We start from the raw sequence: 67250 nt of genomic DNA on the forward strand, positions 1-67250 counted from the left end.
AACGTAATTTGCATTGTTTTGTTTGGGTCAAATATCTATTTCAATTGTTCTTCTTGTTCGTTTGGTAGCAAAATTTTATTGATAACCGTTTGAAAGAATATGCCTAAAGTTTGTTTCGTGTTATATGTGAATTAATACATTTCTAACGAATATAAGACAGATGTTAAGATTTGCTTACGCTTTTGATCGGGTAACTTATATTTTACTGAACGTTGAAAAGGAATTATAGGATTTCATTCCGGCTGCCTTATAGCATACTGCAGAAAACGTCCAATACCGTTTGTTGTAGTATGGCAAGTCTGCTCCTCTTCCACGTAACGCAGATTACCAATAGTATTCTCAAATTGCAAACCACCGGCTAATGGGTACGATCACTTCCCAACAAATACAACAATAATACTTTCATTATTGGATAACATGCAAGAGATTGGCAGTTTAGTGAACGTCTCTTAATATTGTTAAAAAGCCTTGGTTTTAAGTTGCCTATGTTCAGAGGATATACTGGAACTTATGATGCAGTTTAGTTCTATATTGTGTGTTCATTGACAAAACGTTTCTACTCTTAATATTTGAATAACTATTTACGATGCATTCAATGTACTAATTATGGTAATAATTATGGAACTATGTTCAACGTGAGTTATGACGTCATATGGTACACATGAAGCGTTTGATGATATACCGGATGTGACTTTTGTTTGCAACAACAGGACTCCAAACTCACTAAGGTATTTTTATTTGATTCTCAAGATGCCAAAACATAATTCAATGTAATGTATCGTCCAAGATTATTTTGAACTAAATTAAATGTTAAATACTCTCACATTACACATGCAAGATCACCGAATTAATCCAAATCAATTAATTTAATGAAAACACATTTTCCTATTGTTGTTTAGTTGGTTTATAAAATACATACGCAAACTGCCAAAATCACTCAGAATATAATATCAATGCGGGACAAGGTCGCAAAAACTAAATTTACTACAATCACTGTTTGGAACACTAACTTAAAGGACACAAAATATTTTGCATATGCTCTCATTAACTTCACCTATAGGCTGATCCTGATCCTAAAGTGCCAGAAGATAAATAAAATAGACGAAATACGGTGCATGAATTAACCTGTCATATCCTGAAACTCTTTAATTAGCATATAACCACAACATAACAAAACTTTGCAATGAACTACGCTTAACGAGACTCTTAATAAAATATTCATTATTTCACAATGCCCTGACATGGAAAACCCGTTAAAGCATATACATTAAAGTAAATCTAATTTGCCATAGAAAGTGAGATGAATAATTTACATGATTGACTAAACAGTGTGATGCAATAAGCCTATTCTCGTTTTATGCTGTACCTGTAAATATTCATTATGGAAAATAGTTTATGCAAAATCTTATTTTGTTCTTTACGTTATATTTTTCCAAACAGTGTTTAAAGTAAATCAAGTTCTTGCATTGGTATTGTTTTTTTATGTGATTTTGGCTGAGCACATGTTTGTATTTTGCTTCGAAAGATTTAAGAGGAACTGTGTGAACTGTGAAGGCAATAAGAACAATGCGAATTATAAAGTTATCTTGTTACCAGCGTACATAATCGCCTTTTCTAGAATAGGATAATTTAAGGAAGTCAGTTCACGTATTGATATTGACATGTTAGTGCTCATAACGGTTTGCCTTTGTTCAATTTCTCGCATTATCCGAATGCAGATTGAAACACTTAGCATTGCAGAAGATTAAATCACTCGATAAGCGCGCAAATGGCATATGGCAGATTGAAATTGAAAGTTAAGGACTTGCGATTTCTGCATATGCCGTTTAATTTGTGACTGTATTGAGTGAATAAAAACAATTTATCATTGATGCATACAATACAAAGCTGCAATTTGTGTACACAAACAGTGTGGAATCACTTGTATACGTTTTGGACATTATCAATTCGAAACGGGTTTTGTATTACACCAAATGGGCATTTCCGCTGACTATGACTGTGCTGAAAATAAATGTCTGGCACCCGCAAACACATACGTATCACGCGCAAAAATGTGCCACTGCTTATTTTTGATATTATGTTGTCAAAGAAAACTAAAATTTGAAATTTCAATCACGAGGGTGCAACTGAATTTTTATCTTCCACTCATTCAAATTACAGAATGAGATGAATAATTTTAAACAAGGAAAATATTAAATTGAGATTTAAATACATCAATACGTCAATAAATAACGCACTCGCTTTGTGGTGAAATGTAATTAGATCATAGTTTTGCATATCCTTTTTACTGAATTTAAAGAATTAACGACTGAAAGAACAAAAATACATCATTTGTCATCATCATCAATCCGAAAAATCCAACCCCCAATCACGCTTCAAAAATCTTAACCGACTTCCGGACGTGCCGAATGGTCGGATATTTCAATCCGACTGGTAAACACATATAACCGTCCAAATCACGTTCTGAACACCAGCTTTGAAACCTAAACTCAGCATTTATCTATGCTCATAGAAGGGGGTAAGAGAATGATTTGATGCCTATCGTTACATATATCGACCATGTTGTCCGCTTCCAAAAAATGTCTCCACATCTACTATTATTTAAAAAAAGATGAGAAACACCACCCACATGGAATTATTAGAAGCAGTCATTCATTCCCATTTTTGCTCTGACTCGTACCATTATCGTAGGGACAGCACGGGTTTCATGCAAATCTAATAAATCTTGTTTGACAGACTATATCCCTTTTCCTTAGCATGGCGAAACTTATACTATAATAAGCGTATAGCTTGCATAACCGGTTTTCAACGCAAAGAGGAATGATTATTTTCTTTTTCTTTAAGGCAGTGTCCTTCATATATTATTTTACAAATACTCGTTCATCTGGGCCTGTATTTAATTTTATAACACAGCTTAAAATATTTCGTAGCTTACGTCAGTTTCCTTTAATTTACATTGACATCAAAATTTAAGTGAAGTGGTTTTAGCATTTAAAAAAAGGCAAAACAACTTTTCAAGTTATTAAACCACATGATAAATGAAATACGGAAGTTGAGAAACGACTCAAGGTTGAACACCAATAGTGATTCGAGAGATTGAATGCACGAACGAAATCATGTCAGAAAAGCAGGAGGCTTTCAGCTTATTCTTCAATATGAACAACTTCAGTTATGTGGAAGTTCTGTTAAAAACAGCATGGTTCAACGGACTTATTCATCTTTACTAGAGCGTTACAAAGTTTACCAAACACTTTAGCAGAAGTGTTCTCAAATTAAGAACTACGGTCAAATTTCCACAAAATATATTTTTGAGCCTTTCATTATTGGATTATACGGAGTTTGGAACATTATCAAACATCTTGTTCTGTGTGATCAAAGGCCCTTGAACAAAAATAGAGGGTTTGTTTTGGAAACAATGTCGCATTTTTATGCACAGGGTCTGTACTATTTCTGTAAAAGGTATACGCGAAGGATTATTGTCGACGAACAAGCTACATAAGTTAATCAATTTTACTCAACTGGAGGATTATGTAGATTTACATAAAGGTAACATTTAGAAGGCATATGTAAGTCTGTTCAACTTGTAGTATGATTTTCGTATGGGATACGGGACCATGTTGTAGTGATATTTTGAACCAACTAGACTTCAAAATCACTCAGGATTGTTTCAGATAATCTCATTGTTTTTTATCTATTAAAGTTAAATGTGAGATTGAAGATATAACAAAACTACTCAAAACAATTAGGAAAACATTATTCAGATACAACTGTGATCATATTAACATTTTGCTCTAGTGAGTATTCATTCAATGGTAAAATAAGGTCTATTCACTGTTTTTGAGTTTTGTGTGTATTTTTTGTTATACGCACGACTACAGTGGTAGTGTACAAGTATTACCAATCAGGACTTTACATCTTACTTATCAATATAACCACTGTTAAACCACCAGCATTGTTTTTCTTAACTGTTGTTAAAAACCTTAACCCTAAGGTCACATGCATTGCCAAGACATGTTGCGTGCTGTTCAGGTCAAACGTCGAACATACGTGCAACCAACAGCAAAGCTTGGTCACAAACTATTGCAATATTGATAAAAGCTCAAAATGTGACCGTTTAAGTCTATTGAAACCAAAACTTATGAAAAAAATATCTGCTGAATTCGGATTAGGCTTTAGACAATACATTGTACAGTTTGTCTAAAATTCTCGGCTCTTGCCCTTGCCCACAAAACAGGTGGAGCTAAGCATTAATCTAGGTGAATAAAAGTCTGCTCTGCTACTTGACATGTCCCTAGTTATTCATACAGAGATTGATATTTGATTGACACTCGTGCTTCAACCGTTTTGTTTTCTCTCTGTTCTTCTTTCACTTGTCTTGATAAAATAAGAACATTAATCTTTATCTTTTATGAGTTTGTTGTTTTAATACTAATATACGATTCTCATGAAATAAAAGAAAGAGTATGTAGTCTAGCATTAAATAACGTTACATGTCTGTTTAAATGGAAAGGTTTGCAGACATTTCATAGCATGTTAGACTCCTACAAATAACCAGGAAATAAAACGGTACTTTTCCGTTGTGATAAATGGTGGCTCGAGATAAGATTTCGTACTTATCTTGTCATGTTGGTGTTGTAATAGTTTTGTTTGATATCATAAGTGTTTAAGGTAATTGATTTTATATTTACAGAAAGTTCTTGTTAAATTTTAAATTCTTCTTTTTGGAGGACTTTAAGACGAACAGTCAACGTATATGACCGTTGGTTTTAATAGTATTTAACATACATCTGCTCTTTTCCAATTTTAACGGAAGTCTAGAGGATGCATTAGTCGATATATTATCATCACGGAAATGTTTACTGATCTTACATTAAAAAATGACGGAAAGAAAACGTGGGAGTAAAGATGTATTAATTTGTCTGTTAAATTTTCAATGTTTCCGGCGAATAAATTGATTTTCTCTTTAAGACAGAGGCAAATTGAACATTTGCATTAGAAAAAACTTCATGCTTTGTATACTGTAACAGCTGTACTGGAATTAACAGGCAAAAGCTGACAATGAAAGTATCAATATCCGCTAATTTTATAAAAAAAAATCTGCTTGTTTCTGTCTATGTAGACATGGCAATTTCCCGGAATAATGAAAACATACGTCGATGGCAGAACAGAAGGCTTGTTTTGAGAATTTTGTTATTGAAATAAACCCGCAAGTGTTGCCAATGCTGTGAATATCAATAAAATATGTATGTTGACAAGTGATGCGTTGCATGTATATTAAAGTCTGCCCAGTGATGAGCATGAAAGAAAAAGAAAAAATACAATAAGAATAGTTATTACTTATATGATGAAACAAAGTTGACAGCGAAAGTGTCAAACTCGATATGTTCCCTTTTGCTTAGCATCACATATCTCGCGTGTCTGTCATGTCAAGGTGCTTTGTTGAAGGTCCGAATTGCATGTAATGTCAGCTAATGTTCTCCAAATCGGCTCGTTTAATTCTTAAGAGATTCAGTTATTTCCCTGAATGACAAAATAGACGGTTGGTTTTGGTAGACAGTTGATCGAATAAACTCCAAATATGTTGTCATTGCTTCGGATGTCAATTTAACTCATACATGGTTGTAGACAGATGATATTTTGCATTAAATGGAAGTTTACTAAGTAATGAAATTGGTAGAATGGACTATCCTTGGGTTACTGAACCTCTCGTGCAAAACATTTTAGATTTATTCAGTGCAAAAGAAGTCTACTTTAATGGACATAAAATGTTTGAAATGAAAGCGTCAATCACAATAGGCTCCGTTTTCCCCTAAGCACAAGAGAACATCACAGTTCTTGCGTGTCTGCCATGTCTAGTCACTTGTTTAAGGTCCTTATCTTATGTTATTTACTCTAATGTTCTCCAAATCTGCTTGTTTTGTCTTTGGAGACTCGGTAATTTCCCGGGATATTGAAATATACGCCATTGACAAAAGATACGGCCTGTTGTCAAAAGGTATTCAATAAAACAAAAACAGTTTGTCATAGCCCAAATTAATCAAAACATTTTCATAATTCTTAAAATACACTTATTTTCATTTTAAATGAAAGAGAAAGTAAAAATGATGATGTTTTTTGGAAAACAAACTCAACTGATGTGTATTGCAGATGTTAAGGTTACTGATACAATACCAGAATATATTTTATAAAATACAGGGCGAGACTAAGAATGGTAATGTTATACCAGTCAAGTATACATTTTAATGATAACATAATTCTCTCTTCAGAGCGACGTGCATAGAAGAAAGCGAGCCGTTAAATGAAAATGGACGAGCCAACATAAAGGTAAATATTTACAAATAAAGGCGTAGAAGGAAGTTGTTTAGATGTTAGATTCCCTTCTGCACTTGTGCTACCAATGCAAGTTAGGGTATCCGAACCACAAATATGAGGTCACCAGGTCTCAAAATTAAGCATTATTACCAAACCTTGATGAACTGACAATCTGTATTGTATATTTGATTTGCACAAAAAACGATTCCTCTAAAAAGGTCCACGTTTCACAACATTAAAACAGACACTGTATCCAAGTATTTGCTACAAACCTTGTTCATTGTAAATATATAAAATAAATTGTTACGAAACAGTTTCAAGTGTCAAATCCTGTCAACAAAATTTTATTCAAATGCTGAATAGCAGTGATATTTACATTTCGAATAAGTATTATGTTCCATGTGAAATTGCACAAAAAGAACTCGCTTTCTCTACAAATGTCAATAATTGTTAAGAGAAAAATGACAGTTTTTATTAATTAACTTTGCAAGACTTTTCAATCAGATTTGTGAAATTAAATTGTCTCAACCACGCGAATAGGGAACAATGTACTAAATTGATCCCTGATTAAATCGTTGGTTGTTTGTGGTAATGTTCTTGTAGTATACAAGGCATTATGGGTTTCATTAAAAGCGTACGACCAAGGTGCAAATATTGCCATGGTTTGCCGTCAATGTTCTGTTGCAGCCAGTTATGCATGTCTACAAATTGTACTTATCACATCAGCTTTATTAATAGAAATATGGCTGTTTTACTTCCCAGTTTAGAACGTAAATGTGTTTGCTCGTGAAGTCAAAATTCTAAAATAGCAGCTGATACTTTCACAGGTCCAGAGTGTATAGTATAAGGAATTACACGTAGATCTTAATGTTACGCGCTTGTAAAATACATTATATTTTATTATCTTTGGCTGATACATTTAAAATGGAAGCATGCCAGTAGAATTATGGATTCATTCAACATCCATATGTACTAGATGACATATTAAATTGATTCTAAACACAAGTTCAATAATAACAAACTTCACCAGCATATAACATTGTAAATCAGTCTGCTCCCATACGGTAGGCGATCAAACAAAGTGATTCTAAACTTATGTTTACAAAAGATAAACATTATTAACATTGTTGTTAATTAATCAGGTAAAGCCTATACAATACACAAACAAACTAAACAAAATTTGATTTATCAAAAGAAGTCATTGAACGTGAACGTATTCTCTCGGATGCATAAACATAGTTTTGGAAAACTAGCTCGTCACCTCAGTTTTATAGGATGACATAATTGTCAGAGCTACCGATCGGCTTGGAACAAATGTTAAATTTCTCATTTCATCAGACTAGTGCGCTTAATGCGATCATTTGTTTTCGAGATGTTCTAGGAACAATAAGAAGAATAAGTCAGTTGTTAGAAACAGATTGTGCTGTCAACTGGCAAGAAGAGTAATAATTGTATTAAGATCAATAATGTGGGATACCCTGGCTCTAATATTTGGTCATCGAGCTCCGCTGTGTGCATACATCCTAACCTTGTTGGGAACTGACATAAAATCATTTCTTCAACCTTGGATTTTAGAGTAAATTAGTATGAAAAAATAAAATGTTAAATAAACCAAGTACTCAATAATTAAATGAAAGTATTTATAAAAATTGGGTTTGAAAGTTTACATCGAAGAAAAAATTGAAACAACACACACTCCTGAAATTGTTAATCAAGTATATGATCCTTATAAAGTGAAACAAATCCATGCATGTGCACACACCAAGCAACAGAATACATACAGGGATGTATATGCACTGGTATTCAACTGAAAACCGTTAATAACAGAGCACCTTCTTAAAAAAGCAGGTGTATTATTTACCCAATTCAAAAATCACCTTTTTTTATCTGAAATGGTATGTTCCTTTATTATCAACTGATTTAAAATGTACCTCTGTTTTATTTCAATACGCCAAAAACCTTAATACCACAACAAAAGAGCAACCAAGCAGAACACACCAGGTCATCAGACCATTAACACTTACATGTTTACAATAATAATCAAACTACAAATATACCAAAGTTGAAAAATACATTAAATGTCTTCCGGGCAGTGAAGTTCCTTTTCCGTATTTTTTCTACTTGCGTCATAAGCTTTGTTTTCCAGATATTTCTTTGCGCATTGTTTATTTTAACTGTTATTCGTATCTCCGAGGTATTGTAAGACATGATGTATGTCGGCTCTTTGACACTGGCCAGTTGTAAAACAGGCTTGATTCGAGTGCCTGGTCATAAAAGAAGCTTCCTTTGGAATACATAATTGTTTCTTATTGACTATATTCTGAATTCATCTGAAGATGAAACCGTGTATTTTACGGGACTTTGTATATCGACATTTGTTCGTGGAAGAAAGTGTTAATAGGATATATTCATTGAAGATCAAATTTTCCTATTGGATTGTTGAGCCATCGTAGTGGACAACGCGGATAAAAAACCTTGTGATTTTTACATGATTGGCTTTAAAGAGAACATACTAATTTTACAGAAGGAACATGTGAAACACCAAATACATATTGAACTGACAGTTTCATAAAACTGACTACAATGAACGTTTGAAACTGGTTGAGATTTCTGAAATACAGTTTTCAAATGCATCGATGCTTGTGATTCCATGTGTTCCAAACAGCCATTATTCTGCATAATGGTCATGTGAGCTTTATTTACGGTCACGTCCGCTCCAGGAAAGTCCGTTCTTTCTTCTGTTCCATATTTGGAAGTACTTTAAGGTATGTAAGATCTATTATCACAAACCACTCTGTTTAACAACATTGAACATACCGTTATTTGGCGAGGTTACTATTACTGTGTTGAAAAATGCTGTATAAAATTATATACACGCACTTTAAAGCATTTCAAAAGAAAGAGGTTGGTGTTATTATAAAACCGCATTAATTTGACCATGTGTCTGAGAGTCTTACAGAATCAGGAATTACTGTTAAGATTCATATTGTCCAAATGAGACACATAAAAAACTGCCAACACAGCGGCAGATGCTTTTTGTCGGTAAAGTAGAAAATGAGTGTTCTGACATCCAGTTTTAACATGATGATGCGAATAACGGAGATGCGGAGTATTCTTAATGGGATTCTGATTTGATAAATGTGGAAATTTGTGACTTTTGCGAAATTTCAAAATGACAATATCTCGTTGTTGCAAATCGATGATGTCAAAGTTGTTTAATGTTTTTCAAAATAGATACGACTGACATGATACCATTGTAATTCTAAAATGTCAATTAAAATGATTGAACAAATTGATTTGCGATTTAAACATGAGATTTAAGTACCTTTAAAAGGTACAATGATTTATATTTTGTATTAACTCTTTATTTTAATAAATTGCTTCACATACTTCATAGGAGTTAAAGCGAAAAATATATTGAGATAAGTTGACTTGAATGGAAATGCCACTTTGACGATGACGATGCTAACATTTCTCTACATACGAAAAAAGCACAATCAATTTCGTTTAGTGCAAAATGACTATAGAACCTGTAAAATGATCTTCTTGAAGTTTTTTTTAAAGTATTGTTTAAATATATAGGAGAATTTAATCAGCTCACCAATCTTAATGTGGTTTAAACTGAAAAAATCGGCTGTTTTGGTATTGCACACTTTCAGCCTAAAATTAATGTTCGCTTGAGAATAAAATGCATTTCTTCTACATCTTAATGCTCACGCATGGTTATATTTTACCTTGAATACATCCGTTCACCATACTATCTTTGCTTTATTGCATGCAAATGTCTTCAGCTGCTGACGTGGGAATGTGGACAATTTTTTTTTACCTACGGTTGCGGTTTTGAACGTTATCTCACAATTCCTTTCATAGATGTTGGACCGGTTACTATATATAGCATGTGGACTTTTGAAAAGTCTAAAAATAGTTTTTGGTTTTACTTCCACATCCTGAACAAGCAAAATATACATTGCCATTGTTAACATCATTGGCCTCTCATCATCAAATGTCCTGATGAACATACATCTATTGCATCATGTAAGATTGATGTATTCAACATCTTAAGCTGTTATCTTACTTGCGGAGTTTATTTGTCTACATTCTTTTTTTAAGGTTTGATTTGTTTCATTTTCACTTTTCCGTGTTTTATAATGTTATTCTTCTTTGGTAGCTCAAAGGCATTTACTTGTATTTATATGTTCGTTTCAAGTTCGTATTTTTATTTGTTCCATTTCTTTGCATGTTGGTTTCTACCCACTTTGCACATGATTGCTTTTCCACACCCGTCACAATGGCAACAAAAATGGCGACTACAGCGAGTCGGCACGTATGCTGATCAAACATTTCAAGAACTCGACCTACAATACCATTCCCGGCGCTTCAAGAGGGGAGGTACTTAAGTTATGAGATCTAACAAAAACTAGTGCATGAACTAACACAAGTTGGCAATAATTGCATGTCCTTGATTTTTATTTTCTGTTATGGCCGTTAAAAGCATATATACGATACCTTTCAGAAGGAAGGTTCTCTAACTGTTCATATATTCAGTATATTTCATATTTAAAGAAATACATGCAACGTCCATGTACCAGCATAGCATCATACACCACGGGTACACTCGTCTAAAACAGCAACTCACACCGTAAACACGGTTTATCACACACTATTAAAAGTTGAGTATAACTGTTCAAAGGGTTTTGGATGATACAACATGACCTATTTTTCCATGCAATTTTAAAATTAAAACAGGTTACAACTTATTAACGGTTTAGGGTTAATTGGAACTGTATTGGTTTGATGCTTTGAGTTTGTTGTTTTCGATATTACGTATGTTTGCCTAAACTGCATCGCATCAAGGGTTTTATCTTTTCAAAGTCAAGACAAAACCTAGACATACTGACAGTAGCATGTTTCGCTAACAATAAAATGCACAATACGTGCATAAGCAGTCTTATACTGTATCCGTTGATGTAAGTATGTATATAACATAAATAAGTTCTGCACAATTCCTTGATTGTCAACTATATTTGTCTAGATAGTTGGGTGGCGGTGTGGGTATTGGTAGATCCAGGAATGCGCTTCCCTATAGCGCTTAAAATACTTGATCATAGGTGCTGGACGGAATAGAGTCAAGATGAAATTCAAGGATAAGCAAATTAGTTTGGTGTTAATAGAATAGTACACGTGTACGTACATGTAATACTGTATTTTCTTCTTTGTACATTTTCAATCCAGGATCATTCATTGATCGTGTGCATTATACTGTAGTATATCATCTTTTAACCAACGGTTTCATTATATTTATACCAAACCCAAATATGTTCCAAAGGTATTTGTGCTGGAATGATATTGTTAGCATATAGAATTTCTTTCCGGATTCTGGCATATGTACATAACAATCAACATTCTGAGCCTTTTCCTTTCAGATGCAGGAGTCGCCGTACGCAGACAATCGGTGGGGCTCTGAGGATGATATGCTTGAGTACGAGGACGGGCCTCTTTGCACTTGTGGTCCGTGTAAGAGGCGGCGCGCTCTGACGGGACCCGAGAAGGGCCTCATCGTGCTGGCGCTCGTTGCTTTTGTCGTAATTATTGTGCTCGCTGCGCACATGGGTTGGAAAGATGAGGTCAAAGGTATACAACGATTAAATAAGGACTTCTTATATTTTGAAAGCAAAAGGATCCCTTTCTCGAAAGTTCGAGGGAATGGGCATTTAAAAACATAAATTTATTGCTATGCTTGAATATTGACTTTATTCGTAGTGTTCTTCAAATATTTATACTCACTGATAGACATATTAAAATTGTCTTTCTTTCAAGATATTCAGATATCAGGAACTATTTCCCCCAGTACCGCCTTTATATGAGTCCCCGGGTTGCTTGCTAGCGGCTGACTTTATCATTCCGCTCTGGGCCCGATTGCGGACGCTTTTGAATACTCCAACCAGATAACTTTGTACGACTTAAAAAACACAGTTCTTACAAAAGGGTCTTTTCCAGTACCGCCGAAATGCGAGTCCCCTGGCTGCCTGTCTGCGGCTAGCTCCATCCTGTCTGCCATGGACCCGAGTGCCGACCCCTGCGAGGACTTCCACCAGTACGCATGTGGTGGTTGGCTGCGGGAGACGCCCATACCACCCGGGTACCCCATGTGGGACCGCTTCCAGGAAATAGCGTATAAAAACTGGTTCATGCTCAAAACATTCATCGGTAAGTAACTATTTGTTTAGAGAGATTAGAGAATACAATAATTAAGCTTTAAAGCAACTTTTTACTTTCAACTAAAGAACCATACCATGTTCAAAAAAATGAAGCGATAAATGAATGCATTGAAGGTCCTTGTCATTCCCTTGCTGCACATCATTATGATTAGTTTCATTTTTCCATGGCCCATATGTCACTGACGCATTCATTTTGAGAATCAAGACTCAAACCTATCAATCTTGATTTTCTAGGAAAACATGTCAATTGATGGTGTAAGAGCTGTGCATCTTATATACAACTACTTAATTTTAATATACCAATCACCCTTCGTTAACACGGATGATGTTAATGCATTTTTGTAAGATTTAAAAATCCCATTGCTGAGTCTAAGTCTCAAGCTTAAACAAAAGACGTTTTTAAATATGTATTGGTACCCGTTTATCACTTGCAGAAACACACAAAATGGATGGAGGCGCGCAGAAGAAGGTGCGTGACTTTTACCGAAGTTGCATGGACGAAAGTCAAGTGTCGCGTGCAGAAATGCTCAGCGAATTTCGATCACTGCTCACCAACGTCACTAGTGGCGGCGGGGCAGGGGCGCTCCCCAGAGCAGGCACTACGCATCAGAAATGGGACATGACTGGAACGCTACTGTCCATACATAAACTAAACACCTGGCCGCTATTCCAACTTATGATTGGACCGGATGAAAGAAACCCGAACGTCAATATCATTAAGGTACCTCAAGTCGTAGATCATTATTATATCTGAAAAGGCAATATTCAGACAGCCATTTCAGCATTTAAATCGTCACGGATATATCAATATCAGACACACCCTAGTATACCTCGATCGAATTTGCCTCACATTAATTAAACTGAAATTTAGAGGAATACTATTTCTCATTTCTGCAAAGAAATTCTTTTGAAGTTATCCAACCAATACTTTCAGATCGAGGCTGGTCACTCGCCGTTCCCGTACAATATATTCAAACAGGAGGCCGAGAGGGCGCTCAATGAACGCAGCTCAAACAACACAGACAGGTATCAGCCACCTCGTACAAGTACCACTTAAAAATCAAGTGTATCTGGTGGTCTTATACTGTTGGACCATACCATCCACTTCGGTCTGAATCCAGGTGAAGGATGCGGAGTATTAGTACGACCATAGTGCATATGGTTATCAGAGTGTTACGTTCTTTCCTTAATCTACATATTTATGAGTGTGGTTGATTAACGAAAAGTATGCATAACGTTGGATCTTATTATAATATTTCTTAAGACATGTGTTAAGATTTTCCCTGACAATAAAAGTTCAAAGAAATTTGCAATCGAAGCATTTAAGAGGATGTTTATTTGTCCTACTTGCAACTTTTTACAAATCATTGGGCGTTTCATTGAGAAAACTCAAAAAACCAATTTCTCCACTGATATATTTCAAACAAATTAAGAAGTCACCTGAAATACAATTTTAGATTATGATCGTTTGAGTGGCATTTCAGGATATTCTAGAATATAATTACAATAACAAATGAAGTCTGGTATCTGCTTGTCTTTTAAATGGTTCTTAAAATATGGGCAGTATTTGAATAATTATAGGTCATTTGCGGTTGTTGGTTTAAGTGGTGAATTTGAGTTCGGTTTTGGAAAAGTATGTAGGTCACACTGCGAGGGATCTCTTTACAGTACCAGAGAGGAAAATATCAGTATCAGAGAGGAAAATGTATCGGTCGTTAGAAATATTTCAAAGAATTGTATTATATAAATCGTAAAAAATAATGAAAAAGTCCCACGAACAGCTTTGTTTAAAGAATCATAAACAGATATGTTTAAAACAATGATAATATTATATTATTACGTTAATAAATATCATTACAAGTATTTTAAGTACTTGCGAAACAAACAAATGGAAAAAGAGTATTGTGCTTTAAATCGTTCGACATCGCGTTATTGCCTTTATGTGAGCAGTTCAAAATTAACGGTGTTGAACCTTTTCAGTATCAACGGCACTGACCCCGACGCTACATCACAACCTCAAGTAAATGAAACCCGGATCGAAATGACAGACAACAAGACAGACTCCACAAACACTGAACACAACATCGATGCGACAGAAACTCCTGAACCTACAACAACGAAGAAACCACACATTAAGGATACGCATCCACATCCAACGGAGAATGTAACCGAGGTATCTAAAAAGCATAAATGGGAAGAAAGTTCCTTGTGTGTACTTATCAGTAAACAATGCAAAAAAAACAGTAAAACGATAATGTTTTAGCGAAATATAAACCTGGTTGAACGTAACCAAATTACTTGCGATGAAATGACCCATCAGTTGTAGGAGTCAAAACAATGCTGTTTAAATGGAAACAAAAACAGTTGATCAAGTAGATCGATCCAGCACGTTTTGTTTTAAATCACAAACTAATCAGCTTCACTTATATAGATGAAAAGTAGTCAAAAGTCTGAGATGACATAACGATGCTTTAATTCACTGCCATGTGCTAACAACAGAAAAAATATAACGTGTAACACGGAGTAGGCACTTCCGAATTGGTCTTATTTGCCCTCATTTACGAGTAGAACTGTTTTGCGGTGCAAGCATTTGAACGTAGAACTTTGAATCTTTATTTTAATGTTTCGATCTTTGATCTTTAAAAATGAGTCCAAAAGAATACATGCCATTTCTTTGAACTCGTAAGGGATTAGTGAAGACACCACGTCTCTGAATCTGTAATTAACCCACAACAAAATACGAAAGGTGTTAGAAATACGCTGACATGTGCTTTTATTTCTGCAAACATAAACGAAACGCTCTGAAACCTTTACAAGAAGTATGTGGATAAGAATATAGCGTATTGATGCAACAAAATTAGAAACAAACGCATGTTTTCATTAAGTTGAATGCAGACTCTACGACAACGTTACTCAACCAAGCCCGGTCAACCTTTTCATTTTTTTTCTCGTATTGTCATGTTGTGTTGATTTTATTGCAGCTGGTAAGAGACTACCTACGCGAGACGACAGAATTGCTCCAGGCGCTCTGGGACCAGACCAAGGAACAAGCTGAAAAGGAGGCACAGAATATCCTAGAGCTGGAAAAACAACTCTCGCTGGTATATGGCTTGTCCGCAATTTCTAAACAACAAAAACGCATACACTGAAACGAAATAAACTTAGATATCTTATTTCATTCTTCAAAAGTGCTTAAACGTAATTAAATAGTTAATCGTAATTATAATAAATATTAGTTCCTTTAAAACTCTCAGAACTTTTCAAGCAGTGAATAATACACACATAATACCAACAAAACTAGCGCGTTCTTAGCTTAATCTTTTAATAAAGGACTTCGAGAAATGGGGGCCAGTTCCAATTACTTCCAACACTTGACAATTTATTTATTGAACACCAGATAAAAATAAATAAAATTCAACTGAGTGTTTTATGACGTGAATTTAACATTATTGAAAACTATGATATGTTAGAACGGGTGACATCCAAATTGCTCCAACGAATGCACTTAATTTGAAAGGGGAGTTTACATAAAGTTACACAAGCGGCAATGTGAAGTTTCCTAAGCGAATCATTAACTGAATTCAGAATTGCGAAATTTGAATTGAGTCATTGCAATTCTGCAAAATTTAAATCTCATTCCAATCATTAATTTGTTATCAGAACTTATGATGCGCACCGTCTGCAATTAATCATCAGTGTTCGTTTCGAAGACAAACACATTAAAGATTGTCATTAGCAAACAAATAAAACACTGCTTTCATTTTATCATGAATCATTTCTAGCATTTGTCTGTCCGTTTACTGGTCGTTTTATCGCCTCAATTTCCTCTAACAGGCTCATGATATAGAACTACATATCCACAACCTGACACAGGCATATAACGCCATGGCTGTAAACGATCTGCAATCTAAATGCACTATGGTGAGTACATAATAAATGATCAATTCTGTTTTTATAAATATTTGCTTTGGAATCTAATTTCACTTTATTAAAAGCTTTACAAATTGATGCATACAAATAAATTGCTGAAAACAATTTTCTGCGCGCTGTTATTACTTTGTAAAAGCCTCATAATATGTTGCTGTTTATAAAGCATTGGTTTTTTACGAGGTAATGTTTTAATGACCTCCAATCAATGTTCTTAAAATATTGTTTATGTAGGACCCAACATGTTAAATAAATATAACTTGTTCGTTGTATTAAAAACCAACTGTTGTAAATGTTGCATATAGAAGGAGAAACCTGGTCACCATAGCCATTGGTTAAGTTTAATTATAGGACCATTGTTAGCAATAACAACGTAACGTCGTTTTTTACACTTCCCTATTCTGCACAATGCTAATACCACTCCTCACTCCAATGGATATTACTCCTGCAAACATTTATACTTACTGCCGAAAATGGTACCAAAATAATCATGAATAAATTATCTATCAACTGTAGTACGGGTTTTATCTAATTATGTGAAACAAAATAAAACGAGCAAAAAGTTTCACAAGCATTTTTTGTAATATGTCGTTTTTCTGCCAGTCTTGGGACGTTTTGACTGTCATTTTATACTTTCGATTTCGGATATTTTAAGAATTGTTTTGATTGTCAATGACTTTACAAGGATACATTGACGTCTCCTGCATCGGTGAGTATAACTTTAATGAATTATTATGTAGTTTTTCTGCTTTTATTTTGACAAAAACTGAAACAAGGGATAAAACATGCTGAATTACAGGTCCAAATCGAAAGAGAACAACAATGCATCATCGAATCTGAAAATTCATTCATTTATCTACACAGTGATACTATCCATTTGATTCAGTAATCTGTCGCATTTTTCCGCAAGGGCTATTAATAAACACATCGTTTCTGAGAGTGGCCAAAAACAAGAACAATTTGATGACTCATAAGGCATGCAACCTTAAAAGCCGAGAGTATCCGAATTAACCAGGAAGTGATTTTTGTTTACTTTTTAAATGCCAACCTCTGTAAATAGTAATTTATTTTGAGTAAACATTGAGGTAGGTTTATGCATATCATTGTTTTATTATATTTAGAATGCTATTTATAAGGGGTTGCCAATTCTTTTGCATGAACATTGGTCAAATGTTTTATAATTTGAATAAATAAGACATTTGCAATATTGTGATTGGTTTTAATGAAATAAACAGACCGGGTTCTTTAAGGATCTGGTCACTATCGGTTTTAAAGAATGTAAATAAACTATTGGAGAATTGGCAGTTATTCTTTATTAAGCCATTCTATATTATTAATTAAGAATCTGTCAAGCTGAAGTTTGTTATTGTTTATGCGCATGTTTCTGCAACGGGCATTGACCGACAAATTCATATTAAATAACTTAAAAGAGCTCGACAACCAAAACCCAATTAATCAAATTACAACGCCAAGTTTCCATTTAGTGTTTTATTGGTTAATAAGAAAAATGCAGGCTGGCTTATATAGGCATTTCACAATTGAAACTAAGAAAGTAAGCATTTTTTTAATCTTCTAAACAGTTAATTGGATGCCTACCAATTTTAATTGTTTATAGATCATACATTATCACCAAGTAACTAATACTTAAAGAATAATTGGAAAGTTTCAAATTTCAACATATCAATGTTTTAATGTGTAAATTTTAGGAAACATTTTTATGTTCTGTATAGTTACTTGGATTATAAAATCACTCTCTGTAAACATTATTCAACTTTTCAAACATTATTTGTCTTCAGATTTATTGGAATTCCTGTTATGATAGGATTTCAATTGCTGTCATTAATTTTCAACTCAATGTTTTCATTATTCATTTGAAATTATTTTAAACTTCAAATTCCATAAATGGCTGTTCTTCCTTTTTGACTAAATATTTTGAGTATTCAGTTTTGTCATTTATTAGTCTTTTTTCCCTTTTTTATTCAATCTTTTCTTCCTTTCAGTGAGAAATAAAGCCATAGAATACATTCATACCACTCAAATTCAGCCAGTCAGAATGATGGGAAGGATTGCAGAACTGAGGTAACTTAGAACTATGATGCATATTTACCACAGAATATCTCATAAACATGCCATTTGCTTAATTTTCTTTGAAATCATACCTGAAGTTATTGAGAACTCTTTATAAACTTTGACATTTTGTATGATGACATATTTTATTATTTGTAAAATAAATGCTTTTGACATTTTTTTGAGCTGTAAAGTTGAATTAATTCTTAAATTGATTCTGGTAAATACCAAACTGTGTATAGACATCAAACCTCATTACATATATATATATATATATATATATATATATATATATATATATATATATATATATATATATATATATATATATATATATATATACATAGTTGTCCCTCTCTGAATAATACATAATTATCTATGTTTCTGTTTACTTTCAGTTTCACTCTCACCTGACTGATGCAGATTCAGTAACCTAATTGTATGTACTTTTTTGTCAAATTGTATTTATTTGCTCTATTAAAAATATAATGTTGACTTTTTTGAGGAATAATTTTGAAACGAAAAATAAATTATTATAGAGAAAAGGTAATTTGTTATGTACAAAAATAATGTATGTCAACTTTATTAAGACAATATTAAGACAATATCTGGTAATATAATGTATTCTCTTAATTAAATGTGATTAAACCTTTTTACACTGTATGTATACATCTGTATATGTATGTTGCCATATAAACTGAATGCATGTACTTTCTTTTGTGAACATGTGTATTAATTGAAATCAACACATTCCTTTGTTATATTTTCAGGCTCATGATGATTTCTGAGAAAAAAACAGCATGGTGTAATTTGACAGTATTTTTCAGTATTTGACAGTGGTTCTATCATGCAACAGTCATACCATGAAGTGTCTCACAGATTCTCTCTCAATTCCTGCAATATCCAAGATTACAGTGTAGTACAAAGAGGATTAATTTTCTTGCAATAAGAAGTATCTGCACTTCCCCTGTACAGCATGAACAGTTCCTTCATTTTTTGAGTGATTATAGAGTGAAAATGTTTCCATATAAAATGTTTTCTTTTTATGTTTAAAACTTGTCAAGAATGGTTACAAATACATGCATGGACATTATGATTCCAAATCTATGCACATTTTGATTCCAATAATTAAAGTATTTTAAATTTGGTTTGAAACAGAAATATTGTCCTGATGTTTGTTTCTAAACATTATCTGGTATTATTCGTGTTCATAGTTTCCATGTCAATTTAAAAAAAAAGTCGGTTCTTTTAAAGATGCACTCTTACTCCCACATAAGATTTACCACAATTAATACTTTTGTTTTATTATTCCAAAAAGGATGAATAAATGTTGAAAACAATGGTTCTAATGAAGGATGCCTACTTCTACTTGAAGGAAATGTGCATAAAAGACAGTATTTCTACCATTTGAGATCATAGTAGATCACAGTAAATCTTTATGCATTCACCAATCATTTAATATCTTTGCTTTTTCAGCTTAAATACACGGTTACTTTATTTTTATCAATACTTCATATTTTCCAAAAATGAATTATTAAGTAAGTTGTTAAAGGGTTAACAGTCAAAGTATATGTTTGTTATACATGTGTATGCATTGATACTGAATAAGAGTGTCACTTTAAACAGTCGCCATGGTAACTATAGAGTCTAGTTTTCTTAAGAAACTGTAATTGTTGTCTAAAAACCTTTGTATTTTCAATGTGATACTTTTTAGCATGTCCGCTTCAGTCAATGAAATATTTCTGTTATTTGTTAATCATTTGGTCATACTTTGTATACAATTATATTTATAATTTAACCTTGAAAATTGCTGACAATCTCATACTTATATTGAAATATTCAGAATTGCTAGATGGGTTAAAGTTCACCTTTATTACAACTGTCAGGCAAATCATGGCAAGATGTACATAATTCTCCTTTTTAACAAAAAGCGATGTTTAAAGCATTTTTTGTATTTTTATTGAAAGGTTACCATGGCAACTAATTTTTTGTTTGGCTTTAATCTTCCTATTTATAATACTATTAATTGTAAAAATGCAACAGTCAAGCAGTGAATGGAAGAATGTAAATGTTCTTTGTCTTTTACCTTTTTCAAGCTCATTCTTCAAAATATAAAGGAATTTTAAAATTTCTTAAAAATGGACGTTTTTTCATCATTTTTTTAAAGTAGAATAATTTGCTTAAAACTTTGTTTAGGTTCTGATATTTAGGAATGTGTATTAAATTTATAGAAAATAAACAAAATGTGTTGTTTGACATTATTTATTTCATTTAAATTCCGAAGTTTTGAATTTGACCTTATTTGGCAGAAAAATTGATAAAAATGTAAAATTAAAAGGGCCATAATTCTGTCAAAAATTGATGGATTTTGAAAAAATGTGCATATTTGAGTTTGTAATGACGTAACCTTTAGAATGATATATCACTTTAATATACTGCATTAAATTAATTTTTTACGTTGTTATTGCTACCATTGTTATATTCATTAACCAGCCGAATAAAACATTTTATCATATTAACTATCAGTACAGCTTTTTATTGTTCACAATATTGCCAAAAATGAACATTTGTCATATTCCATAACTATGAATTGTGTTCTTTGTCTTTTGCGTTTACCCTGTGACATTAAACGGGGTTTATGATTACACTTTTAGATCGCATCTCTAGGGTCATCTCTAAATCATTACACAATTAATGGAGGTAATTCAGTGGGATACAAATCATATTTAAAGTTAACAGTTAAATTCATAAAAGAAATCCTCAAGTGTAAAGTGCTATACTTTATGATGGCTATCTATAGACGCTGTTCTGGTTTTATCCAAGACAAAACACATTGAAATAACATATGCTCTCCTCTTTTATCCCAATTGGGCCTACAAAATTAAGTATAAATTAACATTTTATGACAAACCAACAACATTGTTACAGATCAACTGGTCGTCCTACATGAACAGCCTCCTGTCGGCCGGAAGTGAGGTGGTTCCTGTCGTTCACTCGGAAACGGAAGTGATAGTCCTACACGAGAAGGCGCTCGAACAAGTCTGTGATATCGTGCACGAGTACACCAGCAACGACGAGAAAAAGAGGTACAATCGAAATGTATAAAATAGGGAAATGATGTGTACTTATAAAAATTGACTAAGGGAGAGCTAAGGTTTTAAGATGTATACATATTAGGTTATTATTTGAATAGTTAGTAAGCATTAAATTTTAAACGCTTTTCGCAAAACAGTAAGCCAAACGAATTTTAGTATGACAAATGATTCATAGTAAATGAAATGTTTTTTTGTGAATTGAGACTGATTGGCAACGGCATTGAAGCTTGAAGGTTCCAGAAGTTACATTACGTGCATTTGTGATGATTACGAATAAGTTTTGGGAGTAATAGTTATAACTTAAGTTGGAGTCCGATTCAGCGATCTACACACCTGTGGTATGCCCGCTCGGCTTTCAGTAGATTGCCCAAATTGAACTCTAACATAAACATATAATTTGTGAACATCTTTGTTTTGTTGTTTAGTGTCTATCTCTGATGGATTTGTGGTTGCAGGCATGACATTGAATACATTACTAGTTGGTTTACTTTTACTTTTATATATATATAGTACTTATGCACTGTGCTGTTTGTAGAGTTTTGTGCTGCTCTATGTTTCTTGTTTGTGATTTTGTGTTCTATGTCTTTGGCGTTTGCCCATTGTCACTAAACCGGGTTTATGTTTAAACATTTTACTACTGAGCATGTTTCTGTAGCTTTTTGCATAAATATTAGTGAGAAAATGTATTATGTTCCGTGTATACGAATGTATGCTATATGGTTACCGTTTCAGGAATACTCAGTACAAATTTTACATGCTATATACTGTCATCTACATGAAGTTATTGTGATGTAGAATTAAACACCAAATATTTTTTACTCTAATTGTCAATTCAGCATCAATCTTTCTATCTCTCTATTCATGAACTTATTTAAAAAGAGGTTCTTTAAGGAAAGTTAAAGCAAGTTCTTACCCCGGTAATATAAAAGCATTTTTTTATAATCAAATGAACTTTTAAAGGGTACCAGACAGTGTTAAATAATAAAACTTGTAATCGAATGTCTTGGTCGAGTTAAAAAACGGATCTAAAATGAGATTTGCATGTATTTCATTAATCAAATGTTATTGGAGTCTGGACAATCTTCAATTTTTAATCGGATTTTACTGTAGGGAAAAACACAGAAGTACAACATAGCTCAATCTTGTTAAATACCACTTCAAAATGCAATAAGTTTAATAACGTAAGAAGACCACACTATCGTTCTAGACGCGACAAAATTCGTATCGTATATGTATAGATATTGTTTTTAAAGTTTAAACTTGATTAAACTTAACTTGATCACAGATCAACTAAAAGAGTATGAACCGTTGTAACATACAACCACAAACGTACCCCTCTATACAACAGTTCTAATAAAAAGGGAATTCTTCCTTAATAGTACAGAAGAGCAATTTATCTTACTTGATCGATTTGGCCTTCTTTTTTCAGCACAGTTTTACATTGAATCCTGATTTTACTTACCAACACATAAAGTGTAAGACAAACTTCACTACCTTTTTAACTTAAGGATTTATCTGAGGTTATTTTCTCACACTTAAGGTCGGGTCCGTGATCGAAGCATCACCTTTAAGCCTGAAATCGTAGCATATTCTCTCATAATCTCAATTTTACCTTTGCAGCATACTAGAGAGGTATGTTTTACTGGGCCTAGCAAGGTCCATGAAGCCCTTCTTTGACCTCACAACATTCCAACCCGATGTAAACCACGACGAAGGTAATAACTTATCTCGAATCCTTCTTTAAGTGTTGAAGATGATGTGTTATGATTCATAGTTGGACGTTGGTGGGAAGTTAACCTAATATAGCAGTTTGCAGACAACACATATGAAAGGGCTTTAACATCACCGATCTGATGTATTAAGGCATACATCATTTCCTTGTTCTTTCTGACAGAGATTTGGTCGGCCATCATTTTATCCTCGCCATATAATTGAATGCGACTAAACAGTAAACTACTCACGCCTCACTCGCTGACGTACTACTTATGACTACTATGTTGACGTGTGAAATTTGTTTTACAGAAATGGAGGCTGAAGGTGAGCATTGGCGTCGCTGTATCTTTTACACCAACAAGGCGTTAGGACTCGCCACCGCTGCCGTATATGTTAACGCGACGACAATCGACGCGTCTCTTGCTCAGGTACACCGTCATATTCACACTCATTACTTATACATGCGAAAAAAGATTTCATATTACCTATTCTGTTTCATGCAAGAAGAACAAGTTGATTGCAGAAAAGTTTGTGCTTAACTACACTTTTAACTTTCGTTTTTTATACCTTGACTCACTTTTATTGAATTGCACTTTAATTTCTCTTTATTTATATATGAGATTCGGAGATGTAATGCAAAAGAAACCATGCCTTACAAGTTTAATTATGTTTTATTTTCTTTCGCTATCTTGTTCACATTTTGTTAGTTAATGTAACCTTACCGTATAACAACTAATTACATACTGTACCAAATGCATATATAACTGTTGTATTAAACAATTTACATCGCATTGTTGTAACATTGTTTTAAAGCCAACGTTTATAATTATCTGATTGCCTTTCAAAGGGTGATGAACGCATAAAAAAGGTTTGTAGTTGTGGTTCAATACAAGAACCCCTCTGTATCCAGATTATGTCATCCATCCATGTATCCCGATTTATTTACCTTGGATCTTATTTAAGTACATTGTTAGGAATACAGTTAAAAAAACTAGAGGTAAATGTAACAAATGTCTTAAAAACAGAGACCGATTGATGTATTTTATTGTTTAGGAGGCAAAAGATCCTCACGAATTTTGTTTGATTTTTAAACAATGAAATCAATAAACTTACTTAGAGTAATTAACAAACATTACTAAAATGTCAAAAGGTGAACTTTGTTTCTGTTTAATATTATTAGCTGGAACGTGCTTAAGTTGGTTTAATGTTGCCGATATTCATTTTAGGGTTTGCATTTTGGTCGTCTGGCACTGATATGTTTTGCTTTAAGTAGATTTGGTTCGTTCTGCATGTCCTTTTTTGAGTTTCTTGCATTATATATGTGCACATATATGTTGGATTATTATGTTCAATTAATTGCTTGCGACTATTTTTGTTAAAATATATGTTTTTAAGTTCTGGCTTTTAGAGCGGCTTTTTGGCCAGGTTGTTGCATGACTATGTTGTAAAACATTCCAACATTTACTATTATGTAATTATAGTTAATGATAAAGTACCAAATACTTGTAGATTACAACCCTGGTAACCTATGTGAAGAGGGCCTTCAAGGAATACCTTCTGAGAAAGATCTGGATGGACGCAAAGACAAGGGGAAATGCCGAGAAAAAGGTAGATAGCAGCTTACTATGTCTTTATCATTTTGGTTAAAAATGAAACATAATATTTATAATATAATTATAATAATAATAATAATAATAATAATAATAATAATAATAATAATAATAATTAGATATATTCATATTTATTTTGAAAACGAGGATATGTTACATGTGCCTTTAAAAAAAGTAGTTCCTCTATACTTTACTATAAATCCAATGGTCAGTTTGACTTACAATCTATCCTTGATTTCAGCTAAACAATGATGTGCATTGTGGCAATTCGTATTGTATAGAATTTACGCAACATATATGCTCTTAACACGTAAAGCTTCTTCAGATTAATTGCGATAAACAAAACTATTCCTATAGCAAAATATCTTTTGAACAATTTGAACATGATGCCTAACCTAATCCCTTGAATTCCAGCTTGACGAGATGATTGAGAAAGTGAGCTACCCGTCTTTCATCCTCAACAACACTTTCCTTTCCGAGTTCTACACCAATGTAGGTAGTTCTTTAAGAGGTATCACGCTGTTCTCTTATTTTGGGCAGTATAATCTTCTAAATATAAACTAAGAGAAACTCCTCTTGCCACGGATTATTTCGGCTTAAAAACCCCTCATCGTTTCAATATATTATGTCAATTTAGTTTATAAACAAATCAGATAACTGATCTTTAACAAGTATTTACTTTTTGACATCACAGTTTATCACGGTCAGAAAGACTAAGCTTATCTAGCGTACTTCTTAAATCGTTAACTAACAGCATTCAATCAAAAAATACACTTTTATTCACTTGCTAATTTCTGCTTTTGAACGTATCAGATTAAACATTTATTTAATGTATAAGAAGCATTCGACTCAGTGAATAATACGTAAGGGGATTCATTGTGTTGATCTAGAGTGTTTAGAACATCTGTCGAGAAGGAAAAGTGATACTTGCCATCATATTCGAAATTTTGAGCTCAAAGTATAGGTGGAATTGATTATTTGGCTGTACAATAAAAACACTATTTAGCCTCCTAGAGTTCATATTGTGTATGCCAACATTACAGAATCCGTTCGAAACTTACTGGGATATCCAGTGAATGCTTCATTCATTTAATATTGAGCAATGGTTGTTGCCTTAATTGGAATACTACTTATATTTTATTAATTTAATAATAGATGGAGCGTTAGCAGTTTGTTTCAGTCAACATTAGTCATGTGATTACTCGAATTACACTGCATTTGTAGGATCAATCTTAGTATCACTATAATGATTCTATCATTAGTAATTCTTTATTCATAATCAATTGATGCTTTCTTATTTAATGGTATTCTCACGAGCATTATTGTCCCTTCTTTTTCAAGTGACGTTAACCCTACAGCGTATTTATACAAACGTATCGTTTCAGTTTACTATTGGCGATAACTGGTTCAACAATTTGCTCAACTGGAGAAGGATTACTATTACCAACATGGTGAATTCTCTGAGTAAACCGTTTGACAGACTTAATAGGTGAGTAGCTCCGTGTTTAGAATGGAACTATCCTTAGCAATTTCGATTTAATGCCGAGGTTATGGCATTTTGTTTTAAAAAGTTAACTTTTCTCTACATCAAAATAGATTTTGGCCAGTCGCTACAAGACCGTGAAATTTATTTAAATCCAGAGTTCAGATGCAGTCTTTTTTAGCATTTGTGAATTATGGACCTCATCTATTTGACACTTGTAAGAAATTAACTATTCCTTGTTTTACAGCTGGATCAACCCGCCAATGACAGTAGAGTCGGACTACAGTCCTGTCAGGAACGATATCATCTTTCCCATTGCACTTTTCCACCTTCCCATATATAGCCACGAGGGGCCCAGGTACATTTTAATCTCACTTAATTGTTACTCTTTAGTATTTTTTAAACATTAAATTCATATTTATTTAAAATTATATAAAAATGTGAAAATAAATAAGCAATTATTTTCTTTATCAATTTCTTATTCGTTAGATTAGTTTTATTTTTTTTAGATTATTGGAAATTGAAAAAATATCGGCTTTAAAGATAGTTTATGTACATTTATGTAAAACAGTTGATCTCAATAATTCCGCTTTACGTTTCAGCGCATTAAACTTTGGTGCGATTGGATCAATAATAGGTCACGAAATAACACATGCATTTGATATTCAAGGTATGTGTCATTTGTTTAACACGGTATAACTAACACAGGGGTAATGCAATCAAAACTCGAGGTTATTTGAAACATTGGAGAACTCAAAATTTCCGTTTGGTTCCGAACGTCCTCGAGGTATCGCCTGTTTTGAAGCATAATGAAGTATTTGTGGACATTTCATACACTCTTTTAAAGCACGAGGATGGACGTTCTACTAGTATTAGATTTCTAGTCATATATATGTTCATTTTTTTCTGCTCTAATCTTGATTAATTCTTAAGCAGTGTTCACATACGAAGACGTCATGTCACATTTAATTTACCTCCTTTGTCATAGGTCGGCAGTACGACGGTCAAGGTCGTTTACGGGACTGGTGGGATCCCGTGACTGCCGGGATGTTCAACGAGACTACCCACTGTATGAAGGATCAGTATGACCACTTTAAGATAGGAAACATGACGGTGAGGAGTGCTCTTGTGTAAATATTGTAGAAATGTAAACGTTGCATCAAAATTAGTATTTCCTGAGAACTGTATTCCTCCATCTCTCGCTTCGCTCATGTATACGAAATCGAGTCCACCAAAACAAAAAACACGTAACATGTAACCAATATCCTGATTAAAGGCAGGAGTAATGCCAATCATCCAACACGACTAAAGACCCATTGCGCTATAGAACTACTAAATCTCCCAAGAGTGATGTAATTTGTGAACTCGGTGCAATAGGTTTTTCCCAGCCGTACAATAAACGCTCCCCCGAAGCCTTTTTACGTACAGATAGACTTTGTATTACTATGCATTCTTCTTTTTTGCAGATACACGGAGCTCAAACGTTGGAAGAAAATATAGCAGATAATGGTGGTTTACGAGCTGCTCATATAGTAAGTTTATGTTGCTTAGATCGATGAACCATGTAAGAGCAATAGCATGAAACTTAAGCTCAATTTCGTTGTTTAATTGAAATAAGAAATACATTTTCTAATCGATGATTAAATCGACCCAACAGGCGTACGAGTTATGGATGCAGGAGCACGGTGAGGAGGAGACAATTGCAGGACTGGACCTTGACGCCAGACAGTTGTTCTTCGTCTCATACGCCCAACTGTACTGCTCAAAGTGGTCTATGTCTGGAGTTACGGACTTCCTCATGAGAGACGCACACAGTCCTGGTCCTTATAGGTGAGCGGGTGGCGATAATACATGTGGTGTATTGCGTCTGTATAGACCATATATATGTGAGCTAGTAGTGATAATTTGTGTAGTATATTGCAGTCGTACAAAACACGTATAAGTGAGCGAGTTGTGAGAATATGTGAAGTATTTCGCAGTCGTACAAAACGCATATAAGTAAGCGAGTTGTGAGAATATGTGAAGTATTTCGCAGCTGTACAGAAAAGTAATCGTTGTGCGAGAGATGCAAATGCTTGTAGTATATCGCAACTGTTTAGAGCATTCAAAATGGAGCGAGAGATGGTTATATTTGTTGTGTATCTCAAATGTTTAGATCATGAAAAAGTGGGCTAGTTTAAGGAATATGTGTCGCATCTGTACAGAACATATTAAGTTGAACAGGTGGTGAGAAGACTCGTTATGTATGGCAGCTATACAGAACATGTATAGAATAGCGAGTGGTAAGAATATGTATTTTAGTGTATTGCAGCTTTATTGAGCATGAAAGATAAGTGGGTGGTGCCAAAACGCGTAGTTTATGATAGTTGTACAGAACATTTATAGCAGAGCGAGTGGTTAGAATACGCAGTTTAGTGTATTGCAGCTTTATAGAGCATGTTAAGGTGAGTGGTGCCAAAACGCGTAGTTTATAACAGCTGTACAGAACATTTTTAGCACAGTGAGTGGTTAGAATACGCATTTTAGAGTATTGCAGCTTCATAGAGCTTGTGAAGGTGAGTGTTGCAAAACGCGTAGTTTATAACAGCTGTACAGACCATTTTTAGCACAGTGAGTGGTTAGAATACGCATTTTAGAGTATTGCAGCTTCATAGAGCTTGTGAAGGTGAGTGTTGCAAAACGCGTAGTTTATAACAGCTGTACAGAACATGTATAGCATAGCGAGTGGTTAGAATACGCATTTTAGTGTATTGCAGCTTAATAGATCATGTTAAGGTGAGTGAGTGGTGCAAAAACGTTTTGTTATAACAGCTGTACATAACATTTATAGCAAAGCGAATGGTTCGAATACGCAATTTAGAGTATTGCAACTTTATAGAGCATGTTAAGGTGAGTGGTTCAAAAACGCGTAGATTATAGCAGCTGTGCAGAACATGTATAAAGAATCTTTGAGTCTCTATGGGAATAATGCGTAAGGATGCACAAAAAAGGTCCGAGATGAAAGGATTTTTATCTTTCAGATAATTAGTTATGTGTTTATTATATTTCCTGTACATTATGTCCTCGCTGATTGTTACTCGGATCAAACTAAAAAATACTGGTTTTAAGAACATAGTGACAACGAAATGTTTTATTTTCAGAATCGAGGGTGCCTTATCCAATTCACTTGCATTTCCTGATGTGTTCAAGTGCTCATACGTTGCAAAGTACAACCCGCCTATCAAATGCAGAGTTTGGTGAAGTACCGACTAGACTTGTATGTACATTCATGAACCATGCAATGCAAATCTACAAGGCACCATCAAAATACATTCTGCTTATGATTATGATGGTCGAATAAGTGTTTTGGGTACTAGAATGTGACGATGTAGGTGAACTAAATCCAAATTGTTTGCGGGCTGCGTCGGCAGGGCAGATAGATCTCACATTAAATATCAAATGGTAAACGGCGCCTTATTGTTACGGCGTCTTCCTGAAGGAGATACTACTTTCATTAATGGCTGCTTGAAAGTGTGTGGAATGTTTACATTTGTTTCTGATGTTGGCTTTGAACATATCAGATGAAACAGTCATAGGTATATTTTATTCTAGTGGACAGATTTTGTTTAAATGTACACTTAAACAGACAGTTGAATTGCACTTATTTCTTTATTCTGTTACACAATCATTTTGCTTGCTCTGATCAATTTCAGATAACTGCTATTTAGCTTGGAAGTTGTTTTCCATACAAAATGTTGAGGACATCTTTGATCATATTGTTTATACACGCTAACAGTTCAAATAATCAAAGCTATGTATAAGCTTGTTAAATTATATCCATTATGTCCATTTAAAGGCATTTCTCTTTGACACTAAAATATATTCAAGATGTGTGGTTTAGGTGCCTTACCGGTGAATGTATGTCTGTTAAACATTGAATAGAGCAACGTAAATGTTCACACCCTTATAGCTATACTTGTCATATAAAATAGTATATGATGCGCGCCCTTTTTAAGTACATATGTGAGTTTAATAGTATTTTGTTTTTATAATGGCGAAAGTCTTCTATGCATATCAAGATAAATAAATTGAAGATGAAAATGGGATACCTATTATGTGATTATGTTAAATATCTCTGGCGTCACAAAGTCTTAATACACTTCGTTCATCAGGGTCCATATTTACTTTTATAACATAAAAGCAGCAATGGTTAAAATTGCTGCATGATTTTAAAGTAACATATTTTACAATAATTGGTATCAAAATTAGTTATATTAAGGAAACTTTGTAACATTTTAGACATCACTTTACTGAGTCATAGTCTCAATTTCAGACTCAATATGTTAGCAAATATGGGCCCGATTGATGAATATCAGAAGCTATTTGTTAAAGTGTTTTATCAAATGTTTTGTATTTCTTACTTATTTGTTTGTTTGTCACATTCGCTTTATAATGTTAAGCTGGTCGTATGCATTTTAAATTGCTTTTCAAATTAACAATAAATACATAACATGCTCAATGATCTTATGTGTTTTGCTATGTACGAGAATGAATGGTACTCATGGTTATTTACGGTTTAACACTATGCTTGAATGAAACAAACAGATGTTATGTCTTTTTGTAGAATTAGTCTTACCTAGTGGTGAGACTATTTTTGGAATAAAATACTTAAAATGTAACGTGTTTTGACAATTTATTTAAACTTACCTGTTTTAGCTAGATGGTGAAGACTACTTCAGTTAATATAACTCATGATCGAAATCCGAAATGATTATTTAAGTCAGCTTGATGGACGTTGCTACAAATGTGCGTACTGTCGCTGGCAACGTGAATACTAAGATTCATGTTAATATCTTGAACGTTTTACGATCTAAGTTAAAATTCCGCACACATGTAATACCTCGGCATTTTTCATCGAAAAGGAACAAAACAAAAACAGACACGCTTGAAAAAATAAAACAATATATTTTTTACGGTAGGCAGTGGATTCCGTGTGTAAAGTAAACGGCAACATTTATTTAACAGATTTCTTAAACTTTCTTTTTTCTATAATCAAGTGATGATTCAATTGGGGTGGTTTTCTTGCACGCCTTCCTGCAAATCCTCAAAGTTTCCTTTTGATTTTTTTGCTCCCTATCAGATCAAGGCTATGGAGTCATTATCACTTTCTAACAGTGGATACAATGCATTTGTGTCCATCCCATGAATGCTCTTAAATCTGATATGCTTTAATGGATTACCTGAGTGCAGTTCGAGGAGCTCACCATTTTCCATTTCATCCAAGTTGTAAATAGACAGCGTCTCAGAATTCGGTGCGTCTTTCGAGATAGCTATTATTCCAGGATGTGTCAAACAGCCATGCATAAATTCTACAAAATATGCTTCACATTTGATCAAATTATCATAGCTTAAAACATGTTTATGACGTCATCCATTGTTCTTTATTCATTCTATATGGGTTATTGGACTGCGTTCCGTACTTTATTTCTACTATTTGTCCATTATTTAAAGTATGAACTGTCCGAAATTTTGTCAATGGACAGTCATTGTTCAAGTAATGGACAGTCAGTAGAAATAGTAATATTGTGTGATTAACATACTGTAGAATCAAGACGTGTGTTAACAAACTTGTTTTTCTAGTAAATATATATATGTATATCTTTATATGAATGAAAACAAAACCTAAAACACCAAACAAAAGTGTGCATAATTGCTATAGTTCTGATCAAACTTTAAGCTTTTAGAACCTTGTCAGCTTAAAACGCTGTATATATTTGGACTTGGTTTTTTGTTAGCTGTTTTAGAGTGGCATTGCTTGAACACATTAGTTATTAACTAAAATCAGCTTATCCTTTGAATTATGCACCAAACTCTTGTCAGCACTTGTCCTTGAATTATCATAGTTATGCTTTTATTGCAATTAGCTGTTATGTGTTGATTGTGATATTTTCGGACAATAATATATTTTGAATAAAATTGCACAATGATTCAAACATCCAGCTGATCTGATGAAAAGTAATGAAAGCTACATATACAGTTTTAAAAATGTTATTGTAATATGATATTCTGCGCTTTTATAAAAGCGGATAAATGTTTTCACTCCTGCAGCAAGCTATTGATTTGTGACAAACAATGATCGAGTTATAGCTTTTAAGGGCGCGACTATGCATCGCTAATTGAATTTAAACATTCATTATACAGCACTAAATTAATTCGCGATTTCTGCAATTCCACGAATGTCCAATTAATATTCTTTTGTTACGGATTACGAATTAGCCGTGCTATGATTTGATTACACCAATTCGAAAACTCTACCTAGCTTTTGTTTTGCTGTTGCACAAATAAAGCGAAATTGAAGAGTATTTGAAGCTACGTACCTCAGCTCATGTGTTACAACCTGAACAATTGATCGGTATGATTTATTTTAGCAGATCAGATAAATTGCAAATGCATAAAGACCCATTCGTTAATGCAATACATTTTGATGCGTGGTAAAACTTTTTTTATCGCATTACATTTTACAAATGATTGATATTGCTGATGAAAAAAATATTAATAGCAATAAGGATGGTTCAAACGGAAAAAAGTTGACAATCTCCTCACTGTTACTGCCAAGGGTTCAAATGTCTGCAGGTTTGATCTAACCGAGGAAAATATTTTTGACTTAAGACACTGCTAAGCAACCTTTTGACTTTTTGTGCTAATAAAATATATTTTATTTAACACATATCTACCTTAATACTTGTTCGACCTGTCGAACATTATATTTGTCAAATGAGTCCGTCTTAAAGCAATCTGTGTCTCCTAACTTGCAAAATGGAATTGTGAAATATATTTTTTCTTTATGTCTTTGTTAAAAAGTTATTTATTTGTCATTGTCTACAAGTTGATGCCGGCACCGATTAATATCGCTATTTATTATGTTGCAATTTTTGATAAATGTCGAGACGAGTGAGAAGTAGAGTACTCTTAAAAAGCCTCAGAAAGTATGACGGTGTTTTTTTGTATGCTGCTGGTCTCTGGTATCTAGTATGCCTTGTCCATGTTTCTTTAAACAAGGTGTTTGTTAATGTTTTGCCTACTGGGGTTGTCCTGTGGTTATATCATTAAAAATAGTTACCCTTGTGATAAATAATTTCAATGACGAATATTCAAAGAATAGCGTAACAGTTATATGTATGTCATATGGAGAAGCACATGACTGTCAATATTAAAGTGTTCGAAAATGAATATCATTATGCGTGTTGTAAGACTGGTAGGGAAACCAGTACAAAGTCTCTTTTTTTGAGAGGTCAAATGAAAATACCACTGGTGCTTGGTCAGGAACGGTTTTCAAAGTATCTTGGCCCTTGCTTGTTATTGTTCTGATCCTTATTGAAATATTTGATGCATACACAGAAATGATACCAGCATATGTGACCAAGTGATAACAACTCTTTCGGATTTCAAAAATATTAATCGTAAATTTAAAACTATTACTCTGTCTGTCTGTCCATCCGTTCGTCCTATCGTCTACAACAAACCTTAGAAGCATTTATGCTTATATACTACAATTTCATGAACGATATATTAAAACGGTAAAAACATAAAACATGTTGATTATTATTTCATTTATGTTGAATGTTGTAATTAAACTTATTTATTTTATAACGATAAAACTAGCTTAAACGTATTGATTTCATAACGATAGTGAGACAAGTTATTACAACTATATTAGCAACGTTAGTTCGTACGATGTTACACGAAGATGTGGTGTTGTTTATTTCAAGAATCTGGAGTACCCGAGGAAAACCGACTTGGCCGGCTTGGTAATAACAAATTAAACTCGCATGCGCCTATGCCGGGAATTGAACCTCTCCATACGCTTTGGTGAGAAGCGAGTGCGCAATGTTTTTCGCGAACCAGAGAACCTATGAAGATACGCAAAACTCAAAGCTCTTCCTACACAAACGTTGTTGTTCTTGCAATTACCTGTTATTTATATCTGTTTGTTGTCCTTTACCATAGTTCCCTCAGAGTATAACACAACTTGATTCCGGATTTAACTAGTTATCGACGCGGGTTTTTGGTAACGCGAACATATTAATTTATTTTCAGTTCTGTTTACAAAGCTTTGCGTTTTTTTATTCCTTTAAGAGAGAAGATTAATTGTTTTACCTTTGCAGAAAGGTATTGATTTGTTTTAGCAATTATCGAGTTCTAGCGCTCAAAGGCGTCACTATCGTGTGTCGCAAATTGAACATTTAAACAGTCATTTTATTGCAGTAAATTAATACGCGATTTCTGCAATTTCATAAATGTCTAATTGAATTGCATGCTTTTAATAAAAACAACTACATCAGAGGAAAATAAATTAGAATGATGGATTTGCCGTGCTATGATTTTATAACAAACATTTGCTTTTTCAACGCATGTTTTGTTTTGCGGTTGGACAAACAAAGCGGAATTGAAAGGTAATTGACGCCACTTACTTCAACTCTTCGTTTTCCAATGGAACAAATGATCAGTATGATTCATATTAGGAAATCAATTTTCATTATGAATCCGTTATTAATTATACGTGCTCGCTCATGCAATCCATTTCGGTGCCCATTACAAATTTATGTCAGAATTTTAAAAAACGTAATAGTGGAGCAGCAATTCACGATATCAGTTGGGATTGTTCAAATAACTTACGCGAGATGCTCTGAAACAACAATTAACGCAATATCAGGTTCATATAAATTATTTTTAAATGTGTACAAATACAGTGACAACTTGAGGGACAAGGTAAAGACAAGGTAAGGGCCTAAACAACACTGTACTAGAGATTCAAACGTATAAACATCACATACACAAAGACATCAAAGAAATATTTATGAAACAAACATGTTAAAGGATAATCAGTCAGAATTAACTCTACACAATGAAATTGCTTTGCCCATATGTCAATATGCTATATCTTAATCGACAAACCTTCATATCTGGATCAATTTCGACATGTTTATTTTGTGCGGACAAAAATTTACAGTTATTATCAGTAACAATGTTATGCTCTGTACTGGTATTGATGTTGGCAGGTCTTGACCATTGGGAAATTCTTGACTAATACAGGACATATACGTCTCATACATTTCGCAGGATAAACAGTGAACAGATGTTGTTGTTTTTTTACCAAAAAAAACTAACCTCAAACAAAACCTTTCAATCCATCTGTTCTTGAATGAGTTCTCACATATTTTAAGTCCAATGTTGTTCTCGATGGAAAATGATTGAGCAAAGGCAATAGATAAGCATTCCTTACTGCCAATATTTAGTGTTCCACTATAATTGTAATATCTGGTGTCAAATTTCAACGCACAATTAGTAAATATGAGATCTTTGGCATCACCTTTAAGACATAACAGACGATCGGAAAGGAAACGTTTCAAGTTTGACGGCAAATACAAAATGACACACTGAGAGAACATTATATGCAAATAAACCATGCTGAAGTATATGCCTTGCAATTATCCGAATGCTAATTGGAACAGTCAGCTCTGCAAGAGTTTGAATTACTCGATAAGCGCGCAATGAAGTGACATAATAAAATAGAACATCAAGAGCTTGTTGCTTTCTGCATCTGTCATTTGATTTAAGATTGTATTGAGTGAATTATACAGTTATCTTTGATTCACGCAATACAAACGTGTGTATATAATAAAATAGATGCATTCACATTTATACGAAATTGAAATAATCATTGCATAGCGAGCTACTTGCACACCGGAAACGTAAGTGAATATAGTCGTGTTTGAAAATCTGACTTGCACCCCCAAAGCAAGAATTCAACAAAAACATTGTTTTAACATTCAATCATGAGAGCTGAACTGAATACATGCTGTTTTACACAAATGAAAATAACAAAATGAGAAACATTTATCCTAAAAGATGGTTGATTAGAGGAAATCGGCAAGTTTCTTTACCTGCTCCCTCACGTGTCCTCGGTATGTTTTTTTCCGTACCGGGAACACATATAATATACATCATATTCAAATCAATTTCATATAATGAGCTTTGGTACTTAAGTTTACAGCATTGTCTGTTCTCCAATGTCAGAAGCAATGTTGTAAATTCCAAATGATTAGGTCGTTTGCAATAACTAGTTTGGAATGTTTTAAAGCTAACGAAATATACCAATCATGTTGTCCGCTGCCAATCATCTCTCAACATCTATATGCATATGAAAAAAGCTGAAAACCTGCGCCCATTAGGATACATCGCACTAATAGAAGCAGTCATTTATTACCATAATTGCTCTGACCCGTACCATTATCATTGTCTGGAGACAGAAGGGTTTTCATGCAAATCCAATAAATCTTGTTCGATGATATAACCTTGTTCCTGAAAGTGGCGGGAGTTGTATTATATTTAATGTATGTCTTGCATTAAAAGGCTTTTAACATCATCTGGCTAAACTATTTTTTTTGATTGAAAGACAGTTTTATTCCTCTTAATATTTATGCAAAAAGCTACAGAAACATGCTTAGTAGCAAAAAGTTTAAACATAAACCCGGTTCAGTGGCAATGGGCAAACGCCAAAGACATACTCTTAAGTTTCAATCAGATATTTCTGAAAAGCTTCTATGCTTTACCCAAAACATCACGGACGGAAATCATTAAAACTAAAAGTCATTTCATGAGAGAAGTCAATTTATTTTTTCATTTTTCATTGCTATCATACATTTGGTGAATAAGTTGTTTTAACATAGAAATAAAGTGAACGAAAACAAAGTATTTTATAAATGATCAAGTTTGTTCATTAAAGGATCAGTGAAATAATGAAGTTAGGAAAGGGAAAGCTTTCAGCTTTTTTATTAGAGTACGTTGAAAGGTTACATAGGGACTAGAAAAAAAAATATTTTCTATTTTTCCTTGAGCAATTGGAAAATGCACAGTGATTACTTGATTACCCCCCAATTGAATTGAAATGAACAACTAAATCTCTTTAACAGAATACTTGAAATTATAGCAATTGGTGCCAAATTAACTGACCATTTTGATACTGGTCAGGCAAACACTATGGGATAAATATGTTGGGTTATTTTAGGCTCGCTAACAGTATTTGCCATTTCGTGGTACAGGAAACAATGTTGTACAAAGCGGCTGAAAATGTAATATATTGATTCCATGCGTTTTGTTGGAGCATTGGTCAGAATTACTTCTTTTTTGTTGTTGCTGCTGTTTCTAGCGGCTTTTGAATTCCAGAACGAACATAAAACATTACGTAAATTTAAATGCTCATTATAATTAAATCATTAATATCCAGTATCACATGATTCTTCAATATTGACAATTTCAGTTATATTGAAGTTCTGTCGATTGCGGGCCATGCCGTACAACGAAATTGCCTTAACTTTAAAATGAGTAACAAATTTTACCAAACACTTCGAGTGTTGTCCAACTACGATCTCCTTTCAAGCATTCACAAAAGACAGTATACAGTCTTTTATTATTGGATTAAACGAAACAGTTTGGAATATAATTAAAAATCGTTTTCTATGTGATCAAAGGCGCTTGAACAAATAAATCAGCATGTGTTTTTGTTTTGTTTTTTTGAAAGTTGCAGAATTTTGAACTCCTTACCTAAGAAAGACAATCACAAAGTATTATTGTCGATATACAATTTAATAGTTGGACGCATTTTTATCAAAATTGAAGAATAGGTTAAAAAAAGCCTAAATGGAGCTATGTTCAACATACCTTACGACATCATATCGGGCGCATGATCCGTTTAATGAGATACCGGAAGTGACTTTTGTTTTAACCAACACGACTCCAAAATCAAACAGGTTTGTGTCATAGTCTGTCAGACTGTGCAGAATGTTTGTTCCATAGAAATATCAATTGTCATATATAAAGTTAAAATGCGGTCAATCGAAATCAGTTTCACTTTTCAGTATTTCAACGTTTAATCAGTTGGATTGTTCTAATTAAACGTTATATATTAAACATATTTTGAAATGACTGTATACAACCTGCGTCATAATTATGACATATATATTTGTTTGAAAATATGACTGATGTTTATCTGAAACAGAAGCAGGCACCAGCAGTGTGCAGACGATCCTTTATGACAAATAGTCCTGCTGATGGATTCTGATTTAGACCTGTCCAATTAACACTAATGATCTAGCCTGCCTCTGAAATGCACCACTGTTAATCCCTCGTAGCAATGATTTACAGTCTGTATAATGTTGTAGCAGTTGTTATTAGGTATAAACATTAGGTCATATGTATTGAACGTAAACGGTTGCATGCTGATTAAGTACGCATGCACGGAACATTAAACATTTGCATAAACAAGGTCAAAACAACATATGACAACTTTAACAGTCAACATGCACAATTACGAGGCTAGCTACAAGGACAGAAAATAAATCACAGCAAGCGAAATGACTCCAAACAACAAAACAACTCGTTTGGACTAAAGTTAGGTTGAATATTCATTAATAAGTTTATCTTCTCCACCTCCTTAGCAATCCCAGTGAACACCTTTTTCGCTTACCTCTTTAATGCGTTAAACGAAAACAGTTATTAATAATGCAATGAAGATTACAGAGATAAGCTCGGTTTTCGAACAATAAAAAATACACGATGTTAAGGAGAACAAGGCAAGTGCCCAAAAGACAATTATTTAAAGACACAAACCCATTAACAACACATTCACAACAGACAGGCCAAACACTCATCAAAACAGCTTTACCGATAAATGATGGGATAACCGCCATGCTAGCGAAACACGAGTTTCCTGTAACCTTGAGTGTGTTGTGGTCTATTGGGTCAATGCTTTTCCGATGCGTATGTTTTCTGTCTATTTTGTTTTGTGTTTCTCATTAAGAAGATGTTAATTCATATCAGTTTGTATAAAATATTTGATGCGATCTCCTTGTTTTTAAATATGCCATTCTTGATGTTCTCCGAAACGTTCATATGGAATGGTTGCAGACAATTTATTGCATATATGACTCGAACAAATAACCAGGAGATAAAACTGTACATTGTAAGTGTAACAAATGATTGCTCAAGATATTGTTTTGCACTTCTCCTGTCATGTTAATAGTGTTGTATTGGATCAGCATTTTATATTTATTTGACAGAAACTCTTTGTTGTTTATCATTTCTTTCGCAGTACTCAAAGTCAAACGTGCATGGCATTGTTACAATGATATTTGTTAAACTCTCTTCCTACGATCACAATATTAACTTATGCAGAATGAAATCTTTGTTGAACTTTGCAGTAAGTCTTGAATATAAAGAGCCTTAGTTTTCGACAAATGATTTTATGATTCAATTTATTCACTGCCCGGTGTTACTTATGTCCTTTTTGTTGACACAGGCATTATAGTAAAGGTTAAACTGACAGCCCAAAATATATCTGCAAAAATGTCTTACAAATTAATGTGATTCATTCGAAGGTTCTGGTGTACTTTTAAAGCAAGCGGAACGCAAGTATAAAATGCGTATTCAGTGTTGTTGAGTCAACCGTATGTAATTTATGCATCTCACTTCCTATGAGCAAATTAGATTTCCATTCATGACAATGTCTAAGCAACTTTCCATGTCAATGCATTGAGGAATAAGGAATATTTTATTCAGAATCTCTTCAAGAAAGACGCATGGAAATGACGTGTTTAGCAGATATCAAGCTTGAGATCAACTGTTTCCGATGTAAAGTATTTGACATGCAATTAAACATTATTGGATGATGAAAGTTTGTTGCCACCACACACTAATTTCCATTATGTTTTTGCAAGTTTAGTTTAATGCAAGGTTTTTTTTTATCTATTCCGTGAAGACTCACAAGACGGAATATAGGTGTATGAGGTATTACGTTGTCAGTCGCAACGAACTCAGAAGCGAGATAAAGCTTCCGTCTCAATTCTGCCGCGATAATTTATTTTGTGTACAAACGAACTCTCTACGTATTGTATTATTGTCATATTTAAAGCTTTGACTTTTGCTCAAACTTTGTAAAGCTGAAATTGTTATATTAAAGTAAATGTATTTAAACGAACGAACGTTTTCAAAATTATTTTCGACTTTTATCACCTATTTGTTATAAGGAATCAATTGTTTTTTTAAAAATTAGAGCAAAAGTCTTACCTTATTTACACCTGTGCTACATGTCTTACATCGTACTATCGACCCTAAACCCTATCTAAACATATGTTACTTTAAAGGGAAATAAAGAATATGCATCATAAACTGATACATGTCAGTTTAAAAAGAGAATTTTTGGTCATAACCTGTTTCTGTATCTTTGATTCTGTTTTAACTGTTAGTGTTATTCAACGATTTTGCTTTATTGTTCCTAATATACAGGAAATTGTGATCTGAGGAAATTCGTCGTGTTCATTACCGCTATGATACAGTGGAAGTAACGTACAAATTAAAACAGTTTAACATGACGATAAAAAATACAAACGTAAAAGAAATGAAGAAGACATAGACAGAGTACAAAACAGTTTCTTTTCTTTAATGATGCAAACTTTATTTAAAGACCTATTTAACACATTCATATGTAGGAAAAATATTTACGTTTTTGGATACTACAGTCGAACCTCGTTATGTCGACTTTTTCGGGACCTAGTCGACTCATCCGAATTACAAAAAATATCACCAATCCCAACACGTTTGAGTTGGATTGTCCGATGTTTACATACACAATTGAACGGTCTTGTTAAATATTTTCGTCGTGAAAACAGCAAACTTATTATTGAAAAATAAAGTGAAACAAAAAAAGAATTATTTGTGTCAAATTTATTTCTTTTGCGTTTATGGATCACTCAAAACACATATAAAACCACAATTGCATACATTTGTACATAGTAAGATTTTATACCGGGTCCTTCTCTGAATTGGTTGACCAGAGCAGTGGAACTAACATTTGACATTTTGAAGTTATTCTTTCTGTTCCCATTCGGGATTGATATCTAATCGGGTTGGGTGTGTAAGCTTATTTATACTCGCACTCGGGCCTTGCCCATTCGGCGAGTGCTCCGTTAAGATTGTTAGTCATTTTAGGTTTTTGGAGCATAGTGCACAGACAGAATGTAACCCTGGTTAGAGCTACCCTGGTTCTTTAACGTGCACCAGTGTATAGCACTGTCGCACGGGACCCCCATTTAACGTCCCTCCCGGAAGACGATAGTTTTTTTAGTGATGCGACGGGGGATCGAACCTGCGACCCCTGGATTGATAGTCAAGCGTGTTACCTCAAGACCACGGATCCGCCACGCGATGATATCTAATCAATAAAATGTTCATGTTTTATACAATACCAAAGAGCTTGAGCAATAAATGTCTCTTTAATTAAATACATAAACAAATAACTTTAATTATTCGCACTTACCAATTACATTTTTTGTTTCCCCCCATTATGACAGTTTGTTATATTGACACGCTTGGCATTTTGCGACATGCATGAATATTTTCACACCTACGTCTCGATCTACATCTTCGACATAAAGAACATAGGAAATGTGTGAAATTCGACCACTGGGACTGAAAAACGAGGTCGACATAGCGAAAAAGTCGAGATAAAAAAAATCGACACAAACATATTTATTTTATATAGAATAAGAAGGAATAAATTCGGGACCGGAAAAAAAGTCGACATAACCGGGAAGTCGACTTATCCGACGTCGACATAGCGAGGTTCGACTGTATATTCAAACATGGGTATTTGAGACAGACGCTTCAACAATGTAAATTGGATATATGTAAGGTATTGTTTGGCATGATTAGTTCAAAAATGTATAATGACGGTTCTATTCTCAGATCCGTTATGATGTTGCAATATCAGTAATGTAGACTTACACTCGGACAAAAGAACTTAATTAATAATTAATTTATTTTAGCGAATTCAAGTCAAGCTGCCAATCGAATAAAACTAGTGAATTCCTTGGTCCAAATAATTACATTCAACCGATAAAAGAAATCTAACTTGCAAACCGTTCGAAGAGCGTCTTAGCATACATAATTAAAATGGGTTTATGCATGCTCCATAGTTAAAACACTGCTTATGCCTGTAAGAATGTCTGCATTTTACTTTTATTAACCTTTATCCGTCTTAAAAATTTCATGTCATGAAGCTGTGAAGCAAGTGTTTTAAATTATATCTAATTTGGTTGAGTATTGGTTTACAAGTAACGCCACTTCGAACTATTTTGTTTACATCTCTTCAAGACACACATTTATCCTCGATTCCCAGAGCGTTGAAACCTAATTAATGCTGGTGTGTAGTGAGTAGTTCCTATTACCGATGCTCTAAGAAAAACCGTTTAAATATAAACAAGGTTAAATCAGTCGTATAAATAACACATCTCATTTCCCCTGAACAGATTGGATTCTTATTCAGGCATATGTTCCGATGGTTATAACATGTCCGAGCATTGAGAAAGAATTGAGATTTATTACACTCGTCTTTTAAATGAGGATACATCAATCGTGTACGTTTATGAAACATCATATTTTAACCAAACTTCCATGAAGGAAAACTAATAAAGGATAGTACGTGATATGCAATATTGATGTGACTAAACTATGCTCTTACCGTGGCCTTAATTGACTAGTGTACTTACACTATATGATCAACAAATTGAACATCATACAACTGGTCAATACTTTAAGACAATATGAGCGAATATCAAAATAAATATGCCCGAAAAGCTATTACGTTCGATTTTTTTCATTGCCATACATACGTAGAATAATGGTTTGGTCAAAAGTCGTGATTTGAATATGATAGAAGCCAATAAATCGTTCATTTACTCAAGAGAAGTTCCTGCCTATAGTAAAGTCTCATTAAGTTTCCATTTTAAAACATTTTCGTAAGATACCATATTTTGAGTACCATAAAATCAATTGAGTTTGTTTCTTCCTTGTCTCATTGTTTAATAGAAATCTAGCACATGTATGGCAAATTTAACATTTGCATGATAATTAGTTCGTGGTTTGTATAGTGAATCAGGTAAACTTACTGGAATTGACAAAATCAAGTCGACATTGTCAAACTCAGCATGTTACTGTCAGCAATAGTTGATATTCCAGTTGTCCGGTGTCCGAAATGTCTAGTTGCGTTGTTGGAGACCCGTATCATATGCTATTTTCCCAGTAATGTTCCCCCAATCTGGTTCTTCGTTTAGTCTTTGGAGGCTACCTTATTTCTCGAGATATAGAAAACATATGTTCAATGTTACCTGAAATTTAAGTTTTTCAGTATAATAGTTAAGCAATCTCTTTGGTATAAATAGTTTATTTCCGAGATAAAGAAAACATGTGTCAATTGCCTAATGTTTAATGTTTACTTAATTAAAGTTTTTCAAGAAGATAATTTAGCAATCTCTTCGGTAGTAATAGTCGGGCGTTAAATATCGTCACCTAAGTGCGAGTACTCAATATCTGCTTTTTTTTCTATATGCATTTATTGAGTTATTGCACTAGGTTGACGATATGGTCTTCAATTTGGATTTAGTTATATTTATTGTGATAAAATTAAATCTTGTCAGTTCAGTACTAGAATTGCCTCATAAAGCGTCTGTTTGAATTTCTCTGTAGTTTTTTTTTAATTATTTATGTGAAATAACAATTACACATAGCTTAAAACAATTGATTAAATTCCTTTATTTACTGTAAGGGTTTCGTTTTCTTTTCTAAATTTTGCAAAGGCAATAAAGGTTTGAATCCCTCCATGCCTACATACTTCATAGAATACGTTTGTTTTATTTTGGCAAGTATTCAGCTCACCAACGCAACACATTTTACAAATAACGTTGTAAACCACCAGCTAATGGTTACGATCATCTCCTAGAACAAAAAACAATGTTCTTCCATGTTTCTTGTTTGTGATTTTATGTTTTATGCATCTGGTGTTTACCGGGTTTATGTTTAAACTTTTTGCTACTGAGTTTGTTTTTGTAGCTTTTCGCATAAATACACCTGTTGTGTTGTATTGAAGTCTTTCCTCATTAATAACATGCAAGAGGTTGGATGTTCGGTGAACCTCACATTCAATGCAGTCAAAACCCTTGTACGGGTTGCATGTGCTCGAAATAAAGAATGGAACGTTTGATTTAGTTGTGTAACATATTGCGCTACGGCTTGATTGACAACTAGATGTTTGATACAAACTCAATTGTTTTTACTCTTTGTATAACAATTACCTCTGGCGAAGCATTCAAGGTACTTGCTTTTATCTAGGAAATCATTAACGCACTTTGTTGCACGTGAATTATGACGTCATATTTGACACACGACCCGTTTGATGATAAACCGAAAGTAACTTTTGTTTGCTCCAATAGGACTTCAAACCAACTAATGTATTGTAGATTGTTTAAGTTCTTTTTATGTTCGAATCAAGTGCATTTTTCGACCTACTTACTGGCTTGAACTGGAGTGGAAAAAAACATTCGATACAGAAAACAAAATTGTTCAGGCTTTGATAATGCAGAAAAAATTCACAAGTCACACATTTGTCCACAGAAACAACCTGACTTATGTGATCTTACATAATTATTTTGTCCTTGACAACTACCTCTGCCAATTATATATGGAATTTTCCAACGAAATGGAGCTTATGTCAAGAAAAGATATGTTTATGCATGGAATGGTCTGCGTGTTTTTCATATCACAAATGCCGGACTGCAATGTCTGCCCCGTTTGTTTAGTCAGGAGCACTTTTTACGTTTAGTTCCATTTTTTCAAGTGAATTTCAGATACAGCAATAACAATATCTTACGAATTTCAAACCTCCGAATTTCTATCAATATTCTGTAAACTCAACAGTGTCATCAAATGTACTTTGAAAGATAAAAACCATGCAATTTACAAATACAAAATGCAAGACAGACTGAAAATGTTCTTCGATTAGAATGTTTTGCCAACATTTTATTGCTTCGTACAAGCCTTAAAACATCCCCTGGTATAAAACTGTACATTCAAATGATTTTAACGGCGGATTCGAGTATAGTTTCTACCATATTTTGTCGTTTTGATGTCGGAAATGTAGTTTATGCAACAACAACTCATTATGCTACAATCATTCATACAGCTCTCAGATAGTAAGGTAAAACAAAACGCATCAATTCAACCCGTTTCATTTGCATTACCGAATATAACCAAAAATAAAAATGTAAGAGAAGAAAATGGTCCTTAAAACAAATAATTAAAATAATTTTGATAAAATATCGTTTGGGGAATATCAGGGCATTGAGAAATACTCTGTTTCTAGAATAAAATATCAGTTTTTGACATGCACTTCATGCAATAGGAGTCGAGTTTTTTTCCGCGTTTTGATGTCCATAACCAGTCACAAACTGAAACTGTAATAAAACTTGGTTTGTAAACATGTATGTATGTATTCTTATACCTTCTTATACCTAACGATAACCATCTCCATGACATATAATTAACTACATAAATAAATAGTGTAATGCCAGTGTATCCAATTGAATGAACGATACTATTGCTTCCATGCACACAAAAATGGGAAGAAAGTTGCAATTACCTTGTTATCTATAAATTCTAAATAAAATTAAAAACGGATTCTTTATTCCCGTGCCAGACGTGTACATGAAACTAACAAAGGTGGTCCATAATTCCTACATACTCTGTTTTTATTTACCGCCTTCAAGGCTTGTTTTTAAATGAGACTTTTAAATGAACCTGCGAGAGCAGCATTCTTGGCATAACATCAGTTTAAGTGTGATATTTTTGAAAGATTTGAAAACACTTTGTGAAGTCAATGAAAACATATGAAGCTAATGTTGTCCTTCAAGTTTTATTGTTTCGTACACACTGTCTAATATATTGTATTCATGCGAAATGGTTTACGCAGTGTTACACATTTTAAGTGATTAGGTCAAATATCGCTTTGTATGATCTGAGATAAATGGTGCAAAGGTTATAAAAAGGATCTTGTTACAAACACACGTTTTAATACTCGGATGGCAAATTGGTTTTATACTTTCCATCGTAGAATCTGTATGCTGTTTGGAACTTACAAGAGATTGAAATCCTCATTCTGTGTGACAGAATAGTATTAAAAGTTTTGAGTTTTGCTGTGTTCTTTATCTGTCGTTTCATTTAAGATGGTAATACGTGCATCAATAAATCATGCAATACAAAATTTTGAAACCAAAGTTCATCGTAATTTTATGCTCTAATAAAATGCTCAGATGTTGGTAATTCCGAAATATTATGATGCTTCCAAAGAATTAATTTTGGATCTTTCAATGCAATGTAAATCGCTACACATATCGAACATGTTTTACCGTACTTAATGCTCTCTCCACATCTATATGAATATGACCCATATGAGAAACACCTCCCATGAGGATAAATCGCAAGAGAAACTGTCGTTTATTATGAAAACCTTTTTTCCTTAATAAGGCAATACTTATATTCAAGGTATAACTTACATGATATTGGTCTTAAAAAAAAATTGGCTTTAAAATTCTCTTATTTTAAAGATTTTTTATTTCTAATGTTTTTAACGTGTCTAATTGTGGTTTTACTTATTCATCTGGGTCATCACTCATAAAAACATACCTAAGGTCATTTTAACTAAAGTAAATTCTTTTGAATTTACAGTGATTAAAACATGTAAATGTGTTTTTTTAATAAAGTAAACGGAAGCAAAAACTTATCAAGCTATTTTACCTCATGATAAGTGCAATACTTAAGTTAGGAAATGGTTTAAGATGTTGCGGTGAACACAAGCACTAACTCATGACAATGAACGCACTCAAAGGAATGTGAAATAAGCAGGATGGCTCAAAGCCCTTTTAATTCGAAAATATTAAAAGTTTGAATTGAAAGTAGAGGAAGCATGATTTGTATGTATCCCGGAGCAAGAGGTAAAGCCGAAATGATGACATATTTTATTCCAAACAATAAACCACTTGATCTCGTTAACGGCGATATTGGAAAGGCAAACATTGGATTAAAATTAAACTGACAATTACGGTTTGATAATGACATGTTAATTCTTTAAAGCTATGTTCGAAATTTTGGTTTGCTGGACACTAAAATGTCATTGACAAAATAAAATATATCAATGTGTTGTTGTAATGTTTTATATTTAATAATTCGATCATAAGAAATGTTATCTGAGTTGTTTAACAACGGCTTTAGAATTCAAGAACCCCAACATATCATTATACTTAAAAGTGTAAATATCTGACGCCGGTATTTCTATTCTAAACTTACAGCACATTTGGTGTCAGTAGCACCATTTTAATGCCAAACGAAGTAAAATATTTTCTCTGACCCTTCAGTTCTCATATGGAAGCTTAAATCGCGATTTGGAAACAATAGCATGCATGTCAGAAATGATTTCTGCTATTTACGTCTTTTGCCACAGTTGTCAAAGCCAGTCCGTCGTTCTAATTCGTCAGAAGTTGCAAAAAGAAAACGCAACTTGACAAGGCAGATACTACATAACTGCAATTTCCATTTTTGCACCTAATCCTTCTTGACATTGACACAAACAAACCAATGATTTAATCAGAAACCAATCTAGTGCGCTGCCGACGTGCCAACATGATTTACCTATATTGATCAAACTATATATCTGAAACATGGACATGTTTATATTTCAACGTGACGTTTGTGGGTATAAAGACCGACAGTTGTTACCAAAAAATCAATAAACTACTATCAGTATATTTCCTCCTTTCCCGAACAGAAAAGCGCAAAGAAAGGATAATAAGCTCTAAAGCTAGTTGAATATTTAGTTAAAGATCAATCTTGGATTTAGTAATGTTTCACATTTGTTTGCAAAGTTTAACACATTTGTATTGAAGTAACATATTTCTAATGCAGTGGAGTATACAGGGACAAGCCCAATGAAAAATACTCTTGTTTATATGCACTGTCCATTATAAATAAACATTGTCAGTTTCGGTTAGCATATCCCGGAGGCAAAATAGCAAATGTTGTGCGTATGACGCAGTCATAGTTTTTAAACATTAATATCGTTATGTGAATATCAACATATCAAATTGTGTTATCGTCTGTTAAGTTATGGGTCATTTTTCTTTTACCAGTTGCCTTATACTCCCCCTATGTTATTATTAATGTTGGTGGATCTTGACTATTCGGGTATTACTGAATTTTGCACGACATATTCTTCCCGTATATGTTTCTATGTAAATAACGATCAGATGGGTGAATCAATAAAAACTAACCTTAAAATAAACTTTAAATCCATATATCTGGAAAGAATTCTCGAAGATTTTCAAAACCGATGATGTTCTCAATTGATGTTGCAATTTCCGTACGCTCTTTGATGAAAATAACACAAAGCAAGTGAACAATTGCAATATTTATGCAAAAAGCTACAGAAACTAGCTCAGTAGCAAAAAGTTTAAACATAAATCCGGTTTAATGGCACTGGCCAAAGACATAGAACATAAAATCACAAACAAGAAACATGAAAGAACAGCACAAAAGTCCACAAGCAGCACAGTGCATATATACTATATATATATATAAACTAGGTATGTTTATCAAGGATTGTTAGGTACCGCCTTGGAACGGTCAGTAAAATGTACATTTACTGTGGGTTTAAACACTTTACGTGCACAAACAATCCCAACAGTCCTAAATAAAGATAAAACGCAAAAGGTAAATCTTATCAAAGTATGCATTAACTTGAGGTAACATAACAATAAAACAAATAATAATAAACTTATAGGTAAACCCCAAGTACTTCTATGATTATAGATCCCAACTCTATCTGCAGACGGAGGAATACAATTCAGAGCACCCAATGCAAGTAACCTTTTAAAGATACGATGCAGTCATTGTTTGAAACTATGTACATCACACACAGTCTGTCTTATAAAATAAAAGGTTTAAAACTGTGTGATCATAGAGTTTCATAATAAAAACCATCATTGTACTAGAACTGGGAACAAATAAAGAAAACATTATTAAAAATAAAAGCGACATGTATTAGCTAATCTTTCCTTCCAAATGATTTGAAAATGTAAAATAATTGAAGCAAGCTCTTTTAACAAAAATGGAGGAACTTAACTTTTGAAGGATTAAATAGACTGTTTCAACGAAGTTTTGTAGTATTAGATATCACAGCATGTGGTTTCACTTAAAATATCAAAGGTTGAGGATAAAAAATGTCTGTTGAAAAATCAAATGTAGTGTTTCAACATCATTCTGTATGTTGTGCATTATAGTTAAACGGACTATTAATTATGTTGGATATTTGGCAAAACAAATTACAAACAACTCGGGCGGTAAAAAATAAGCATATCTCTAGTGTGATTACAAACTACATAATGGACACAGAGCATAAAGTGTAAACCAAGCTGAAATATTTGGAATCTTGAAAGTATTTGTCTTTTTTATGTTAACTATCTTTTAGATACATATTATGCACATTTATGGTGATACATCTGCTTCAAACAGTTAAATCATTTTGTATACGAGGCGAAACGAGAAATATTAGAATATAAATAGAAACAGACATTGATTGTCCTGATTGTTCTAACATGGGCAATTAATATTGTCTGGAGACAGTATGGAACTGTTTGCTGCAAATCAAATAAATCAAGTTTGACACATTACACCCCTGTACCTTGATCCAGGACAAAAGTATTAAGAGTCAGAGGAATTCTACTTCTTTAAAAAAGTTAATAGTGAAATTTTAGTTGTGTCTTCATATTGAATTGTATCCCTTTTTTGCAAATTGTACGGTAAGGGTATGTAAAGACCTACGCAGGCGACGATTCATAGCATACAAGTATTTTTAAAGAATGGCCAAACGGATAAAATACATATTGGAGGAAACTGTAACTTTCAATACCATAAATTGATAGAAAAAAGAATTACAATATGTGCATTGTGAGAAGCCTTTTAATGTTATATGGGATCCGTTCTGAAAAAAAAACCCGCTCATAGTTGTAAATTTTCAGATATTTAACGTAAACGTTGATCCAGAGGCAGAAGTGGTATTAACATTCATTTGCATATGATTATCAGGCGTCTGTGTACGTTTGCCGACTTTCAGAAACCTTCCGTTCGTCCAATCATTGCATTTGTGTGTCCTATATAACATAAGATGTGAAGTCCTTTCAGCATCGACATGAAATCATACAATATTCGAGTATGTGATTATGATGGAGCAGTACATATTTAAAAACTACACTTTGCTATTTATTTCTCCTTAAGGGCATTTGTATTGGAATTGATTAATCGGTGCAACACATTGTTTCACGTTTATCATCGTATTATACCATGAGAGTAGCATTGTGTTTGTGATACTCGTATGAGCAAAGTATACAGATTATGTTCCTTCAGAAAGTATTACTTTAAAAGGATATATAACGATAAATAGTGAACGTATAGTTATCAAAATTTGAGTCATGGTCAATTAAACCTAACAATTTCAGTAAAAGCAACATCATTTATCTTATTAGCAGTTACATTTGTTTGTAAAACTGTTTATCATCACATTCACACGTTTTGCATCAGATATTATTCAGTAGTGTGAAGGCCTCTTCATCTGCATTGATTAATTTGGTGATATGTATTATCATGTTCTAATCATTCCCATAAACGAACCACTTCATCTCATTGACAGCAACATATTGGTAAGCCAAACGATGTAAACCAGGTTAACCATCAGTACTCTTGATTACAGTTTAACAACCTCTGTGGAATTAATAATTGGGCCTTTTTTATAGTCCTGCTTTTGTTTTGGTCAAATGTTTATGCTCTTAAATGCTCTCCTGCGTACCACAATTCACCAAAAGAGTTCTCAAATTGCAAACCACCAGCTAATGGGTACGATCAACTCCTAGAATATACAACCATTTTGCAGCATTTCATTATCGAATAACATGCAATATGTTGGCACTTTAGCGAACGCCGCTCAATTTGCTATCGAAACCTTGGTTAAATTCCATGTGTTCAAAACAAGTACTGGAACTTATGATGCAGTTTTGTTCTACAACTGGAATGATACGTTTCTACTGTTAGTATTTCAATAATTATTAGCGAAGCATTCAAGGTTGTAGTGTGTGATATTCAAGGTAGAACTATGATGTGAATCATGACGTCATATGGGACACATGACCAATTTTATGATATAACAGAAGTGACGTTTGTTTGCACTAACAGGATTCCAAACTCACTAAGGTAGTTGTATTTATTTTAAAAGAAAGCCATACATATTCTAATGAAACATTTCGTCCAATATAGTTTTGAACGATATAGATCAGACACAAAACACTTAAATGAATATTTTTCTTTTAACTCAAATATAACTTTAGCAACCTCTCCTATTGTTTGTATGTAAGTTTGTAACATTTTATTTTATTCATTTCGTACTTTACAACGTTAAAGACATAACTCCTTTTCATTCATGACTGCATGAAAGGAAGATGTATCCTAATATTTTATTAACGTTTTCAATATTAAAATTCGAGTGAATAAATGGACAATGAATTGATGGCACGATCAATACACGTTTTACCATACATTACTACATATAAAATAAAAAGATATATATGCCTTTTAAAGACACCGAATGAGTTTTTTTCCAGAACACATATTGAACATGTACAACATATTTTCCAAAGAAGCTGAATGCAACGCAATTTTAATTAAATAATGTTAATTATGCATTGTACTTTCGGTAGCAAATAAGATTTTCTTCAATGTGAGGGCATATTTATTCAAAATCTCGTTCAGTGAAATTCACTGCAACAATTTTGTGTTACGACCATGTACTCAACTGTTACAGGTGTAATAGATTAATATTTGACATGGTTTTCATACACTATGTTTCGTCCACAGCGTGGTTGCCTTTCTTGTCCTTTGGGGGCATTTAGAACTTGAAAGGCATTAGACATTGTTCATTTTAGTAACATAGATGAGAACATTTGCGAAACCTAATCATGTTTTGTTAGATGGTTTCAGACATTATTTCAAGTCAATTTAGTTCCTGTGACCTGTTTCATGCATTGTTACTGTATTCAAGTGATTTTGGCAGAATCCTTGTTTGTAATTTGGTTCCAGGGGAACAGTTAAAAGGAACTGTGTGAAGGCAACGAGAACAATGTGAACATTTAAGCCTATCTTGGTACCAGCATAGTTATAATAACAGGGTCTAGAATGTTAAGTATTTTTATAACCTTTACACGTATTAATAGTGTCCTTTTAATGTTCCTAACGGATTGCCTTTGTACTTCCTCTCGCGTTATCAAAATGCTTATTGAAAAAGTCAGCACTGCAAGAAATAGAATTACACAATATGCACACAATGGAGTGACAGAATGAATGGTTATGCTGACTTTTGCATCTGCCACTTGATTTAAGATTGTCTGTTTGGGTAAAGTGGTGAATTAGATTTAAATTAAAACAACTTATCATTAATTCATGCAAAACAAAGTGTGTTGTGTTTTAAAAAAGGCTGGAATCACTAGTTACGTTTTTGCCATACTTATTTCGAAACAAGTTTTTTAGTACACCGGATTAGCATTTCAGGTGAATATAGCACTGCTGAAAAATTGTCTGCCATCCCGAAATTCAGAAGAGTGACAAGTAACAATGCGCCACTTCTTACTTATGTTAGTATGTAGTTGATGAACACCTAATTTTGAAATTCTTATCATGAGAACGCAACTAAATACACTTTTTAATACACCTTATTATATCAGACTTAATTAAATCTTTTTAAACAATGTCAATATTAAATTAAAAATTCTAGCAGCTATGCCGGCAATAAACAACGCACGCACTATTTTGTGAAATGTAAAAAATGTATATCATTTTTATACGCAAATTAACTATTTGAGGTATGATAAAATAAAGATCAATCATGTGTTTCAGGTCCAAAACATCCAACCCCCTTACATATATCGACCATGTTTTCCGCTTCCAAATCATCTCTCAACATCTTTATGCATATGAAAAAGCTGAGAAACAGCGCTCATTACGATACATCACACAAATAGAAGCAGTCATTTATTACCATTATTGCTCTGACCCGCACCATTGTCATTGTCTAGAGGTATTTATGCAAATCCAATAAATCTTGTTCGACAGAACATATTTTTGTTCCTGAAAGTGGCGAAGCTCGTATTCCAACAAAAATTAGGCTTAACTTTGTTCTTATTTTTAAGACAGTTTTGTTTTTCATAAGTTTCTTCATATTTTCATTCACAGCTTCTCATTAAAAGCCATTGTTCGTCATTTCGTTACATAAATCAATGTTTTCTTCAATTTTCATTGCCATCATAAATTCAGAGGATAAGATGTTTTAACGTCTTAGACCTCAGTATTAACAATATATCATCTTCAGTGCCGTAGCTAGAGGCATATTTTAACCGAAGCAGAAAATATTCGGGGGATGGGGGTTGTTCCGAAAATGTGTGGGTTCCTAGATCATCTGTGGTGTGCTCTGGGATGTTTTCTGTTCAGTTTCCGTCAATTATTTTACCAAAATGTTCATTATATTGTATGAATATTGTATGATTGAAAGTGCCGTAGCCAGTCTTGATAGGTATGCTGAGTAGTGCGTCCTGGCACGGACTTATGGTTAATAGGCCCGTGGTCCTGGGTGACACTTTCGGCCATAAAACAAATAATATTATTGGCACTTTGCAAACAATTCTTCTATGTCCGGGAGAATCCCACAATCGCAAAATATCCGTGCGGTCTATTGGAATGTTTTTTATGAATAAACATTAAAGCCAACCCATCGAGTCGAGTGTCTATCATGGTTGATCGTGTCCATGATTCGAGTCTTCTTAAAGCACTGAAACTGCGTTCAAACAGGAACCCACAGGTAAAATTAAAATTAACTGAAAAATTGCATTGATGTTGGGCAAATAGTTTTCGTCACACATTTCAAATCCTTCTTTTAGAGACACAGGTTTTTTTAATGTTTTCATTTGAGTGTCTCCATCTGATAATTTTGGTTGCAAATTTGCATGTCATAGGTTCGATCGTTTAAAATTGTTTGTTTGCTTTTGTCTTCAATGCTACACGTAAGGAGGTCATGTTTTACACATTAAACGTCATCCAATTGTTCTGGAAAACGAGAAGTAAGGTGTTGAATTACGTGGTATTAAATGGAAAGATGTAATTATGCTTATAATGGTCCAACACTGATTTTTTTTACAGGAATTTGTCCTGTGGTTTCGTCTACCAACGATCCGTGGTTTCCCTGGCAATACAATATTTATTTGGTTGGAAAGTTTTTCATCATATTTGCTTATCCAGTCCATAAAGAAGTTAAAATTGCTATCCTCGCGGTTTTGATCTTTAAACCACCTCCCTCTAAGAGGAATTCCTCGTGATGAAAGTTTTATAATAACTTTAAATATGGCCATAAGAACATGTCTGATTTCGATTAATTTATCGGAATAAGCTGTGCTCAACAACACATTTATTGATTCCGTTTTTCCTGTACAAACTGTCTATAAACATCACATTAGCAGTTACCACATCAATGTGTTTTAGAACAGTTGTGACTTGGTAAGATACCCCTTGAGCCCCAACATAATTTTTCCAATGTTTAAATGGTGTACAAGTAAATTCTGTGTGTCTAACATCTGTTTGTGCAAACATAAAACAACGTGTACAATAAGCACCATCTTCACTACCGGAATACCGTAGCCAGTTAAACTGCGTCTCCCAAGAAATGTTGAACTTTTTCTGTTTAATTGCAGGATACTTGGACATTGGAGTTTGTTAACATTTAAGTTAAGAATGTTGAATATCTCTTCATCCGACACCTGTCTCCGACGTCAAACCAAAATTATCGTAAAATCCGGACAAACACCTGTAAAGAGTATAGATTAAAACATTGGAGCATGCAAAGTAGTTACGACATGAAATGATAAATACCGCTGCTTTCTGCTTTCGACTTTAATTTTTGCATCACAACGACTAGTTTTTATAATAAAGACGTTTTATTTATAAGTTATACTAGTTAAATACAGTTCTCCACAATGAATCGTTGTCAGACCTTTAAAAGTATCACTTTGTGTAAGTCGTAATGTAATGATTTTGTAACCCTAACATACATTGACCGTCAATCTTTGCAATGAAGAGGAGCATACCACTCGAAATGTGTCCAGGTACATCAAAAAACCCAGAAGCGATCGAGAAACAATCGAATCTTGCCCTATATGTAGCAATGTCTACAATTGTAGGCTAAATTTCATGCGGAATCGTTTGAACAATAGCGCGCGAGCAAAAATCATTGCCGTACAGTTTTATACATTGAACAGAGTCCGACCCGACAAAGCTCATTAACAGCGAGGATGGTGCCTCAACTTGCCTCAGCGTCTGTTGCTACAACATTTTGCATAATTAATTGTACATAGTTCTGTTATACTGTAGTGGTGTCTCGAATTCAGATGCAAATTTTATTATTTTTCATTGCCCTTTTATGTATTTTTTTTATTTTTGTTCTGCACATTTTAACCGAGGCAGCTGCCTCGGTGTGCCTCTGTGTGGCTACGGCGCTGATCTTATAATCATTCTCAAAATGAACTACTCGATCCTATTTAACGGCAATATTTGAATGGCAGAATATTGGCTCCAAACAAGCTGACAATTTGGTAATGGTTAGGCAATTGCTACGATATTAATATGTTGGGGTTGTTCAATCACAGACAGTGTTTGCCATTTCGATTTTTTTGAAAGAAGGATACGTTGTCTTAAAAAAAACGGCTAAAACTTTTTAAATATATTGATTTCATGGTTTTTCAATCGCATCTTGTTGTTGTTGTTGTTCATTTTTCTCAAAAAGGGTTCGGAATTCAAGAACTCAAAACATTAGATAAACGTTTTAAGAAATTAATTTCCTGTAAGCTATGATTTTTCGACATGAGCACCTCCAGAACTATAGAAGTTCTGTCGACAACGGCAATACAGTACATCCTAGTTTTTAAACTTCTCTACAGCATTACAAAGTTTACAAATACTTTCAAAAATAAATGTGTACTCAGATAACAAACTACGATCAAACTTCGCGAAATACAGCTTTGAGTCTTTAATCATTGAATTACACAGGAGAGTTTGGAACATTAATACACATTGTCTTCAGAGAGTTCAAATTCATTCAACGTAAGAATATGAAAAATGATGTTATAGAGTACACTGAATCAGAGTTCTTAAATCGCCGTATACAAAGGATTATTGCCGACAAACAAGTTATAATTTGAAGCATATTTACCAAATTAGATTCCAAGAAAAACGTCGAATTACAGAATAAAGCTTGAAAAGCTCTAAGCCAAACACAATTTATGACGTCATATATGGCACATCAACCGTTTGATGAGATGCCGGAGGTGACTTTTGTAAACAACAACAATGCTTCAAAATCCAAAATCGCTCTGGGTTGTATCAGACACTATCAGACAGTACGGGGTGCTTTTCACTGAAGATATATTGTCAGATATATGGCTCGAAAATGAGATCATTTGAAATCAGATCCATATTTTATATAACAATATTTCCTTCAATTCGACTATTTATGTGTTTAAAGTTCAATGCTGACATAAATGATAAAAATAGTTTGAAATCCATACACTAGGTTGAAGGTGGATTCTAATGAATGGCTATTTCCACTGCGTTTTATTTCTTCCCTTTGAAAATAAGTGTATCATTATGTTGACTGAGTTAAGCCTAGACTATTGATTTACGCTCAAATATCTATTTGATAATGCTTTATTGACAGGATATTGAATTTTGCTGTATATGGTAAAGTTTTAAATGTTTTAAAGCCAGCAGATATTGTTTTTGTCTTGATGTAAATTTGCATTTAACTGACCGTTACAAGACGGTACCTAACAATCCTTGATAAACATACCTAGTTTTTTTTTTAAATAGTATATATTCACTGTGCTGTTTGTGGAGTTTTGTGCTGTTCGACCATGTTTCTTGTTTGTGATCTTTTGTTTTTGTGTTCTATGTCTTTGGCGTTTACCCAGTGCCATTAAACCGGGTTTATGTTTAAACTTTTGGCTACTGAGCTTGTTTCTGTAGTTTTTCACATAAGTATTGAATTGCATGTTATGAGAGTTTGATACTATATCTTCCAATAATTCCGCAGTTTCGCCTTCACTGTTTTTTTGTCACACACATAATTACTTTACTTTAATTTAGTACATTTATACAACATATTTCGGAAAGACTGTGGCGCAAAATCAGCAATATTGCACATGTATGGCGCCATCAGCATTAAGACGATGCTTTTATGACCAACAATTATGCTGTGGAATGTTTGTTAAGATCTGTTCAATAAACACTAATGGTCGGCTCTGCTTTTTTCAATTGAAGCACTGTTAATCCCTAGTAGCAATGATTTTCAATCGGCATATAGTTGTAACCCTAGTAACCTAGTAACCCTAGGATCGCATGTATTGCACATGGGGGGGGGGGGTTGCGTGCTGAATGAGCGTGCATTCAACGAACAACTGATATTTGCAATAACAATCAAACCCGTATATGACCGCTGTGAAAGTCCATGAAACAATAAGTAACTTAGCAACACTTGATGCTATCATAACCAATATAAGTATGCGATTTTCTCATGAAATGGAAGACAAAGCATGCACTTTACCAATGAATGGCGTTACATGTCAGTCCGAATGGAATGAGTGGCAGACAATTTATTGAATCTCAGGCTTTAACATATAACCTGGGAATAAAACTGTATATTTTTACTGTGATTAGTTGCTCTTGATAATCATTTAGCTCTTATCTTGTCTTGATGGTGTGGTGGTGGTGTTGTTTTGAAACATAATTTTATATTGAACGAACTTTTCCTTTTTGTTTCTTTCGGATTCCTTTAAATCAACGTCTATTAAGTTCTTGTTTTAATGATATTTATAAATTGTCTCTCTTTCTGCGGAGCTTATTCAACAATGTTTACACTAAAACCGTTGTTCAACTTGACAGGAAGGCATGAGTTTTCCTCTTAAGAACCTTAGCTGTGGACAAATGCTTTGATGATTCCACTTGTAAAAAACTCGGTGTTAAATAGTTTTTTTGTTATCTAAGAATACTTAATAGTGAAGACGCATCTGAGAGCCGAACATTTATGTGAAGAAGCCCAACTAATAAATGAAATTCATTCGACAGCTCGCGTGCAGAGCTAAATTCATGCAGAAAATAACTACACATTCCTTTTACAGTGCTGCTGTGCTAAGCGTGTCTCAATAATGCATCTCGCTTTCTACGATCAAATTAGATTTCTGTTCATGAATATGCTTAAACAGCTTTCCATGTCAAAGCATTGAGAAATAATGAATATTTTATTAAAAATATTTTTAAGGGAGACGTATGGAAATAATTGTTTTTTGTTGTTGCAGTTATCTGGGTTGCGATGGAACAACTTCTAGCTCATGGAAATGTGTTTCCGCCCTCCACTTATTTCCATTATAGTTCTTATTAGTAAGATCTGTTTGTTGATGTTACCAGTATCACTTCGAAACATTTGGCTGAACTGATATCTGAAACAAACTTCTCTTATGAAAATTGTGACAGAGGGAAAGAAAGAAAATGCATCATCAAGTATTTTCAGTCTTTTTGACGGATTTGACTTTGTGTTTTTCTCTCGCAAAGTCAATTTTGTAGAGATACATTTGGATTTTTAGGTCATAGTCTGTTTCCTTATCTGTAATCTGTATTTGTAGCTGAAGAGATTCAGATTTTAAATGAGTGTTATGAAAGTGTCTGCATTGTTAAACAGATTCTGCTTTATTGTATTTAATTTACAAAAACAAATTGCTTTCTGTGGAAGTCACTGTTATCGTTTAAATTATTGCATTAACGCTATGATATAATGGAAGTTATTTAAAATTAAAAATATTTCAAATATGATGATAAAATACAAACGCAAATGAAGTAACGGTAAGAATACCAAACAGTGTCTCTTTTTCCTTTTAAAGCAATTCTTGTTTTTAGGAATTTCACAATACATACAATTATCAACACCCAAGGAGGCAATATCTTTGCACATTTGTATGAACAATGTACATGGTTAAAGGCAGATGCTTTAACAAGGATCACTGGTTATGTATGGTATTGTTTGACATGTTCAGTTCGAAAATGAATAGTTATAGTCCCGTTCTTAGACCGGTTTAGAGGTTGCGATTCCAGTAATGTAGATTTACGATACAGGAGAAAACTAAATTAAATTTTAACGATTTAAAGTCCAACAGCTAATCAAATAGAACTCGTTAATTCCTAAGTACAATCAAAATTAGCCAATATAGAATTGATTGGTCAATATTAAGCAAATAATTACTATTAACCAACCTAAGCATTTAAACGAGCAAACTGGCCAGAAGATAGCCAGGAAACAACAAGTCGATTTTATATATAATTTGATGCAGCACTCTTCTATTATGAATGAAACATACGAGCTTAACATTCGAGCCTATTCTAAAAATAAAGAGGTAGAACCAGAGTCGGACTAAGTTTAGCAGTATAGTTATGTTCAGTCTATTAACTATATAATATCTGCTTATCCTGCAATAACGGAAGTGATGTATGTTTGTTCGATTAAAGGATTCCATTTGAGCTCAAATGTTCTCTTAATAATATATGTTTTTCCAAGCCTTGTCAATAAACACCTTGATATTATGTTAATATATATTACTTTATGTATTATTAGTGTCCCAACAACTGTTTCGCAATAAATCATTTTGCAAGTGTCAAATTGCAAACCACCGGCAAAAGGGTACGATCAACTCCCATTCAACAACAGTTTTGTAGACTTTCATTATTTGGTAGCATTCAAGAGGTTGGATGTTTGATTAACCTCGCATGCAAGGCAGTCAAAACCCTTCTACGGGCTGTATGTGCTTGGAATAAAGAGTGGAACTTATGATGCAGTTTTGTAATATAGTGTGCTACGGCTTCATTGAAAGGAGGTTAAATTAAAACTGATTTGTTTTTACGTTTTGTATTAAAATTTCCACTGGCGAAGCACATAGCAATATACTTGATATTATCAAGGAAATCATTATAGCACAATGTTGCACGTGAATTATAACGTCATATGGGACACATGACCTGTTTGATGATATTCAGGAAGCTACTTTTTTATGCTCCAACACCGCTTCAATATTTCTAAGGTATTTGTGTTTGTTTTATTTTTGATTTTTTCGAATGAATTACATTTTTCCCCTTGGGCGAATAAACAGACGTTATACGAAACAAAAACATTCAGGAGATTTATTATGCAGTTCTTAAAAAGTTTACAAGTCACATACTGGTCTAAATAGATAGCCAGACTGATGGATGAGTTCTTATAACACTGTCTTACCCTTGAACATTTTTTTTAGTTATTTATGGAATTTGCCATCCTTATGTACTGAAAACAACTGTAGAACATTAATTTAAAAAAATATTCTAGATAAGAGATCGTTTGGTCCAAGTTATTTGCAAATTTAAAATTATAAAAAACAAAAAAAGAGAAGAAAAAAAATAAGGTAGAGGAATAAGCAAGTAGTCCTTAGACATTTAACCAAAATGTTTAAGGGCACAAGATTTCAAATTAAACGAACACTAAACAAGAAAACACACTTTACACAGCTATCATGATATTGCCATTGGTTAATATTGCCGTAACCATTTTGGTACTGTTAGTAATAACTCACTGGGGGTTAAACCGATTTAGATGTATTAAGGTTGCATTCAATGTGTTGTTGACCTAAAAAGAAAAGGATTTACATTTAAGAACAGATATTTAGCATGCCAGAAAGACAGTATGATAATGTTAATTGCAACGCAACGTTTAGACAAGCATATTAATTATGCACCTCACTTTCTATAAGCGAATATGATTTCCATAAATTAATATGCTTTAACGACTTTTCCATGTCGGGGTAGTGAGAAATAATGAATGATTTATCCGGTATACAATTCAGGTAAGCTCATGGGAATGTATTTTGTATTGCGGATGTATGCCAAATTATCTGTTAGTGGAATGTGATCTTTTGACACGCACTTCAAGCACTAGGAGGCGTTGACATGTTTTCTTCTTCGTTATGATGTTAGTAATTTGTTTCAATGAAATCGATACTGATGTTTAATACTTGGTTCGTAAACATACACGAAAATATTTCTTTACCATTATCTCGATGACACCATATATTTCAAACTACATAAAGTAATAGGGCAATGCGAATGTATCCAATTCTACGGTACAGTTACGGGCATGCACCATAAAAATTGGGTTGAAAGTTGCAGCTTTTTTATTTATGAAATCTAATTAAATTAAAAACGAATTATTTCTTCCCATGCCAGATGTGAACATAAAACTAACTAAGGTTGTTCATCATTCCTTCATACTCTGTTTTTATTTACTACCGTCAAGGCTTGTTTTTAAATTAGGCGCTTTAATTAAATTACAAGAGCAGAATTATTAGCATTATATCTGTTTGTGTATCTTTTTTGAAGATTTGAAAGGCATGTGAAGTCTAAGATTAACTTGTTTCCAAACATATGTTTTGGATGTTTCAATGCAATGCAAATCGCTACACATTTCGAACATCGAACGAGTGCATATATTGAAAACAATCGTTTTTTCCATGTTTTTCTTCACTCTTCGTAATGCAAGAATATTCCATTTTGTATTTGTCCGCTATTCAAAATAGAAGATTCTCACGAAGTGAATGACGAAGTGTGCAGTCTCACAATAAATACCATAACATGTTTGTCCAAATAGAATGGTTTGCAGACATTTTATTGCATCTTAGACTCTTACAAATAGCCTTTGGATAAAACTGTGTGAATAATGGCGGCAAATGGTTTTGCACTTATCCTGTCATGTTGGTATGGTAATATAGTTGTCTGTAGTCATGATTGTCTAAGGTATATGAATGTATTTTAATATAAAGTTCTTGTTTGTTTCTCGTTTCTTTTGGAAGACTTTAGCAAGCAAGAAAATGATTTTATTTTTGTTTTTATACTAATTGTCATTTATCTCACGTTCTGCAGACACAGTATATAGATATTTAGACTAACATCTCAGTTGAAAATGGCAGGATATTATGACTTTCCCTCTGAAGAATCTAAGCTGTGGACAAAAGCTTAGATGATTCCACTTCCAATAAATGCTGTTTAAAATAAAAGGCTTGCAATATATAAATCCATTCGATTTTCTTATGATTAAAATTTGAAATGGATGTGTAAGTTACGTTCTTTAGGTTACTGGTACTGACATGTATACTTATCTTAAATGTTCCCGTAAGGAGGCTAATAAGCAGCCATGACATCATATGCAATTTGTTGGTTATTGCTACTTTACAAGTAACGTCACTTGGAACTATTTTATTTATCTCAGCTACATCTTCGATTAAACACACATCTTGCTATACCCTCCAGACGGGTGAAATTTAATCACGTCTGTCTTGTAGTGAGCAATCCCTCTATCCACTACTAGGAGAGATAACCTTTTAAATCTAAACACGGTTAATTCAGCCATGTAAATAAAACATCTAATTTTTCCGGAACATATCTTTGTTCCTATACAGGCATACGTTACAACGTTTATTACATGTCAGAGCATTGAGAAACGATGAATATTTTATCCCACTTGTCTTTGAAATAAGGAGACATCAATCGTGTTAGATAATGGAACGAGATGTTTTGATGAAACTTGCCCTGAACGAAAATCATTTAAGTCATGTACGCAATATTAAAATGATTCACAATGCCCTGACCGTCATCATTTATAACCGTACAATGAACAGATTAAGATCAAGAAAAGCGGCAAAAATCACTTTTTAAAACAAAATTCGGTTAAAGCAAGGTTTGGCATTCATGTACGTACGAAGAAAAACAAATATTGACAAACAAATCTTGTTCGCATTCATCAGAATTCGAGTGATTTTGACTGAAATACCTGTTAAGTGAAAAATAGAATATGCATCGTAAATTGTTCTAACCGGGACAAATATTATTGACCTTAGACACTGCCGAGCAACCTTTTCACTTTTTGTGTAAAACAAATATATTTTAAAGAACGTTTAAGCTTGTATGACTGTGTTGTTTTGTATGTTCCAGGTGTCTGGTGCCTTTTCCTTATTTCTTTAAACATGATAGATGTTCATGTTCTGCCAACTATGCTTTTCCCTGTATTTTCGATTATAATAATATTAAGAATTTCGAATGCGACGATTATTTCCAATCAGGAATATTCAAACAATAACAAAACGATTATTTGAATGTCATATGGAGAATACAGCAGCTTTTATTATCATAGTAACTGAATAAATGCAAATATGCATGTTGTAAGACGCCAAGAAAAAGTCCGTCGTGGTTGGTTATGGTTTATTCTAAGGTCCTCTTATGTTTAGTCGGGGATTGAAATAGATAGTCTTTTGGCGTTTGCGTGATATTTATATTTAATTTAAATGGTGATCCATAATCAGAAATGGTATCAGCATAAATTTGAATGTGATTAAAGCAACTGTGTATTTCAAGACATGTATCTATCTGCTTTATCTACGATGTTAATTGTATATTTAAAAACATTTAACTTTGCTGTGTTATTGTCTTGTATATCTGTCCATCCGTCCATCTTATAGTCAATGGCAAAATTAGCGCATGTATGCATATATCATACAATATAATGAACTATATACTATACTAGGCTATTGTAAAAACACATAAAACCTGAATTAAGACAAAGCTTAAACACGAATATGAAACAATATATTACAACTGTTACACGTAAAGTAGCCACACTCGTTGGTACGATATAACAAGAGAGTGTGGTCTTGTGTTGTAGGAGAAACCGAAGTACATGGAGGAAATTCACTTGACCGGTGATCAAAAACCAGAACTCACATACGCCCAGTCCGGGAATCGAACCTGTTAAGAATGCTTTGGTAAAAAGAGAGTGCTCTTACCACTGTGCGAACCTGGTTACCTATGAAGTTACACAAAACTCTTTCGACACTTACGGTACTGATCTGACAATTTCATGTTATTTGTATTTGTTTATCGTCCTTTACCATAGTTCCATCAGACAAGAACATACTTTGTTTGAAGATGGCTTAGTGGTAAGGCAATACTTCAGCATGTTTACAAAACATTATGTTTTGCGCTGGTATGCTTTCATGAACGTGAAATAATTGATTTACCTGTGCAGCATGCTATTGATTTGAATCAAACAATTATTAAATGGGTGCCCTCAAAGGCGTTATAATGTATCGCATAATAAAAATTTAAACATCCATTGCCTATAAGTAAATAAAAACGCCGTTCTGCAATGTCATGATTGGATTGTTAGACTTTTAATGAAAACATCAATACTTTAGTGGAAAACAAACTAAAAATATAGATTTGCCGTGCTATGATTTTAAAACAAACATTTGCTCATTTGACGCATGGTTTGTTCTTATGTTTCACAAATTAAGAGAAATAGAAGGGTATGTGACGCTACGTACTTCAACTGTATTGGTGTTTCCAATGTAACAATTGACCAGTATGCTTCATATATCAATATAAGTTTGTATTACGAAATTATTTCGGTCAACAGTACAAAACAAATCACTTCAAAGTTTTAACAAATGACGTACAGTGCAGCAGCAATTATTGATATCAGTTGGTTCAATGTATAAGGATGGTTCAAGTATGTAACACGTGATGCTCTGAATCAACATAAAAGGAATGTTAATTTCATATGAACGGTTTTGTTAAAAGCGTTAGTTATCAAAAATACAATGACAACTACAGGGCCCAGTAGTCGAACATTAAAAAAAAACACCCAATTTAGAAACACAAGGCAAGTGTCAAAATACAATAAACTAGAGACACAAACACCAAATACAAAACACATGATGATGAATCAAACATTTTCAGGAAAAAAGAAAGAATGAGCTCTAAAATACTGGAACTGCTATGCCCACATGCGAACGTAGTATAACAATATTGACCAAACTACATATATGGAACTATTTGGACATGTTTATATTGCAACGTGACGTTTGTGCGAATAAGGACCGACAGTTATTATAAGAGTTTGTTACCAAAGAATCAATAGACTACTATTAGTGTATTAACTCTTTTCCCCGAAAAAAAATGGCAACGGAAGTATTATCACGATCGCATGTTAGTTGTATAATTAGTTTAAGATAAACAATGTCACATATTTTGATGCAATTAAACATTAAACGATTTTACACGGACATCACCCATAACAAGAAAGCTTATTGATAGCTTGTTTATTTGAACTGTTCGGTTGAAATTAATATTAAATACCATTTTCTCACCATCAGTTTGGATTAACGTTTCGGAACGCCCATCCCGGATGGGGGGAGAATATGCAAATAATCGGCATTTAGATCAAGCAATATTTTATAACCTTTATATACCGTTTTGAATACCGTAAAAGAAACGTGATCTCGTGTATTACACCAAATATTAACTGTTATCTGATTGATATGTATTTAAGAACGGTGCTGTTGCTTAAAACATTCCAGCTCATGATGTGCTCTGTATTTGTATTGATGTTGGCGGGGCTTGACCATTGGGAAGTTTTTGAATAATTCAGGACATATTCTTTCTGTCTATCTTTTCAGGGTAAACAATAAAAAGATGTGTGAACAAATACATTCATGGTCTTAGTTTTCTGTGCGAAAACTAACCTCAAGCATAAGCTTTTAATCCTTGTGTCCTGGAGTAACTATAGCTTAGTACCTTTTGGAGAATTAATGGGGAAGTTTTAACATTTTTTTGTCTCATTTGGTATCCAAAGTTAACTAACTTTTAACTACTTTGGGATCTTTGGCATAACGTACAACTGACGGTTGAAAGTAGGCAAAAACCCATACGACGTTTTGTATATTTAAAGGATGGCCCTACTGGTGCTTTTATTTTGGAGGAAGCCGTAAAGTTTAATATGAGAAATTGATAGAATCCGGAGAAAATAAATCATTAGTTGTGTAGTACGAAGCCAGGAAAAAGTCCATAGAGATAAGTTCTGAAACTCCTCTGGCTCCAACTTGTCATTTTCTGATGTATAATAAAAACGTTGTTCCATAGACAAGAGTGGTATAACCATTCATTTGCATGTAATTATCAGGCGTCTGTGTACGTGTACAGACTTTCAGGAAAGTAAAGTGCTATATCTACGATGCACATCATGTTTTCTAAGACTGAATTTTGTGTTTGGAACAAGCCTACAAATGTTTGTGAGTTATCTTGCTATTATATTCGTCTTGTCTGTCTGTTAATTCATCTGTCCGTTTGTTCATAAATTGCAGTGAGTTCTACAATAAAACAGAGGAGGTGCACTCGACATCTATATCTATATCATTCACGAGTCATATAAAATTGAGCCCTTAATGACATATGTGTGTACATGGGAGGCGTGGTATAATTGAGCAGTGCGTATTTCAAAATTACACTGTGATATTATCTCTCGTAAGGGACACGCAAATGGCAGTCTAGGGAAAATTATCTAAAACAAATTCGGCCGAACAAATGGCTTGAATATTACAGGAGGGAAATTAGCATTTCGTTTGTAAAACTCGTATAAGCCAATCATGAATGACACAAATTATTCATTTAGAAAGTATTACTAAGAAAAGATATGTGATGACGAAGTGTAAATGTTTTTATGTGTTCAACAAAGTTAACGTCTTGGTAAACCAAGTATTATCTCATTTGTAAAACGATGATTATGCATGGTCACTTTTATTTAAAAAATACAACTATTATAACTACTCAACAAGTTGTAATTTAAAACTCCTTTAGCGATTTATCTATTACCACAATTTTGGCCATGGTCAGTTAAATAAAAAATGTACTTTAGACCTGGATT

General features: G+C 33.5%; 1 protein-coding gene across 1 annotated transcript; it reads left to right on the forward strand.

The window, feature by feature from the left end:
• Positions 1-435: 435 nt before the first annotated feature.
• Positions 436-30923, forward strand: LOC128210219 (endothelin-converting enzyme 1-like). The gene is made up of 21 exons (XM_052914420.1): positions 436-728; positions 6267-6324; positions 11736-11943; positions 12310-12519; positions 12965-13251; positions 13465-13556; positions 14511-14703; positions 15512-15631; positions 16365-16451; positions 21453-21610; positions 23240-23334; positions 23642-23760; positions 24842-24940; positions 25357-25434; positions 26328-26431; positions 26673-26783; positions 27028-27095; positions 27414-27538; positions 27892-27957; positions 28083-28255; positions 29566-30923. Exons 1-21 carry the CDS (start codon positions 643-645, stop codon positions 29663-29665), a joined length of 2637 nt encoding a protein of 878 aa, XP_052770380.1. The 5' UTR covers positions 436-642; the 3' UTR covers positions 29666-30923.
• The last annotated feature ends 36327 nt before the right edge of the window (positions 30924-67250 follow it).

This window comes from Mya arenaria, chromosome 12, assembly GCF_026914265.1.
Source record: "Mya arenaria isolate MELC-2E11 chromosome 12, ASM2691426v1".
Classification (NCBI taxonomy): Eukaryota; Metazoa; Mollusca; class Bivalvia; order Myida; family Myidae; genus Mya; species Mya arenaria.

Bases quoted from the DNA above. Each gene is read 5' to 3' on its own strand.
- LOC128210219 (XM_052914420.1), top strand. From the start codon at position 643: ATGACGTCATATGGTACACATGAAGCGTTTGATGATATACCGGATGTG. The intron at 26,432-26,672 runs GTGAGTAGCTCC...CTTGTTTTACAG, and splicing joins CCGTTTGACAGACTTAATAG to CTGGATCAACCCGCCAATGA. The intron at 27,539-27,891 runs GTGAGGAGTGCT...TCTTTTTTGCAG, and splicing joins TTAAGATAGGAAACATGACG to ATACACGGAGCTCAAACGTT.